At 42.7% G+C, this 72089-nt stretch overlaps 1 protein-coding gene across 2 annotated transcripts; it reads left to right on the top strand.

Annotated features, from left to right (window-relative positions):
* Positions 1–44437: 44437 nt before the first annotated feature.
* zgc:152863 (uncharacterized protein LOC562658 homolog) lies at positions 44438–71656 on the top strand. 2 transcript variants are annotated; one of them, XM_039768246.1, is made up of 5 exons: positions 44438–44802; positions 61768–61906; positions 64425–64619; positions 65493–65634; positions 68929–71656. In XM_039768246.1, exons 2-5 carry the CDS (start codon positions 61789–61791, stop codon positions 69203–69205), a joined length of 732 nt encoding a protein of 243 aa, XP_039624180.1. In that variant the 5' UTR covers positions 44438–44802; positions 61768–61788; the 3' UTR covers positions 69206–71656. The 2 variants fall into 2 exon arrangements, with proteins under 2 accessions (XP_039624180.1, XP_039624182.1); XM_039768248.1 differs by lacking the exon at positions 44438–44802 and adding an exon at positions 51997–52328.
* The last annotated feature ends 433 nt before the right edge of the window (positions 71657–72089 follow it).

Raw genomic sequence — 72089 nt, 5'->3', positions numbered from 1 at the left:
AGGCTTCCTCCTTCCTGACCTCAGATGTAGAGCAGAGTCTCCTTCACATGCTTGACTCGTGAACTTTGACTGAGGTGAGACTTCCCTGCAGAACTCTTGATGTTTCTTGGAAACGTCCTCCAGCATCTGTCGGCCAACTCTTGGGCCATATTTGACGGGCTGACCGTGGAGTGATTAATCAGAAGTTACTCAGAAGTGTTTTTGTAACCGTCCCAGAATTATCGGCATCACACATCTGTCTTGTGAGGACCTCAGAGGGCTCTTTTGATCTTTACATAACGTAGCCACACTCCTCAGATGCCAAGACCAAACCCCAGCCCAGGTCTCTGATGCTTACATATGGTTGGGTCCTACCTAATTTTTAAGCATATGATGGTGCAGGAGTTTACTAGTTTTTTTACACACCAGGAAATTGTATTTGTTTTGAGTAAATTTTACAAATGACTGTAAAGTATGATTTTTATAAACTTTGTCGGTGTTGTTAAAGTGACGATCAAATATCCTTTTGTCCCAAGATTTAATAAACATAAACATTTTAAGAGGAACCTTTGAACTTGGGTCGTAAGTTAGCTTGGGCTACACAAAGCTGTGAGATGCCAGACTCTGAGTACCACCATTGTGTTTCACATATCCAAATGATGTAGTAGGCAGGATCTGGGCGCAGAGAGGAGCCCTTCCAATGCCTAGGTGCAACATTCCAACATGAGACATCCAGCAGCATCTTCATGTCTGCTCACTTAGTTTCATTTCTCTTAAGGTCTCGTCACATTACACTGCTTTTCCAGCAAATTTTCCGTTGCAGCCTTGATTTTACGTATACAGGCAGTCAGTGGCTCAATCCTACTAGTCCGTGACTCGCTCCGAGTCGTAAGGGTGGGCTTTTGTGTGCCTGTTAACCCAACGCTGTCTGGCAGCATGCGATTGGCTTTCATAAAAAGGGACGGGTACAATTGTGTTGGAAGGTTGGCACGCAGCTTTCAGTCATGTAAGCCAACATGGCACATGGACAAGATCAGCAACTGCAATCGTCAAATCTGACACAAGCTACAACACAAGTCATGTGATGTGACATCTGCATAGGTTACGATAAGTGATCGATTAATACGCGGGGCTAATGCTAGTCTTAACTCTCACTTCTTGGCCATGGCCTCCTAATGTACCCTGGTCTTCGGTTGTCTCCTTCCCATTGTGTGGCAACCAAATCAAAGGGGCGTCTTTATTCTGAATCTGTTCACAACTCCACTGCAAGTATGGCTTCCATACAGTCGTCTCTCCCCATCATGGTACATACACATAACTGGCAAAAATCAACAAAATACCTATTTATATTTTTGATAGGGTATTAGACCACCACAAGTTTCCTAGACCATCCTTGGTGGAACAGATTTTTAAAATATTCCAGCACAATGTTGAAGTGAGTCTACTCCATTTTTTAAAATGAAGGTTCATCATTTGGTGATCTGATGATAGTGGCAGGCAATGCCTCAGAGGCCATTGTAGCGTGTAATTTTAAACACTTCAGTCATGTCACCTCTTAATCTCCTTTTGCTTCAACTGAAATGGTTCATCTCCTTCAATCTCCCCTCACAACTCAAATCTCTCAATCCCAGAATCAGCCCTGTTGGTTGTCTCTGGACCTTCTGTAGAGATGTTTTGTCTTTTTATTTTGTAATATAAAGACCAAAACTGAACACAGTAGTCCAGGTGAGGCCTGACCAGTGCGTTATATGACTTGAGCAGAACCTCCTTGACTTGTACTCCACATAGAATGTTATAGTTATATCTATCTATCATGTAATCGGCCTTCTTGGTTGTTTCTGTCCCGTTTGGCTGTTGATACTGCCTAGTCCACTGTGACTCCCAGGTCCTTCTCTGAACTTTCAAGTTCCTCCTTATCTGCCAATGCTGGACTACAATACAGTGAAGGTCTTTTTTGCATCATCTTCTGCAGATGTAGGGTTCTTGGAGGTATGGCTCATAAAGTCCAGCATCAAACAGGACTCGCGTTTCATTAGGCTTTGGTGATTCCTTGGTCTTTTATGTTTCTCTCGAAGGTTGACGCCACATTTAAGAACTTGGCATAACTCCTAGTTGTAGAGCCGGCCAGAGGTACTGACTGCTGTTACAGAATCCCATGGCCTCTGAGTGCATCAACATTTATAACTGATAATCACAAGAGGTATCCGATTACAGGAGTACCTCACAGCTTCGTCATGGTTTGAAAGCTCTCAAAGAAGGTACTGTGCGGTCACTTCACTTGGGGAGGCAATCAACATGGAGCACTCCCAAATAAACCACAACTGAGGCCCATGCTTGGATTGTTTCCACGCTCTGCCAAGGTACAACATCTATGCCATGATCAGACTCTAAATTTCAATGAGCATCTTCTACGTTTGTGTAGTCCAAAACACTCCCTCTCCTTCTTCACTTGTAGCTTACTGATTGTACTTCTGGTGGGACACTCACTGGCTGTTAGCCCAAACACAAATGCCCACCCTTATGACAAAAACATGTGAGTTTGTCGTTGCAAGTCGCGAAGCACCAGGACTGATTCAGTCGGGCTGTTTCACTGCACAAGTAACAGTAATGGAGGCACCAAGAAACTTTCTTCTTCTTTGTCTTCTTCTGGCTGCTCCCATTAGGGGTTGCCACAGCGGATCATCTTTCTCCATATCTTCCTGTCTTCTGCATCTTGCTCTGTATTACTTTTATTATCATGTACCTTAAATTAAGGCTTAAAGTTCTTGGGATTAAACTGTTTCTGAACCGCGAAGTCTGTACAGGAAAGGCTTTAAAACGTTTTGCCCTGGCAGAGACAGCGTGTGCTTAAAGCTGTATACCGATAATTCTCTTTCCGATCAGCTGCTGCTGTGATTCACACTCAGATACAGTGATATAAATACTCTGAGTCGTGCAGTGAGAGCAATATGGAAAAAGATGATCCGCTGTGGCAACTCCTAACGGGAGGAGCTGAAAGAAGAAGAAGAAGAAGGAGAAGTGAGAGCAGTTATGGTATTTGGAATACTATGGCTGTTCCCTGGACCATTATATTGTTACAAGTTAATTACAATCAGATGCATTACACTAATAAACAATATGCGGTTAGTTTCTGTGTATTTATAAAGCCGCGTCAGAAAATAAGGTGTAACCACACAGGAACAGTAGCATTGCTTTGACGCTGGGTGCCGCCAGTCTGCAAAACCGAACGGAGAACTTGCGTACGACAAGGCAGCGTGGCTTTACGCCAAGTGTAGGTTTTATACATCGCGATTTGAACGTGGAGAAGTTCTTATGCAACGTTTCTGTGCGTACGCACTGTTTATACATGAGGCCCCTGGTGTTTCTTGGCTTCCTTTTCCAGGTGACAAAAAGAAACGCTTATTTTGTACCTGCCAGGCCCAAATGTGGAGGACGAAACTGATTTTAAGGTTTGTAGTCTTGAGTTTGTATTAAAACGCAGCTTACTTGGATTATATGAGCGGCCGAGGCCGGGCGCTCTGAGCAGTCTGGGATGTGACGCTGCAGGGTGTATGCAAGAACCTCTGCTTGTCAGCGTCAGCTTCTTCTAGTCATCTTTACGCCCCCCATTGCTGCCTTTTCGGTTGCCACACATTTTGGGACTGAATAGTCGGCTGCCTCATTAAAAGTCTGCGGAGCTGCAAGGGTATCTGTTTTTTTTTCCCCCTCAGTCATTCGTTCGATTGTCAAATTAAAGTTAAAATCTACTTAATCCTCTTCTGAGCCCCAGAGACTCGCCCATGAGGCAAATCAGCCCTGTGTTGTCTGTAGCACGGTCATGCATTGCGCAATGGGGGTCTGTGATGTGACTGACAGCGGGCTCGGCTGAGATTCAGACTCCATTTTGCAACACGGAATTAACCAGGAAGGCAATGTGTGAGAGGAGCTGAGGCATTGTGGGTAGTGTGGGAACCCAAAAATACTCTTAAGATGTGTACTTTGGGGATTGAAAGGGTTTTTTGTTTTCTTTTTCAAAACCTAGCATGGAAAACAATGTCTGTGTATATTCTATATACTGTATGCATATCTCTATCTCTCTTTATAGTGTGGCGGCTGCAGGCAGTACCCAGCCGGGACGCCCGGAAGAGGGATTACGCCTCCCACGGACCACAAGGGGGCAGCTGCCCCAGTTGCTATGGGGACCATGGGAACAGAGCATGGAAGCTCAACCCTATAGGGGCCCGTGGTCACCGCCAGGGGGCACCCGGATACCTGAGAAGCCCTGGACGTCAGCACTTCCACCACATCCAGAGGTGCTGGGGGAACAAATACCAGGGACACCTGGAGTGTTTCTGGGTGCTCAGCCGGCACTTCTGCCACACCAGGAAGTGTCGGTGGAAGTTCATCGGGAGACACCTGGAGCACGTCCGGGTGAAGATGAAAGGGGCCGCCTCCCTACATTCGATAGCTGGAGTCGGGTAGAAGAGGACTAAGCCTGGAGAAGAGGAGTGGAGGCGGTCAGGAGAAGAGGCATTGAGGAAGAGGCCTGGACTGAAGGGTGATTGGTGCGCACTTGTAAATATGGAAATAGAAATGAACCATTGGTGTCTGCCTGTCTGTGTTCAGGCTGTTCCCCACTATATATATATATATATATATATATATATATATATATATATATATATATATATATATATATATATATATATATATATATATATCTATATATATATATATCTATATATCTATATATATATATATATATCTATATATATATATATATATCTATATATATATATATCCTGAGACGAGACTTGACTTTCTTAGAGAGACACTTTCATGTCCCGCGAGACGAGACTTTGTGCCAAGAGATTTAAACACGCCCGGGACCGGAAATAAAAGACAAAGAGTAGATGACAAAGTAGAACGGCGTAAAGAATTCAAAAACGTTGGCATGATAGAAATGCAGAGCAGGTTAGAGATAATGGAAGTACGAAAATTCAAAAGTCTCAAAAAAATGATAGCAAAGATAGCATTAGCGCAAAGAAACAGAAATAATTACTCATGAAATAACTGAACAGCTTAAAAGAGATTGAATATATTGTTAGGATTTAAACTTTAAGTTGGAGACTTGTAGATCGCTTTAATTGTGTTGCCATCAGGGAAAAGTAGTGTTTCTTACCAATGAAGAGGCGTATCCACGAGAATTAAAAGATTTGTTGTTTGATGAAAGTGAAATCCACATACGTGAGCGGCAGAGACGTGAAGTTGCTGGTGCGTAGCACAGATTGGGGTTGGCAAGTGAAGCCCCCTAGTTATTTATGAATATTATCAATGATACATTATTCAAAGTGTATCTTAACTCCTGCTTGTCTTTTACTACACCTAACTGCCTGAGGTTTTAAATGTAGAAGGGAAGGTTACATACTACAATACCTTCTAAACGGCGGTAAGTCTGTGAGATCTGAGGCATTCTGACAAAGGCTATACATTAATAATACAAAAGGGGAAAGCAGAGTAAAATTTTAGAGTAATATATAGAGTCATATCTCACTCTATCAAGGCAAAACAGCGACAGTTTTTCCAGCGTTGTACCAACTTTTTAATGCCCAATTACTACTCCTCCTGCCTTCACCGTTTCCAATGAAAATATAAAAGTGCAGAAACTTTTTGAACGTCCCTCGCATGTTGTTACAAGGTCCACCTATGGCTCAGTTGCAGCTTCTTGACGGTACAACGTGGAATTCATGGCTGACTCTACGATGGCAATCTAATTAGGACCAGAAGTTGAAATGCTTGCACCACCAGGAATTACAAAAAGCAGTAAAGGAAATTTCTGTTTTGTTTTTCACCAGACATGATATCTGATATTGTGGCCAGACATTCAGAGCACGTCATGAAGACAGTCTTGTTCTTCTCCTTCGCTCATTCATCTTCGTTCAATTCTGAGAGCAGAGGCTTCCTCCTTCCTGACCTCAGATGTAGAGCAGAGTCTCCTTCACATGCTTGACTCGTGAACTTTGACTGAGGTGAGACTTCCCTGCAGAACTCTTGATGTTTCTTGGAAACGTCCTCCAGCATCTGTCGGCCAACTCTTGGGCCATATTTGACGGGCTGACCGTGGAGTGATTAATCAGAAGTTACTCAGAAGTGTTTTTGTAACCGTCCCAGAATTATCGGCATCACACATCTGTCTTGTGAGGACCTCAGAGGGCTCTTTTGATCTTTACATAACGTAGCCACACTCCTCAGATGCCAAGACCAAACCCCAGCCCAGGTCTCTGATGCTTACATATGGTTGGGTCCTACCTAATTTTTAAGCATATGATGGTGCAGGAGTTTACTAGTTTTTTTACACACCAGGAAATTGTATTTGTTTTGAGTAAATTTTACAAATGACTGTAAAGTATGATTTTTATAAACTTTGTCGGTGTTGTTAAAGTGACGATCAAATATCCTTTTGTCCCAAGATTTAATAAACATAAACGTTTTAAGAGGAACCTTTGAACTTGGGTCGTAAGTTAGCTTGGGCTACACAAAGCTGTGAGATGCCAGACTCTGAGTACCACCATTGTGTTTCACATATCCAAATGATGTAGTAGGCAGGATCTGGGCGCCAGAGAGGAGCCCTTCCAATGCCTAGGGTGCAACATTCCAACATGAGACATCCAGCAGCATCTTCATGTCTGCTCACTTAGTTTCATTTCTCTTAAGGTCTCGTCACATTACACTGCTTTTCCAGCAAATTTTCCGTTGCAGCCTTGATTTTACGTATACAGGCAGTCAGTGGCTCAATCCTACTAGTCCGTGACTCGCTCCGAGTCGTAAGGGTGGGCTTTGTGTGCCTGTTAACCCAACGCTGTCTGGCAGCATGCGATTGGCTTTCATAAAAAGGGACGGGTACAATTGTGTTGGAAGGTTGGCACGCAGCTTTCAGTCATGTAAGCCAACATGGCACATGGACAAGATCAGCAACTGCAATCGTCAAATCTGACACAAGCTACAACACAAGTCATGTGATGTGACATCTGCATAGGTTACGATAAGTGATCGATTAATACGCGGGGCTAATGCTAGTCTTAACTCTCACTTCTTGGCCATGGCCTCCTAATGTACCCTGGTCTTCGGTTGTCTCCTTCCCATTGTGTGGCAACCAAATCAAAGGGGCGTCTTTATTCTGAATCTGTTCACAACTCCACTGCAAGTATGGCTTCCATACAGTCGTCTCTCCCCATCATGGTACATACACATAACTGGCAAAAATCAACAAAATACCTATTTATATTTTTGATAGGGTATTAGACCACCACAAGTTTCCTAGACCATCCTTGGTGGAACAGATTTTTAAAATATTCCAGCACAATGTTGAAGTGAGTCTACTCCATTTTTTAAAATGAAGGTTCATCATTTGGTGATCTGATGATAGTGGCAGGCAATGCCTCAGAGGCCATTGTAGCGTGTAATTTTAAACACTTCAGTCATGTCACCTCTTAATCTCCTTTTGCTTCAACTGAAATGGTTCATCTCCTTCAATCTCCCCTCACAACTCAAATCTCTCAATCCCAGAATCAGCCCTGTTGGTTGTCTCTGGACCTTCTGTAGAGATGTTTTGTCTTTTTATTTTGTAATATAAAGACCAAAACTGAACACAGTAGTCCAGGTGAGGCCTGACCAGTGCGTTATATGACTTGAGCAGAACCTCCTTGACTTGTACTCCACATAGAATGTTATAGTTATATCTATCTATCATGTAATCGGCCTTCTTGGTTGTTTCTGTCCCGTTTGGCTGTTGATACTGCCTAGTCCACTGTGACTCCCAGGTCCTTCTCTGAACTTTCAAGTTCCTCCTTATCTGCCAATGCTGGACTACAATACAGTGAAGGTCTCTTTTGCATCATCTTCTGCAGATGTAGGGTTCTTGGAGGTATGGCTCATAAAGTCCAGCATCAAACAGGACTCGCGTTTCATTAGGCTTTGGTGATTCCTTGGTCTTTTATGTTTCTCTCGAAGGTTGACGCCACATTTAAGAACTTGGCATAACTCCTAGTTGTAGAGCCGGCCAGAGGTACTGACTGCTGTTACAGAATCCCATGGCCTCTGAGTGCATCAACATTTATAACTGATAATCACAAGAGGTATCCGATTACAGGAGTACCTCACAGCTTCGTCATGGTTTGAAAGCTCTCAAAGAAGGTACTGTGCGGTCACTTCACTTGGGGAGGCAATCAACATGGAGCACTCCCAAATAAACCACAACTGAGGCCCATGCTTGGATTGTTTCCACGCTCTGCCAAGGTACAACATCTATGCCATGATCAGACTCTAAATTTCAATGAGCATCTTCTACGTTTGTGTAGTCCAAAACACTCCCTCTCCTTCTTCACTTGTAGCTTACTGATTGTACTTCTGGTGGGACACTCACTGGCTGTTAGCCCAAACACCAACTGATGCCCACCCTTATGACAAAAAACATGTGAGTTTGTCGCATCTTGCTCTGTATTACTTTTATTATCATGTACCTTAAATTAAGGCGAAGCACCAGGACTGATTCAGTCGGGCTGTTTCACTGCACAAGTAACAGTAATGGAGGCACCAAGAAACTTTCTTCTTCTTTGTCTTCTTCTGGCTGCTCCCATTAGGGGTTGCCACAGAAGCGGATCATCTTTCTCCATATCTTCCTGTCTTCTGCATCTTGCTCTGTATTACTTTTATTATCATGTACCTTAAATTAAGGCTAAAGCTGAAGGTAGGATTCAAACCAATTTAAGACACTGCCAGAGAGGCCCACCCATTGACTAAGGCGATTTCTAAGAATGTTGTGATCAATGGTGTCAAATGCAGCACTCAGATCTAAGAGGATGAGAACAGATAAATGGCCTCTGTCTGCATTTACCCAAGTCATTTACTACTTTAACGAGTGCAGTTTCTGTGCTGTGATTTGTTCTAAAACCTGACTGAAATTTATCAAGAATAGCATGTTTATTTAGGTGGTCATTTAACTGCATAATGACTGCCTTCTCTAGAACTTTACTTAAGAAGGCAGGTTAGAGATGGGTCTAAAATTTTCAAGAGCGAGGGGTCAAGATTATGTTTCTTAAGTAGGGGTTTAACTACAGCAGTCTTAAGACAGTCTGGGAAGACCCCAGTATCTAGTGACGAATTTACTATGTCAAGAACATTATCAATTAGCACGCCTGATACTTCTTTGAAAAACCTTGTTGGTATCGGGTCAAGGACGAGTGGAGGGTTTTAATTGAGATATTATTTTTGTAAATCAGGTAAATCTATCCTAGTGAAAGAGTTTAATTTGTTTATAACAGGATGTTGGGGTTTAGGGGATCCTTAGTGTTGGGGAGATATACTATGTTATTTCTAATATCATTAATTTTTGATTGAAAATACAGCGACAGCCTCACAGGTTTCACTGGAAGCACTTAGGAGGCATTCCTTTGAGCTACCTGGGTTTAGTAGGCTGATCAATTGTTGAAAATAAGACTCTGGGATTACTAGCATTGTTATTTATAATCTTGAGAAATAGCAGCGCTCTCAAGACGGACAGTGTTATTGTATTCTGTTATTTTGACTTTTAATATTTCGTGGTGGATAGTAAGTTTAGTCTTCCTCCATTGACGCTCAGCTCTACGCATGTTCTCTTTAAATCAGACACTCTTTGGGTCTTCCATGGTATACACTTTCAGAAAAGTTGTGTTGTGAGACAGCAGCCCTTGCGAAAATTCCACTTCCTGAACATCCTAAGTTTCCTAAACATACACAAGGAAACTCGTAGGTCCTTATCACTGTGCCAATTGCCCACCAATATGCACTCCCTCATCCTCCATTCAGTCAGCCAAAGCCATCAGCCTGCCAGGACGTTCACTTCCACCTCAAGTCTGCACTGAAGATTTTATTTAGTGATGAGTTGTAAGAAATGACACAAGTAATACGATATCGTGACTTGGAATACAAACACTTCATGTGTGTTCAGTGTCTACAACGATCTGTGTAAATGAAGGATGATAGAAGAAATGTGAGGCAGGAAATGTACACACAGCTGAAACAGAAACGTTTTTCATATCTCTCTATTATAATAATTATAAAAATCCTGCGACAAGACTTTTTGGAAGATTTTTTCAAGTCCTGCCAGATGAGACTTTGGCCATGAGATTTTTTTCAAGTCCTGCCCTCCTCTCAACCATAGAAAACCTCACACACGGTCCTCTCACCTGTCACTTGTGTGAATTTTAACGTTTTCCTCACTTTAAGTTCCCAATTAAAGAAGACTTATTATGTCCAAATCTTGTTGAAGAATTTCATCACGAAGGGTTATCAACATAAAAAATAAGTACAATCCTAGCACAGAGAAACGATGAAGTCAAACGAATTAACGTGAAAATTGTCGATTGGTCACACGGCAAACTGGTTAAATGCGTATCAGTAGACTCTGCTGAAACAGTGGGTGTTGATCGTGCGGAAGATGAAAACATCAACTTACAATATCATGATGAATATCTACAACCGTTAACACCATCCGGTCTTACAACGCACAAATTTACCGTAGACCGAAGGATGTATCCAAGAAAGGTAATGTAATACATCTTCAGGAGATAACACTGGACAACAAAGGAGATCTTGATGTGCCATTCGTATCAAAATGTTAACAGTTTCCTGTTAGAACAGATTTTGCAAAGACAATTAACAAATCTCAGAGCCAAACATTCAAAAAATTCTTTTTGCTTAATAGAGAGAAAGAAACGAAATTCAATCACGGGCAGTAAGTTATACGTTGCATTGTCACAATGGAAGTCCAAACACAGAAGCAAAATTCAACACGATATTGATGAAAATGTAATTCAAAAAAGCGTTTTTACTGAAGTTTTACAGTAAAAGTGCAAGTTTAATATGTATTTGCGTGTTAATTTCAAAGCCAAACAGAACAAAATCATATTACACAATGAATAACTCTAACGCAACAAGAAACATAATTTCCTTTGAATTTACAGTGGAACCTCGGTTCATGAACGTCTCGGTTCACGAACATCTCGGTTCACGACCAAAAAGTCCACCAAACTTTTGCCTCGGTTCACGACCACACACTTTGTATACGAACAAGCCAGTTTTCCTTACGGTTTGTGCGCGCCAATGATTTCCGCACGTGTTGCATTGTTCTCGGTCAGACGTGCCTGCCTGCTGCTGAGGGAGAGACAGACATAGCGAGCCTGCACGTGTGTGCCTGCCTGGCCTGCTGGTTCGTACGCGCCGATTACTGTATTTAAGCACATGTTGAGCCGCTCCCTGTTCATTGTTCTCAGTCAGACGTGCGTGCTTTACCTGTGATCTCTTTGTGCTCTACAGTATTTTGTGTACTTTTGCAGTTAACTATGGCTTCTAAGCAAGTAAAGAGTGGTGAGAAGAAAGTTTTGAAGAAAATTGAAATCGAAGTAAAGAAAGAAATTATTGAGTTTGAGCGTGGTGTTCGTGATACTGATCTTGCCGCCGAGTACAAGAAGTGAAAATCTACGATTCTACTATTCTAAAGCAGAAAGAATCTATTAAAGCAGCTGATGTTACAAAAGGAGTTAACCAGACAGAGGCCTCAAGTGCTGGAAGAGGTGGAAAAACTGTTTACCAGTTTACTCATTTACCAATCTGAGAACCCTCGTGCTTTCAAGCAGCACAATGTAAACAAAGCCAGACTGCCAGTGATGTGGAGGGCAAACACAAAGGGTTGGGTCACAAGGACTTTGTTTTTGGAATGGCTGCATGAGGCTAAAAACACCAGAAACCCAAGAAATCACAAGAGAGAAAACACCTGAAGGAAAACATCCCTCCGTCGCGGAGTCCCTCAAAACTGTAACCTCCTCTCCACCCAGTTCCTCTTCACTTCATGCCAGAACTCGACTCATGCAAAGTTAGTTTTCTTGGTGGTTTTTGTATTACGGATTTTTCAAAAGTTAATTTTTCAGTTTGCAGCCTGAATTGTTGCAATGTTACTTTTCTCTTTTTTCAAATGTTCGTTTTTTTCCCTGTGCTTAAAACTCATTAAAAAAAAGTGTTTACATGGAGTGGTTCGTAGCGTGCATTGTTGCAATGTTACTTTTCTTGGTGGTTTATTAAATTACAGATTTTTCAAATGTTCCTTTTTTTCCCTGTGCTTAAAACTCATTTTTAAAAAAATTGTTTACTGTACTGTACAGTACAGCGATCGGGCTGTAAGGCTAATAGCGTGATCTCCTACACTGTTACTTTTTTGGTTGCTTGTGGTTGGTTTTTAAATTAAAGTTCGGAATTGTTCAAATGTTCCCCTCTGTTCAGAGAGAGCGAGCGAGAGAGAGAGAGAGCAAGAGAGAGAGACAACGAGCGTGTGCTGCTGAGAGAGAGAGAGAGAACAAGCGCGTGCTGCTGAGAGAGAGAGAGAGAGAGAGAGAGAGAGAGAGAACGAGCGCGTGCTGCTGAGAGAGAGAGAGAGAGAGCGAGCGCGTGCTGCAGAGAGAGAGAGAGCGAGCGAGAGAGAGAGAGCGTGAGAGCAAGCGCGTGCTGCTGAGAGAGAGAGAGAGAGAGAGCGTGAGAGCGAGCGCGAGCTGCTGAGAGAGAGAGAGAGAGAGAACGAGCGCATGCTGCTGAGAGAGAGAGAGAACGAGCGCATGCTGCTGAGAGAGAGAGAGAGAACGAGCGTGTGCTGCTGAGAGAGAGAGAGAGAGAGAGAGAGAGAGAACGAGCGCGTGCTGCTGAGAGAGAGAGCGTGAGAGAGAGCGAGCCTGCTTGTGTAACTGAGCAGGGAGCCTGGGTGTTTGTGTCAGTGTTATTCAATGTTTTTACATTAGTTTACTATTACACTGTGCATTCTATGGTGTAATTAACTATATTTGTGCTTAATCTTTACATATATTTACATATTTACATATATATTTACATACAGTTCGTACGGTCTAGAACAGATTAATTGTATTTACATACAATCCTATGGGGGAAATTACTTCGGTCGTGAACCGAGGTTCCACTGTAACACATTTTACTCTTTTTTTTAATATGGTTAGTTACTTGCTGTAATATGAAATAGTTCTACTATGCATCTGTAACAATTCCCATGAAAATAACAATCTGTTTAAGTTGTACATCTGCCTCCCGATAGCATGTAACGCAGGCCCCTAGTGTTATAATAATAACAGCTTAACGTTGGTGTGAAGTGTCGAATGTGTAAAGACACCGTCCAAATATCAAAGAAACATGAGCGCGTGTGTGTGTGTGAGACAGCAGAGACAGATTTGAGGTCATTCAAGTGGGCACTGGAGTCTAAAATACTTTTGCAAAGGGTATACCAAAACAAGTGCGCTTTTATCCGAGAATAAAACTAAATAAAAAAATAACATTTTTCAAATAACATGTTGCTGTGAATGTCTGTGTGGGAGGAAAACTGACTTCATAGAAATTGTGGTCTGTTTGCTCAACAGGAGACCAAGAAGAAGTAATTCACCTGCGTTTGTGTGTCTGCTTTTATCCCTTCAGTGCTAACAAGTACCATAAATGTACACCCACTGTTACAGACTCGAATCAAATGTAAGTTTTTATTGTACTAACTAGCTGTCCCGTGGCTATTGATAGCTTTTGTATCCGAGGGCCTCTTGATAAACAATACTTTTGGTTTCGTTATCAGGGGCGAGAATGTAGCTGTGATCTCTTTGCCAAAAATATAAAAAGTTGGCAAGTTATCTCTGGCCAACCAGAAGGTCGGTACTCTCTAACGTCAAATCGTGTTCAACTCTGACGGGGGAGTCTCCAAAGCGTGGGGAGAAGAGCACGTGGCCGTGATATCTCTACCAATGAGCAGCTACCCTCTAAAATACACGGAGCTCTGATCTCTCTCTCTCTTTCTAAAAAACATCAACCGTTACTCCTTAGCAATCTCTAGATGATATCTGCTGAACAAACGGGTATCGCTAGCTAAGTGGAGGCCACGTGCACTCCAACATGTGGTGAGAGGTAGAGTGACTAGAATGGAGGCTGGCGAGTGAGTGAGTGAGGAGGCCCCGCCCAGCTCCCTACTCCCTCGGCCCCGCCTCCCTCTCCCCCTCCCCTCGGCCCACAGCCTCTCTCTGATTCGCTCAAATAAATCGGTGCTGCAACCAAACTATGGCACTTGGCGCAATAAGACAAGTCGTAAAATCAACCGGAATGTTCAAGCAAATTATAGAAAAAAAAAAAACCCAATCTAAATCCGTTAAGTAGTTCTCTCGTGAAAAGCGGACAGACATACAGACAGACGTTGGATTTTACACACTGTATATAGAGATAATAAATATATGTTTTTACTATTATTATTGTGCGTCTGTCCAGGATTTTAAATCAGCTGTCGCTCGCAAACCGTTTGACTTTTGGTTCACATACACTACGTGACGTCTGCTATCCGCTTTCGGGGTGATGATTGACCTCAAGGGTTATTCCTCTTTTTATTTTTCTTCTATTGCAGAATCCGCTCTCTGCAGCGGGCGAGCGCCGTTCTCATCACCTACCACCTTCGCCATCACTTCCCCTACCTCTTCATATCTTAAATCATTCTAGAGGCAGACTGAAGTGCCAGCTAAAGTGAAAAATGAAAGAAAACGTACTAAGTAATTGAAACACACATGCTGATTTAATCAGTTTTAATGTGAAAAGATGCCGACTGAAGAAGAGAAGAAGTGGGCCGCTGGGGTGGAGAACAGAAGAGGTGCTCAGGAATGAGCGGGCACATCAACCTCTGAGCAAACGAATGGTAAACGTTCAGAGAAAGAGGATGAAAACTAGGAATACTAAAGTCAAGTGTATACCGTGCAGTGCGCCATTACTGGTATAATAATAATTACTCACTTCTCAAAGCGCTACATGCAGGGAGGACCCAGGATTCAAACGCGTGGCTGCGAGGCAGCAGCTTCTTCACTGCGCCCCCTCCGTGGATCTTTGAGAAAGCCGCACTTCTTTCCACTGTGACCCCGGTGTGGATATCTGTGGATAGCTGGTTTGAAACGCGTAGACATGCACCTTCATACAAACGTCTTTATTTTGTACCCATTGGACTTTACACATTCACATCAACACGTCACTTGACCGATTTACTTGAATAAAAACCCCAATTTGGTGAAATGGAAGTGAACGTTCTGGCCTGCTGATGGCTTCAGAAGGCCAAGCGCAGACTGCGTGCTGCAAATTGACAACTGGCCCGGCGATAAGAAGCCACGCATGTCATGGCATAAGTCAGGAACATTAGGATGGTCAGGGATAACGACAACTTTTGCAAGCTTTAGGGATTCTATTAAGGAAATGAACATAAAGCCAGCACCAGGGGTTGAGAGACGTCTTCACACTGGAGTTCACAGTTCACACCGGGCAGACACGTAAAGAGCTGAAGGATTTGCTAAGCTGTTCAACTGTAAACCAGGAGAGAAAGAAAAGCTGAGGGCAGGGTGAAGAGAACGAGGACCAGGCGTTGGGCTGTGGCAGAGTCCACTTGTTTGTTAATGGGAGTTTAGAACAAACAGATAAGCAAATTGGGGGCTTCAAGATGGGCATAGGCGGCAGCATTTCACAGTGAAGGTGTGCATATTTTCTGTGGGAACCTAAGCCTCCATGTGTGTCAGTCTGAAGAATGAATGTGTAAATCTGCCTCAATCTGTAGGCCTCGTGCTTTGATTTCTTTACTTTACTTTATTTTTTGTGACCACAACAGTCACACGCCGTCCTGCAGGTCCATCGTGGCTGCCAATTAGTAACCTGTTACTGCTGGTACTGGGATATTTTATTACACAATTACAATCAGTGGACTTCTTTTTAAAATCTACAACTCTTGTGTGCGTGTTATTAAATTAGCAGTCATATTCCAGGGAGGGAGCGAGCGAGCAGGTGACCACCATCTGTAGCTCTTCTCCTGGAGGGCCATCATCTCCTCTAATACCAGTTTCTTAATTTGATCGTTCCTGTTAACTCCACGCATGATTTCATTCTGTGCTGTCGCTGCTCTCGTGCTGCCATACCACACATTTCCAGAACTGCTGATTTCCGTTTTACTGAGAACGCCATTAAAGTGGACCAGAGCAGATCGAGATCTCTCTGAGCTTCACTTTATTATCAGATATTTTAATAAAAACAGCTATGGTATGATGGACGCATGGCTTCATCTAGTGAGGGGATATGAAAAACTGCAGCTATTGTGACCAACCCTGCTACATACACTGGGCATTCAGGGTTAGGGTAGCGGATACTGGCCCGAAGGCCTATGCATGGGTACACTGCTCCATTGATAAAACTTTATTTTAAAGGTATATAAACCTATTTCTATAAAATGTCTAAAAACTGTTAAAACCCAACAAATGTTGTCCTATCTGTCCGTCATCTCTAGTATTCAAGTAATTCTAAAAATTCCCTTCATTTTTACTTCAATTTGTTGATCTCAAGTAGACGGTTCAGAAATGATGCCCCCTACTGGTCATCTTAAAAAGTACTCAAAATTTGGAATAAATTAGAAAATTAAAATCTACCATTAATGAACATTAAAAGGACCTTAAAATTAGGGTTATATAGCTTTACAAATTTAGTTTAAAAAGGTATTAAAAATTGTATAGATATAAAAATTAATAAAGGTAATCTTTTTTTTTTTTAGGGGATGGACAAGGAGATGAAATGTGAACCTCTAGTCAAGAAAAGTCGAAGATCACGACACAGTGGACTCAGAAAGTGCTCAGACCCCTTCACTTTACTGTCGTGTAGAATTCATTTGAAATGGATACAAGTCCCGTTTTTGGCCATCCATCTACACTTAATAACCCATAATGCCAAAGTGAAGACATGTCTTCAGAAGCAAACATTTGCAAATTTAGTAGAAATCCAAAACTGAAATCAACAACAACAATTTATTTCTACAGCACCTTTTCATACAAATGATGTCGCTCAAAGTGAAAGAGAAAAAAGACAAAATTAAATAAGAAAATAAAATTAGGGAACTCTAATTAGAATAAAAGTAAAGACCGATGGCCAGGGAGGACAAACGAAACAAAAAAAAAAATTCTGCAGGGGTCCCGAGGCCACGAGACCACCCAGCCCCCTCGAGGCATCCTACCTGACATAAATGACCTCAGTCAGTCCTCACGGTATTCAGGGTTCTCATGGAAGAACTTGACAATGACGGTCATGTGGACTTCTGGCCTCTATCTATTATATAGTGCCCTTCACCTATCTATCTATCTATCTATCTACCTATCTATCATAATCCATCAATGTAGGAACATCACGGTGCTTTGATCAGGGGGTGGTGGTGCAGATCGGTATCACAGAAAACCGGAAAAAGAACAGAAGAGAGAGTAGGGATTAGTATGGATTACGGAGCTATCTGGAGAAATCCCTCCTTTAACTTTTAAATCAATACTTTGTCAAAGCCCCTATGTCAGAAATCCCAGGTTTGAGTTTTACTGGATAAGTCTCTATAAGCTTTGCGCACCTGCATTTGGGTAGTTAATTCCATTCTTCCTGGCTGATCTTCTCAAGCTCCACTGGTTGGATGGGCAGCGTCTGTAAAGTGCCATCTTCAGGTCTCTCCAGAGATGTTTAAGCTGAGCCACTCCAGTGTTGTCTTGGCTGTATGCTTTGGGTCACTGCTGCGCTGAAAGCTGAAATGTCACCCCAGTCAGAGGTCACGTGCACTCGGGAGCAGGTTTTACCCAAAGACCCTTCTGTGTTTGGCTGCATTCATCCATCCCACAATTCTGACCAATCTCCCTGGATGGGAAGCGTCTTTAAACTGCCCTTCTTCATGTCTCTCCACAGAAGTTTAAGTCTGGGCTTTGGCCGGGCCACCCAAGGACTGTAAGACACCTGTCCCAAAGCCACTCCAGCATTGTCTTGGTTGTGTGCTTTAGGTCATTGTTTTGCTGAAGCATGATCTACTACCCATTCTGAGGTTGCATATGCTCTGGAGCACATTTTCTTCAAAGATCTCTCTGGATTTGGCTGCATTCATCCTTCCCTCAATTCTGACCCACCTCTCTGTCCCTGCCATTTAGAAGCACTCCATAGCATGATGCTGCCACCACCATACTTCAGCCTAGGGATGGTATTAGATAGGCCATAATGAGCAGTGCCTCGTCTTCACCAGACACAGCACTTGGAGTTCTACCCAAAGAATTCAGTTTTGGTCTCATCAGACCAGAGATATTTTCCCCTCATGTCCTTTAAGTGCTATCGGGCGACTTTTACTGAAGTGTGGCTTCTGTCTGGCCACTCCACCACAAATGCCAGATTGATGGAGTGCTGCTGAGATGACAGAACATGTTAGAAGGACTTCTGAAGCTCTGTTAGATCAACCGTTGGGTTCTTGGTCACCTCCGTGACTAAGGCCCTTCTTGTTTGTTTAGTCAGTTAAGCCGGACAGCCAACTCTAAGCAGAGTTCTGGTGGTTCCACTCATGCACAGCCAGACACCCAGTCGAGCATTGTCTTGGCCGTATGGTTCAGGTCACTGGTGAACCATCACCCCTGTCTGAGGTCACATGTACTGTGCAGCAGGTTTTCTTCAAAGTCCTCTCTGTATTTGGCTGCATTCATTCTTCCCTGAGTTCTGACCAGGCGTCCTGTACCTGCCAACACCATGCTTCACCGTAGAGATGGCATTAGGCAGGTGATGAGCAGTGCCTGGTCTTCGACAGATATAGTACTTGGACTTCTGACCAAAGAGTTCATTTTCTGGCTCGTCTGACTGAAAAATCTTATTCTCATGGTCTCAGAGACCTGGAAATGTCGTCTGGCAGACTCCAAGTCGTGGTTAGCCTCGTTACTATAAATGCCTGACTGATGGAGTGCCGGTGAATGGGTTGTTAACCTGACAGGTTCTCCTATCTCAGCAGAGATCTTTTGATGGAGTGAGCATTGGGGGGGGTCACCTCACTGTCCCTAGGTCCTCATGGCAGGGTTACTCAGTTTGGCCAGGTGGTTCCAAATGACTTTCATTTCACAAATATTGAGGCCATGGGGCTCCTGGGAATACTCTGAGCTTTAGAAATGATTTTATCCCCCTGCCCTGATCTGTGTCTCCTCACAATTTGATAGTGGTGGTCTGTCTCCAGGGAGTTCTGAGGACTTTGTCCTAACATACAGCATTAATTGGGAGCTCATATTTACCTTAAATAAATAATGTCCAGTCAATTCTGTTTATCGCCAGTGGACTCCAATCAAGCACTTGACACATCTCAAGGACAATTAAAGCCAACAGGATGACTGGGCCACCATCGAGAGAGAGACACAGCAAAAGGTTGGAATACTTTTTTATTTTTAATAAATTTGAAAACCTCACTTGTCTTAATTGGATATTGAGTATAGCTTGATGGGCAGGAAGGACAAATGTGTCCATTTAAAATGAATTCTACAAGACATCCATCCATTATCCAACTCACTATATCCTAACTACAGGGTCATGGGGGTCTGCTGGAGCCACTCCCAGCCAACTCAGGGCACAAGGCAGGAAACAAACCCTGGGCAAGGGCGCCAGCCCACCGCAGATCTGCAAGACAAAGTGTGCAGAAAGTGAAGGGGGCTGAAAACTTCCTGAATTCACTGTACCAATAGATCTGAAGTCCAAACTAAAACACGAAACCTAACTGGTGGTCCAAAGGGAGATCACTAGAATTCTTCACACACAGACCTTTTTGTTATCATCCACAATCTCAGATGCCGTCAAGCACGCAGCACCAGGTTATAAACGGTCATACCAGTGTCATGTGATGGGACTTCTGGGAACAACATCACAAAATGCTCAGTCAATCATTTTTCTAACCTGCTTAGTCCTGAACAGGGTCACTGGGGGGTCTGCTGGAGCCTATCCCAGCTAGCACAGGGCACAAGGCAGGAACAAACCCTGGACAGAGTGCCCGTCTATCAGGGGACACACACGCACACACACACCAAACCACCTAACCTGCATGTCTTTGGATTGTGGGAGGAAACCGGTGAAACCAACGTGGACAGGGGGAGAACATGCAAACTTCATGCAGGGGGGACCTGGGATGCGAATCCGGGACCACAAAATGGTGTCAATGCAACATGAAAACATAACAATAATAATACCGTATTAACGCGTGTACCACACGCACATTTTTTCCCCGAAAATTAGCATTAGAAAATCAGGTGCGCATCATACACGAGGAAATGTAATTCTGTAATGTTTACTTCTTCGGCTTGCTTCTTCTCTCTCTAAACGCTTCCTATACAATCACAATGTGCGTCATACACGGGGCAAAACGGTTTTTGTGATTTTCATTGTAAAAATTAGGGTGCGCAACTTACACGAGGGCGCGTGCTACACAAGTAATAACGGTAAATACACAAGTCCAGAGCCCAAATGTAACAGAAATAATTATATAAAAATAATCTCTCACACTCCAAAACTCTCAAAGATCCTGAGAAAAAAATGGACCCTACGCATTAAATATTTTTTTCACTTCATCTGCATTATAAAACAGCCCACCAGTTATGGATCAGTTTGAATTGAAATGTATTTTAGGTTGTATTGTTGTTTCTGTTATTATTTTTCATGTCTTTGTTTTATTTCAGGTGGTTTCAATTGTAATTGTTTACTGTCCCTTTTAATGTTCTTATGTTCCTTGTGGGTGGAGCCTCAAGAGGCAGAAAGGACTTTTTCAACTGAAGACGGGACTCTTGACCAATGAATGACAAGGAAAGGTGGGTCTTCAAGTCAAAATGTCCCTCCGCAAGTCTTTGGGATTACTGCTTATGTAAATGCTGATAAATCTGATAATTTAACAACTTTTTAGAAAAACAGAATTTGTTGTGCATGTTTTGAGCAAGTGATTATATAAAAGACATGAGTTTGGTGAGATTTGTTTTGTTTTTTTTTCCCATGGATGTTTCGCACATCGCTTGACATTGTCCAGCATTGGCCAACATTGGTCCCATTCTATGAGAAATGTTAGGACGTCCTTTCTCCACAAAAGTATTTTGCTTGGCCTCCATTACAAAGTAAATGGGAAAAGTAACATTTATTAAAAAAGAGAGAGATTCTATAAAAGCTACACCCCCCCGAAACACATAAAGTATTATCTATGTTTCTACTATGACAAAAATAATCAGTAGCAACGAAAAATAGATTTGTACAAAGCTGTGTGAAAATGAATCCCAGATATCTAAAACAACCAACAATCCTGCCAATTGTATCGTCACCTCACACACAAGTCTGAACAATCAAAACTCCAATAAGCAGACTTCACATAATGAGAGCCAGTTGAACAAATTCAACTTAAAGTAGGAATAGAACCAGAGTGGGACGCCAGAATTAGACACAAATATAATTCTACCCATGGAGGTGGGCTGACCAAGAGGGGCACTGAAGAGAAGTGGGTCTTGAAGACAGGCCAGGAGGGGCAGACGTCTGCATTCAGTGTTGAATACTGGACAGCAGACGAGGGAGAAAAAGCTGTGTGTTTGTGAAACGTTATGGTCGCTCACTAAAGAATGCTGCCTTCCTGATTCTAAAATGGTTTGGGTTGTGACGATACGAGACCCTCTTCACATCCTTCTGTAATGTCCCAGTGTGACCTTCTTTTTTATGTATGACTGACAGGTGACAGTTTAGATTTTACAAATTTGAATCTTACATGTATATCCCATATAGGATACAATGCATTTACTGTATTATCAGATCCATCCATCCATTTTCCAACCCGCTGAATCTGAACACAGGGTCACGGGGGTCTACTGGAGCCAATCCCAGCCAACACAGGGCGCAAGGCAGGAACCAATCCCAGGCAGGGTGCCAACCCACCGCAGGGTATTATCACATGCATTACAAAATACTGTACAACAAGACAATGCGCTGCAAATGTTAACACCGAAAGAGTAGAAATGGGTGTACCTGCCACACCGACAGAAACTGGCTGGTATTATATAAACATCAGAATCTTTGTATTGAATTTTTCTTTTAATTTATACGTTCAGATTGTCTGTTGCCGCGTTTTACAGCATTTTCTAAAGAATTCTCGACAGCAGTGTTAAAGTTTTTGCTGCACCCACTGTTGGAATGAAAAGGCATTGTGGTTTATACTACATGCCTGACAAAATAAATTCCACTTTCCCGTGTCCCGTGTCCCCCGTGAGGGTCAGATAAAAATTAACATTTAAATTCACTATACAGCCCAGTACTGTTGATTTACTGTGGAGCAGATGTTGTAGTAGTAAACAAAGTAGTAGATCTGTTTTAATTTGCACAAGAGGATTGTATTTCAGAATTATAATGGGTGCCCAATACTTTTTGCATAACAAAAGGAGTGTATTTTTTTTTAGACTGTTTTCTTTAAAATTTAATAATACTTTGTGTATGTCATATATATAAACTGCTCAAAAAAATTAAAGGAACACTTTGAAAACACATCAGATCTCAATGGGAAAAAGAAATCCTCCTGGATATCTATACTGATATAGACTGGGTAATGTGTTAGGAACGAAAGGATGCCACATCGTTTGATGGAAATGAAAATGAACAACCTACAGAGCCCTGAATTCAAAGACGCCCCAAAAATCAGAGTGAAAAAATTATGTGGAGGGCTAGTCCATTTTGCCAAAATTTAATTGCAGGAACTCAAAATTGTACGCAGCACTTTGTATGGCCCCTGTGTTCTTGTATACATGCCTGACAACATCGGTGCATGCTTCTAATGAGATGACAGATGGTGTTGTGGGGGATCTCCTCCCAGATCTGGACCAGGGCATCACTGAGCTCCTGGACAGTCTGAGGTGCAACCTGGTGGCATTGGATGGACCAAAACATAATGTCCCAGAGGTGTTCTATTGGATTTAGGTCAGGAAAGTGTGGTGGCCAGTCAATAGTATCAATTCCTTCATCCTCCAGGAACTGCCTGCATACTCTCACCACATGAGGCCAGGAATTGTCGTGCACCAGGAGCCACTGTACCAGCATAGGGTCTGACAATGGGTCCAAGGATTTCATCCTGATACCTAATGGCAGCCAAGGTGCCTTTGTCAAGCCTGTAGCGGTCTGTGTGACCCTCCATGGATATGCCTCCCCAGACAATCATTAACCCACCACCAAACTGCTCATGCTGAATGATGTTACAGGCAGCATAATGTTCTCCATGGCTTCTCCAGACCCTTTCACTTCTGTCACGTGCTCAGGGTGAACCTGCTCTCATCTCTAAAAAGCACAGGGCACAGTGGTGCATCTGCCAATTCTGGTATTCTATGGCGAATGCCAATCGAGCTGCATGCTGCTGGGCAGTGAGCTCAGGGCCCATTAGAGGACATGGGGCCCTTGGGTCACCCTCATGAAGTCTTTCTGGTTGTTTGGTCAGAGACATTCACACCAGTGGCCTGCTGGAGGTCATTTTGTAGGGCTCTGGCAGTGCTCATCCTGTTCATTCTTGCCCAAAGGAGCAGATACTGGTCCTGCTGATGGGTTATGGACCTTCTATGGCCCTCTCCAGCTCTCCTAGAGTAACTGCTTGTCTCCTAGAATCTCCTCCATGCCCTTGAGACTGTGCAGGGAGACACAGCAAACCTTCTAGCAATGACACGTATTGATGTGCCATCCTGGAGAAGTTGGACTACCTGTGCAACCTCTGTAGGGTCCAGGTATCGCCTCATGCTACCAGTAGTGACACTGACTGTAGCCAAATGCAAAACTAGTGAAGAAACAGTCAGAAAAGATGAGGAGGGAAAAATGTCAGTGGCCTCCACCTGTTAAACCATTCCTGTTTTGGGGGTCATCTCATTGTTGCCCCTCTAGTGCATCTGTTGTTAATTTCATTAACACCACGGCAGCTGAAACTGAATAACAACCCCCTCTGCTACTTAACTGACCAGATTAATATCCCATAAGTTTCATTGACTTTATGCTACACTCTGATTAAAAAGTGTTCCTTTAATTCTTTTGAGCAGTATATATATATGACAATCAAATCTCGACAAATAAAGTACATTATATTCATTGCATACAAAGTTGATGTGAATATTTCTGGGGAAGGGGGTCCATGGCTTTCATCAGATTCTTACAGGGGTCAATGACTCAGAAAAGTTTAAGAATCCCAACTCTAGATGATGCCTCACAAATATAAAGGTTTAACTCTTTCAGGGCTGATGTCGACTTTTGTCAAAATTGAGGGACAGAGGACGGTAATCAGTCGTAAACTGCAACAATACTCGCCCTTATGTTTTAGTTTGACTCTCTTTGCTAGAAGGAAAGTAGCAAAGAGCAAACATCTTCTAACATCATCTGGCGAGAGACCAAAGCGAATGTGCAAAGCAAAATACTCCATGGACATTTTATGTAATTTTGTTGGACAGGACTTTATGTTTGATGCAAGTGATCTGGAGATGGATATCGAAAACGAAAGTGAGGTACCAGCATCATCTGATCGGTTCCCAGCTGATCGTGGTGTTGAACACTTTTGGGTAGCTGATGCGTGTACAGCAGAGTTCCCCTGGAAGGACCACCACTTATGATAGCAAACGGTACAAACCATATTGCGTCAGACTGCGACCGCCACCGCAATCCTCTTGCTGTGCGAAGACAGCCAGCCCACGGTGCATTCCTGCTGACCACCTAGGTGCCCCCATGCAGCCACTGGCACCAGACATGCCAAACATGTGCCATCAGCAGCCACAGCACATAGCAACAGACGTTTTATGTTGATTTATGTGTGAAACCATCGCTTTGTGTACTTTTCAGAAAACTGAGTTTTTTTTGGAAAAAATATTTAGCCCTCAAAGAGGTAATACACCTGACAGAATGTACCTACATGATGTACAGAAATCAGATTTTATATTTCGCTCGCCCACCCCCTTTAACCCGGGGCGTGCTACGCCAGCCACTTCACATGTCTCCCTATCATGTTGTGAAGAGGGGGGCTGAACGCACGCTAAGGAGATGTGGTCGCTCCTCCGAAACCCCCTCTTAAATGGTGATACAATGGGAAACAAATAGTTCTTTTTTAGCTCCTCTTTGCTTGATCAGCTGCTTTGCTGCTGCCATGCCGTGTGATCTGCATGTCGCACAGCGCTTCGAACATTTAAAAGCCTGTACAGCAGCTGTCCTTTTGTCTCACTGCCTTGTTTCACGGGATGTTGAAGTGTCCCCGAGAAAATCACGTCTCCTTCCAAGCCTTCCAAGATTTTTTTTTATAATAGAAATATAAATATATATACACACACACACACCATATAAACCCTCCTTTATATCTACAGTGGTGCTTGAAAGTTTGTGAACCCTTTAGAATTCTCGATATTTCTGCATAAAAAGGACCTAAAACATCATCAGATTTTCACTCAAGTCCTAAAAGTAGATAAAGAGAAACCAATTAAACAAATGAGACAAAAATATTATACTTGGTCATTTACTTATTGATGAAAATGATCGAATATTACATATTTCTGAGTGGCAAAAGTATGTGAACCTTTGCTTTCAGTATCTGTTGTGACCCTCCTTTGGAGCAATAACTGTAACTAAACATTTCCGGTAACTTTTGATCATTCCTGCACACCGGCTTGGAGGAATTTTAGCCCATTCCTCCATACAGAACAGCTTCAACTCTGGGATGTTGGTGGGTTTCCTCACATTAACTGCTCGCTTCAGGTCCTTCCACAACATTTCAATTGGATTAAGGTCAGGACTTTGACTTGGCCATTCCAAAACATTAACTTTATTCTTCTTTAACCATTCTTTGGTAGAACGACTTGTGTGCTTAGGGTTGTTGTCTTGCTGCATGACCCACCTTCTCTTGAGACTCAGTTCATGGACAGATGTCCTGACATTTTCCTTTAGAATTCTCTGATATAATTCAGAATTCATTGTTCCATCAATGAAGGCAAGCCATCCTGGCCCAGATGCAGCAAAACTGGCCCAAACCATGATACTACCACCACCATGTTTCACAGATGGGATAAGGTTCTTATGCTGGATTGCAGTGTTTTCCTTTCTCCAAACATAACGCTTTTCATTTAAACCAAAAAGTTCTATTTTGGTCTCATCCGTCCACAAAACATTCTTCCTGTAGCCTTCTGGTTTGTCCACGTGATCTTTAGCAAACTGCAGACGAGCAGCAATGGTTTTTTTGGAGAGCAGTGACTTTCTCCTTGCAACCCTGCCATGCACACCATTGTTGTTCAGTGTTCTCCTGATGGTGGACTCATGAACATGAACATTAGTCAGTGTGAGAGAGGCCTTCAGTTGCTTAGAAGTTACCCTGGGGTCCTTTGTGACCTCTCTGACTATTACACGCCTTGCTCTTGGAGTGATCTTTGTTGGTCGACAAATCCTGGGGAGGGTAACAATGGTCTTGAATTTCCTCCATTTGTACACAATCTGTCTGACTGTGGATTGGTGGAGTCCAAACTCTTTAGAGATGGTTTTGTAACCTTTTCCAGCCTGATGAGCATCAACAACTCTTTATCTGAGGTCCTCAGAAATCTCCTTTGTTCGTGCCATGATACACTTCCACAAACGTGTGTTGTGAAGAGCAGACTTTGATAGATCCTGTTCTTTAAATAACACAGGGTGCCCACTCACACCTGATTGTCATCCCATTGATTGAAAACACCTGACTCGAATTTCACCTTCAAACTAACTGCTAATCCGTGAGGTTTACATACTTTTGCCACTCACAAATATGTAATATTCAATCATTTTCCTCAATAAATAAATGACCAAGTATAATATTTTTGTCTCATTTGTTTAATTGGTTTCTCTTTATCTACTTTTAGGACTTGAGTGAAAATCTGATGATGTTTTAGGTCCTATTTATGCAGAAATATCGAAAATTCTAAAGGGTTCACAAACTTTCAAGCACAACTGTATTTACAGCTCCCAGATAACACTTTATATTTCCCAGTTTTGATTCTTGCACATATATTCCCAACAAGCACACAGGATAAAGGTATGCAGTATGCAGAAATGAATTCAATAAGTATTTGTAAAACCCACGTACAGAACACAGATGCTGAGCAGAAGGCAGATGCAGCTGTCAGTGTCTCTAAATGCATCACTACGTTCATTCTGGTGCTACACTTCAGTGTGTAAGCTCACATGCCAGCTCATTCATCTCCACTGCTTGGCAAGCTGTCACCATTTTTTATGCGAGGCTAAGCATATGCTATTTGGCCTTGAGCAACCACAAGAGCAAACATTTGGAAGTTCTTGATACAGAAAAGCAAGGGAAACAAATTAAGTGTTTACTCAAAATATTCTGTGTAAGGAAGTGTGTTCTCCTTAAATATATTATTTAATTCAATAAGCAGTTCCATAAGCATACAACAAGCATTGAAACGTACAAGTCATACGTAAACACAGAAGCGTCTACAGGAAGTGTACAAGTTACTTGTCTATTCCCTCATTTTTTTCGCACTGTGCACCCTTCCAACATTACAGCCTCGTTATGTCTAGTTAGGAAAATAAGAACATCAGTAGGGAAGTGAGTCCAGGATGTTCTTACCGGACGTTACTGATCACCACTTGTAGTGTTTGAAAATATATAATTATATAAGAATACCAAGTGATAACCCACTCTGGCCCCTTCTCAGAGGTCCTCTGCCTTCTCATAACAGCTCTTGACCTGCTCGGCCTGCTCCTAATCAGACATTTCTACTTTCTAGATGCCCTTTACTTATTGAGAAGAATTCTGCCAGTATCATATCATCAAAGGTACTAATAATAATGACTGTCTCCATTTTGCGTGTGGTAATAATTTGTTCTTTCCTGTGTTAATTCCCTTTCTGGATCTGCCAAGTCACTCTTTGATGCCCGTCTCTTACAGATTGCATCAGCCTGGATGTTAACATGTAATGCAGTGACGCCTAATTAACTGTCCTGTTTAGATTACAAAATGAAGAATCGGTTGATGCTTGTCATGATCTGATGTTTCTGCTTATAGAACATCTTGTTTTTGGGTGTCCCCTTCCTGTGGTACCTTGAGGTAAATTTCTTTTACATTTCTTCTAGTAAGCCGTATGTTGCGGGCCTAAAATGTTTCTTTATTTGTAGACATGTAAGGAATTTGCTTGTTTTTGGATCTCCCACCATTCAGGTGCTCCGGCATGTGGAAAGGGTAAGACAAAGATAACAGTATGGGACACACTTCAGTTGTAATGCTGATGTATTTTCTAAAGGTGTATAAATGGTTTCTTACATTTTCTGAATTTTTCTTCCTTTTCACTTTACTTTTGATTGTATCTGTTTCTCTTTTTAGTGTAATGTTACTTTTACTTTAGGTTAAGTATTACGCACACAAAGTAAAAATCTGAACACACAACGGGAGGTGAAGCTTATAATAAGGATTTAGGAGTCGTGGTGGACTTGATGCTGTCAACTTCCCGACAATGGACAGAAGTCATCAGGTAGGCTAACAGAATGTATGGTTTCAGTCATGTGCAAAAGTAAGTGCACCCCATGGAAATTGGTTGACTTTTTCAACAAACGTAAACAGCAAACCTTCATGGAAACACTGCATACCGATAAAGGGGATACACATGAATAAAAACAAAGGGACAATTTGCCCTTTCAATCATTTTTTCAATAAAAATATCAACAGATATAATAGTCCACTAGGGAAAAGGTAAGTCCACCCTTGGCCTGAGAAGCTGGTATTGTCCCTTTTAGCAGATATCTTGTGTGTTTAGCATAACGGCCCACAAAACTCTGACATCAACTTGGAGAACTTTTTGACCTCTCCTCCCGGCAGAATTCCTTCAGTTGAAGATGTCTGAGGGTTTCCTTGCAGGTACTGCCTGTGTCAAATTCTCCCTACAACATTTCAATTGGATTCAAATCAGGGCTTTGACTTGGCCAGTCCATAACCATCAATGTCTTCGTTTTCAGCCATCCCTCAGTGGATTTGCTAGTGTGCTTCAGGTTCATTTCCAGTTTAACTTCATCTTTCAGGAGGATGGCCTGGTTGTCCTCAAGGACACTTTGACATGATACAAAACTCATAGTTGAGTCAATGACTGCAAGCCGCCCAGGCCCTGAAGGAGCAAAGCAACCCCAAACCATAACATTTCCACCACCATGCTTCAGAGTCAACATGAGGTTCTTCTCCTAATAGGCTGTCTTTGGTTTGCACTCCATCATGTCTACTATTACTGTTGCCAAACAACTCTATCTTTGATCCATCTGTCCAGAACACATCATTCCAGCAGGCCTGGTCTTTGCATAGATTTTCATTGCCAAACTGTAATCTTGCTCTTCTGGTTTTTGGGACATCAAATGCTTTCTTCTACCTGCACATCCCACAATGAAATTTTGAGGTTCTTGAGGACTGCTTTTAGTGTCAAATGGTCAGCTGGACAAATGCACAAATTAGTAGTCGTTTGAAATCTATTCCACTTGTCTATGATTTTTCTTACAGTGAAATGCCAGACTCGCAGGCATCCACAACCTTCTTTCTGAGGGCACAAGAGAGCTCTCTTGGTCTCTGCTTGATGACTCCACACACATCTATAGAAAGATAAGGTCCACCTGCATGCTCCCTAAGGAGGTTCTTATCATTGGCACCTCATCTGAAACACCTATGACTACAGGACAGGAGTTATAAGGACAGACTGAAGGAGTTGAACCTTTTCAATTTAAGCAAAATGAGATGAAGAGGTGATATGATTGAAGTGTTTAAAATTATGAAAGGAAATTAGTACAATGGATCAAGATGGTTACTTTGAAATGAGCTCATTAGGGACACAGTTGGAAGCATAAGGGTAAATATTCACAAAAACGTTACATTTTTCTTCACACAGAGAACCATGGGCACATGAAGTAAATGATCAAGTAATGTGGTAGGCCCAGCCTTTCCAAATGGAGGCCCACGAGCCACATGGGGCTCAGAAGCAACCCCGATTGGCCCAGTCTGTGGTCTCACCAGAAATGCAGAGAAAAAAACAAGAAAAATACATTTCAACCTCCAAAACAAACAAAAAAAAAAAAAGGAGTGGTCTCCCCTACTCAGATATGGGGATGGATATTTGAGGAGTAAACCACCATATTATGTACATGAAAGAACCAACAACAACAAATTAAATGAATAATATATTGAACTATTGTTATAGTAAAGTAAAGTTGAAGTCCATCATCATCAAGTCCTTCCATGAGGACTGACTGAGATCATTAACGTTAGGTAGAATGCCTAGAGGGGGCTGGGCGGTCTTGTGGCCTCGGACCCCCTGCAGATTTTATTTTTTCTCTCCAGCCGTCTGGAGTTTTTTTTTTTTTTTTGTTGTTTTTCTGTCCTCCCTGGCCATCGGACCTTACTTTTATTCTATGTTAATTACTGTTCTCTTATTATAATTCTTACTTTGTCTCTTTCTTCATCATGTAAAGCACTTTGAGCTACATTATTTATATGGAAATGTGCAATAGTAATAAACGTTGTTATTGAATGAATCAGACTCTGCAGCTGCATGATAAAAAGGTAAAGTACCACTTCTGGTTAATGGAAATAACCCAAAAGGTGATAGAAATCTACGTTTTGTACCTAATTTGGTTGACCTAAGTGAAAGCGTACTCATGTTTAAACACACACACACAGAGACGGGCACATAGACATAATTCCAAAAATGATATTTTTCAGACTTGGGGATGTCTAAAACATCGAGATTCATCAAAATCTCGAAATGGAATTTTTGTAGGATTCCAATACTTTATATACGAGAAAGTCAGGGAGGTCTAAAACGTCGAGATTCACCAAAATGTCGAAATCGAATCTTTTGGACGATCACAGTACTTTCCCTATACTTCATAGACAAGAAAAAGTCAGCCTTCCGCTTTTCTGCCTCGTCCTGCTCTTTTACCGACACTCACTACTCCCTCTCACCCTAATCCTGTCACTCCGCTCTTCCTAGGGTGGTGGCTACAAAGTGGCTTCTCCCAAGACCGACCCCACAGCCCATGCAGTAGCGAGTGAGATGCGTCACAATATCCGCATAATGCAGGATGCGTTACAAAGCCATGCCTACTCACACATGTGGCGGTTTAAAACAAACCTGCGTTTCCTTGGCATTGTATTCATGGGCGTTAGTTACCGTTATCACTTGTTATGGGTCTGTGCACCGATAGCGTTGATAGTTCTTTGTAATTGTGTTAAATGCACTTTGTGACGTGCTTAGGTCACCGCTGCCACCTCGCAGTAAGGAGATCGTGGGTTCATGTCCCGGGTCCTTCCTGCGTGAGTAGCGAGAAAAGCACTCTATAAAAGTAAAGAATTATTATATGACCAATCTAATTTATTTCAAAAGGGAAACAAATGTCATTGCTAATACTTTGCACTTTTTTCTTTTTATGCACTTTGAGATGTCAAAAGTGGAAAACATCTTGCTGCCACCTCATATTCTGTTCAGTTATAGCCTTTTTTAAATTGTTTTTATGCACTTATTGATGTGCTTGTGTCAGATGTGATCAAATTCAAAAAGGCAACAATGAATAAAGAGTGCTTGTTTTTCAGTTCATTCGTTTGTGTTGGTTTAAAGTGTGTCATTATCTGCTGCTTACTGGCCACTCAAAATGTCTGGACCAGCTTTATTTCTTGGTTTGAAATTCTGGCTCAGCTGGATTTGTAATTGAATAGCCGTGTGGTAGACAGTAGGACTTCAGAGTCTTTCAAAACTCGACTTTTGCTATTTTGGAGGAATTAAGTGGATAGGACTGGCGAGCTCTGTTGGGCTGGGTGGCCGGTTCTCTTTCTAATGTTCTCTGCCATTGATTAGCACCTCTTCTCTGGGCCCTGAGGAAGACACAGCAGGTTCTGGTAGGTAGGTAGGTACTTTATTAATCCCAAGGTGGAAATTCACATACTCCAGCAGCAGCATACTGATAAACAATATTAAATTAAAGAGGGATAAAAATAAAAATGCAGGTATATCAGACAATGACTTTGTATAATGTTAGCGTTTACCCCCCAAGGTGGAATTGCAGAGTCGCATACTGTGATGGAGGAACGATCTCCTCAGTCTGTCACTGAAGCTGCTCCTCTGTCTGGAGATGATCCTGTTCAGTGGATGCAGTGATTGACAAGAACCTGCTCAGTGCCCGTCGCTCTGCCACGGATGTCAAACTGTCCAGCTCCGTGCCTACAATAGAGCCTGCCTTCCTCACAAGTTTGTCCAGGCGTGAGGCGTCCCTCTTCTTTATGCTGCCTCCCCAGCACACCACCACGTAGAAGAGGGTGCTCACCACAACCGCCTGGTAGAACATCTACGGCATCTTATTGTGCCATTTTGTGTAGCTCAAATGTGCCACTAGTTTGACATTAATGTTTACCTCCACAATCTCAGGATGGAGCACCTCTGAGAAGACCCCTGCACGTTGGTGGACTTCTCCTTTTTACCTGTGGCTCCAGCTCTTTAAAATTATTAGAAGTACTTTGAGTTGAGGTCGGTAGAGACTGAGCGCCTGTGTAATTTTTAATATAACTATTTTCTTTTTTTTTTTTTTTTTTACAGTACTTTCAGAAAGGTTTCAAACCTGTTCACTTTTTGTATTTGTTACATTTCAACTTGTGCCTAAATCATTTACATTCATTTTCTCCTTCAAAGCAACACTAAGTGAAAACAGGAGTTTCAATTTTTTTGCAAATTTACTAAAAAAAAAAAATAAAAACCAAACCCTGAAATGTCAGATTGACACAAGTATTCAGACGCATTCTCAGTACTTCGCTGAAGCTCTTTTGGAAGGGTTTCCAGCCTGGAGTCTTCTTGGGTTTGACTTGAAAAGTTTCCCACGCCTGGATTTTTGACATTTCTGCCATTCTTCTCAGCAGATCCTCTTAAGGTCTGTCAGGCTGAGTTGAGACTCTTTGTTGTCTATTTGAGGTTTTGCTCCAGAGATGTTTGATTGGGTTCAAGTCCAGGCTCTGGCTGAGCAACCCAACGACATCCTCTTTGCTCCATCCAGCTTCCCCTCGACTCTGACTTCTCCCAGCCCATAGCCTGATGCTGCCCCCACTGTGCTTCACCATCGGGATGGCACTGCACAGGTGAAGAGCGGTGCCTGGTTTTCTGCATACACGATGGTTAGATTTGAGGCTGAACAGCTCGATCATGGTTTCACCAGACCAGAGGATCTTGTTTTTCACAGTCTGAGATTCCTTTTGGTGCCTTTTTGCAAACTCCAAGAGGGCCTCCGTGTGTCGTCTTACTGAGGAGAGGCTTCTGTCTGACCACTCTGTCACAAAGCCCAGATCAATGGAGTGGCACAGTGATGGTTGTTCTTCCAGACGGAAGTCTGTCTCATCTCCACACAGATTCTTTGGAGCTCAACCAGAGTGACCATTGGATTTTTGGTCACCTCTGTTACAAAAGTCCTTTTCCCATGATAGCGCAGTTTGGCTCGGTGGACAGCTCTAGGAAGAGTTGTGGTCATTCCAATCTTCTTCCATTTAAGAAATATGGAGGCCACTGTGCTCTGTGGAACTTTCAGTGCTGCAGGATGTTTTCGTAGCCTTTCCAAACCTGCCTCGACACCATCCTGTCTTTAAGGTCTGCAGGCAGTTCCTAAGACCTTACGTCTTGGTTTTTGTTAAACAATGGGGTCTTTCTATAAACAGGCATGTACATTTCCTCATGTCCTAACCATTGGACTCACCAAAGGGGAACTCCAAACTAGATGCAGAAACATCTCGCTGATGAAGAACAGAATGAAATACACCTGACTTCAAGTGTTATAGCAAACAGTCTGCATACTAGTGGCAAGGTTATTATTTTTATTAAACTAGGAGGCTTCGACCCCTCCTCGCTTCAACTCACCAACCCCGCACCAGGCATGCGTTACGCGCCAGCCACTTCGCATCTCTGCTGCTCACATTGTGAAGAGGGGGGCTGAACGCACCCCAAGGAGATGAAGTCGCTCGTCCGAAACCCCCTCTTAAACGGTGACACTTTTTTTTTTTTTTTAACCTCCTCTTTGCTCGTTCAGCTGCTGCTGCCGCCGCCAGCACTTCAAACATTTAAAAGCCTGTACAGCAGTTGTCCTTTTGTCTCACCGCCTTGTCTCTCTTCTCCCCCAGACATCCTCTGCTCCTGTTGGGGGTCCCACTCCCAAGGCGCACCCCTTTGAAGAGGAAGATTTTCTATTCTTTTAATTGAGAGACAGAATTGTCCCCTCCGACTACACACGGAGCTCGATTCACTCCTGAAAGAGACTTATGTTTGAATAACGTTTCTGTCTCTAAAAGCTCCTGTGTATCTGCAACTCTGTGACCCAAGCGGGGCAGCGTTGGCGATTTCACTTTCACCAAACAACAAATCTTTTAATTCTCACAGATACGCCTCTTCATTGGTAAGAAACACTGCCTTTCCCAGATGGCAACACAAATTAGATGATCTACATGTCTCCGACTTAAAGTTTAAATCCTAACAATATTCAATCTCTTTTCACTGTTCCGTTATTTCATGAGTAATAATTTCTGTTTGTTTGCGCTAATGTGATCTTTACTAACATTTTTTTGAGACTTTCGAATTTTCGTACTTTCATTATCTCGAAACTGCTCTGCGTGTATACCACGCCAATGTTTTTGAATTCTTTACGAGGTTCTACTTTGTCATCTACTCTTTGTCTTTTATTTCTGGTCCCGGGCGTGTTTAAATCTCTTGGCACAAAGTCTCTTCTCGCAGGACATGAAAGTGTCTCTCTGAGAAAATCGCGTCTCGTCCCAGGATTTTTTTTATTATAATATAAGAGAGATTTTGCAAAGTTATGTACAGGTAGTCCCCAGGTTACGGACACCTGACCTACGACTTACGAACGGGGCTGCAGCTGCTACGCATGCACCTCAGTAACTGCCGCTCCGTCATCTTTGGCTTGGGGACGCTGCAAGCGGTGGCTGGGTGGAGGCTGGAGGTTGGCGATTTCGCTGCTCACACAGTGTAGTGTCCCTTGGGCGGCAAGCTGAGACCCGTGGTCCATAGTCGCTGGGGCCACAGCTATTGCTCGTGTGCAGGACGGAGGCTTGGTGAAGCGCAGGGGGGCATTTCACTGCCCACCCACCACACACAGTTGCCCCGTTCGTTCTCGGTGGGCGGCTGGTTATGCTGCAAGCAGTGACCCGGTTGTGGCTGAACGGAGCGGCGGGGGGTAGCATTGTAGTGTGCATTGGAAGGCAGCCTGTTGAATGGGGGCAGTGGTGGGCGATTCACTACCCGCTTTTGGCCGCACCGTGTTCATTCTCGGTGGGCAGACTTTGCAGGCAGCATACTCTAGTGGAGGTGACTGTGTGGGTGGTCAATCGCCCCTCGCCACCCCCATTCATTCTCTATAGCTAAGCCTGCTTGTACTGTTACGCACATAGCAGGAAGTTGTCTCTTGTCAGTACATCAGACGTGTTGACGACGGGTGCCTTCCTGCTGTGATAGCGTGTACAGCGCTGTGCAGAAGAGCTCGTCTTAACCTTTTGTCTTCACCTATCAAGAATGTCTTTGAAACACAAATCTGATGCAAGTGCTGGTGATACGTAAAGAAGAGAAAAACCATCACCATTGAAAATAAAGTAGAAATAATAAAAAGGTCAGAGAGAGTTGAAACTCCATCATTCATTGGCAGAGCACTTGGTTACATTAGGCCAACAATAGCATTTATTAAAATAATGTACCTGTTCTGACTTGCATACAAATTCAACTGAAGTACAAACCTACAGTCCCTACCTCGTACGTAACCCGGGGACTGCCTGTATTTGCTTTTTCATTCTGGGGCGTTGACGGCGCGGTGGTGAAGTGGCAGTGCTGCTACCTTGCTGGGTTCATGTCCTGGGTCCTCCCTGTGTAGAGTTTGCATGTTCTCCCTGTGCCTGAGAGTATTTTCTCCTGGTGCTCCTCCCACAGTAAGTGGCCCTAGTTTTGTGTGTTTTATTGTTTGCTTTCTCTAGCTGGAATACACTCCAATGCTTTAACCCAGTGTTTTTCAACCTTTTTGCTGGAGTGGAACCCTGCGCGAATGGCTACCTTGCTCACGGAACCCTGTGCGATTATCCACCAGTATGTCCTATATCATTAGGAATTTTTCGCGGGAATCCTTGATTAGCACTCACCCGGTTGAAAAACACTGCTTTAACCTATTAACATAACAAAAAGTGAAGGGGTCCGAATACTTTCTGAATGCACTGCATTTATTGCAAAGAAGTGTACATCAACTCCCTTGTTTTAATGCAATACAGTGGAAGCTCGAGACACGAACAGTTCTGTATACGAGAAATTCAAGATACGAGGAAAGTATGAGCGAAAAATTTGGATCTAAATATGAGCATTGGCTCGTGTAACGAGCCACGAGCCAGGCTGTGGGTATGCGTGACACGTTTCCCAATCCGCCTCGACTCGGGGATTCACCCAAGCTAACGCTGCCCACCCGTCAGCTCACTCAGTGTTCCTTGTTCTCCCATAGCGGGAGGATCTACACGTTTGTGCGCTTGTGATTTCATTGTTTTTTTTGCATTCAACGTGAAAATAATTATTCCACGATGCCTCTCAAGAAGATTGTTGCCTCAGATAGTGCTGCAAAGAAAAACCCAGAACCTTCTTCCAGTGGGGTAAAATTCCCAAGAAGAGAGAGCCTTCCTGAATCAGAGGGGGATTCTCCTTCCCCACAGTAACCCGTTTCCTCCTCCCCACCTCCCTATCGTCTGCCTTAAGGCCAGCCAGGACTCTTCATAAAGGTAAACTACAGTTATATTATTTACCAGTGTTATTTATTAAAGGTAAACTACAGTATATATTATTTATCAGTGTTATTTGTTAGGAAAATTGATTTTTATGTTGATATTTTTGGGGGTGCGGAACGGATTAACTGGATTTCCATTACAGTAATCCCTCGCTATATCGCGCTTCGACTTTCGCAGCTTCACTCTATCGCGGATTTCATATATAAGCATAACTAAATATATAACGCGGATTTTTCGCTGCTTCGCAGGTTCTGCGGACAATGTGTCTTTTTACTTCCTGTACATGCTTCCTCAGTTGGTTTGCCCAGTTGATTTCATACAAGGGATGCTATTGGCGGATGACTGAGAAGCTAACCAATCAGAGCATGCAGTTAAGTTCCTGCCTGCTGAAAGCGGTGTTAACCAGGAAGTCTCGTCTCGCTCATTCAGCATCAATGTGTTTCGCTGTGTAAAGAGTTGTGCTCTTTGTGTTTATCTTTGTGCATAGTCAAGCCCTTCATTATGGCTCCAAAACGATCTGCTACTGCTTCAGGGGCCGTGCCCAAGCGCAAACGGAAGATGTTAACGATTGCTGAAAAGGTAAACGTTTTGGATTTGTTGAAGGAAGGGAAAAGCTACACCGCTGTAGGACACCATTACAGCATCAATGAGTCGACGATTCTTTTTATTTAAAAAGGAGGAAAAGAATATAAGATCTACGGCCGCAGTGCCCTTTAACCAGGGTGTAAAACGAGTTGTAAGTGGATGTAATAAGGCAGTAGTCCGGATGGAATCTGCTTTAGGGATTTGGATTGAAGAAGAAAAACGGCAGTGCTACACAATCGCCTGAAGAGGCTCCTTTGGAAGAGCTGTAACGCTCTCCTTTGTTGTGCAGTAAAACTAAACTCATTGTTATCGGACAAGTCATTGTTGGTGAGTAACCATAATTAATTTTCTACTTACAGTACTTAGTACATGTACGTACGTTTAGTGTCACTGTACACACATTTATTGTATAAAATTTTTCTTGCATTGTACGTATTTATTGCTGGTGGCATGTCTATCTTAATGGCTGTAACATATGTGATATCGGAGACACTCAATATTTTTAAAATAATATTTAGGTTTTACTGTATATAAACAGTGTGTTTACACACATAATTTCAATGAATCTTACCTAATATCTAAGAGAATACAAAGGGATTATGCTGTATAACTCTGCGGGGAATATTTATAAACAGTGTGGCTGTAAGGGCTTAAAATATATAAAAATAACGATACAAACATATGGTTTCTACTTCGTGGATTTTCACCAATCGCGAGGGGTTGGTCTGGAACGCAACCCCCGCGATCGAGGAGGGATTACTGTATTTTCAATGGGCAAGTTTGTTCTAGATACGAGAAATTTGCTATACGAGCTCAGTGCTGAAACGAATTAAACTCGTATCTCGAGGTTCCACTGTACTAAGCATTTTGTTGTGTAGCAAGGGTGTCAAACTCAGATCCTGGAGGCCTGCAGCTTTCTCTTACTGCCACTTTCTTCATTAGTTAACTGATTAGCTGCAAGTGGAACATCCATTTTTTCTCATTATATTCATTGACTTGCATCTCAAAATTCAGAACTCTGAATTGCTCCTTTTTTTTTCTTTGCTAGGAGCCAAATAACAATAAGACATAACATGAACAAACAAACTGATCAAAATAAACTGATCTCATTTGGACCTGTGGTTATAATATCTGTTTTAATAAAATATATCAATAGAAAAAAAGAAGATATCAGAACTATTGCTAACAATCCACAGAATTAAATAACGGGTTTCTTTAACAGTGAGATCTGGTCTGTAATTAGGAAATGAGTTGGAGAGAACACCGTGTCCCTTCAGGACTGTTTGAGATCCCCGACTTAACTAGGAAGGTGCTGCTCTTTCTTCTTTACATAGTCGTTGACGTTTCATGTAGAACGCATTGTCCTTATATACTTTATATGTGCTGAGAGCACAGGATCTGTGTGTGCTACGTGCCTTTACACGACTGAGTGCTCTTATCTGATATTGTTTGCATCTCGCGGGCCTTTTAAGTGTCTTCCGAGAACTTCTGAGAAGATCACATCTCGTCGCCCTGCTTTTCCTTCCCAGGATTTTTATTTTTATAATAGAGAGATGACAAACAACAAAACCCCTCTCAGATATACACCAGAATGACTAAAACGAAAGACAGTTTCTGACTTGGCAGTCACAGTCACTGTGAGTTATCATAAAGGCACACTAAGAGAGGAAGATATGGAAGATGATGATCTGCTGTGGCAACCCCTAACAGGAGCAGCCGAAAGAAGGAGAAAAAGAAGAAGAGAAGTTGTAGGTATGAAGGATTCTGAGTTGTGTTTTATTGACACACGTGTACTGAATAATTTGTAGGCTGAAGATCCTCAGTGTTAAGTGTGTCAGAGAGAGGATGTGCAGCATCGTTCATAATGGCACTCTGTTTTGCTTTCATCCTCTTCTCCACTAACACCTCTACTGGTTTGAAAGTGTGCCTTTTATTCTCCTAAAAATTCTTCTATGCTACGAGATCAGTTCAGCCTGTCATTGATGTTGACCCTCATGAAACTGTAGGAGTGCACCACCTCTACATCCACTTCCTGAATAGTGACCGGACATAGAGGCTTTTTGGTGTGGTGAAAGTCAATCGCCAGTTCCTTGCTTTTGCTGATGTTCAGTTGCAGACAATTCTCTTTGCACTAAGTTCTAATTCTGACTCCTATCCTCTTCTGAGAATTTCTGTCAGTGACATGCCCTGGTGTTACATTTAAAGTTAGATGTGTACAGGGTGAAGAGGAAAGGAGACAGAACTGTTCCTTGTGGTGCTCCACAGTTGCTCATATTCTTTTTCAGAGACACAGTCCTTGAGTCTCACAAACTGGACACCAGAAGCTCATCCTCACAGTGTTACCAGCGTGTCCAGGTGAGATAAGCCTTGTGCAGCAAATGGATACAGTATTGGCATCCTCCACTCAATGCTTTGTCTGATAGTCAAAATGCAGTGGGTCCAGGTGGTCTCTGACAAGAAGGCTCACACAGTCCAGGACCATTCTCTCAGCGGTACTGTATTTATGATGTGAAATGTTAAGTGTCACTGGTCTGTAGTCATTTGATGAAAAAAAAACACATACCTTCTTTAGAACTAGAACAATGTGGAAAGTCAACTGAAACTCCTGCAAAAAACGCACAAAGACACAGAAGAAATGTGCCAACTCCTCACTGAGAGTGACCAAGAACAAAAATGCATCTGTAACATAAAAGTTAATCAAAATACAATAATTTAACTAGAGTGCTGCTGTGGTTATGCTGCTGAGGGTAGGGTTTATGTCCCAAGTACTCACTGTGTGGAGCTTGCATGTCCACCCCATGTCCACATGGATTACCTCCAAATGCTCTGGTACTGCTAAATTGGCCCGAGTGTGTGTGTGTGTATGTGTATGTGTGTTTACCTTACGAAGCATTGGCACCCTATCCAGGGATTGCTGGCTGGGATAGGCTTCACCTTAAAGGCAAACCCTACCCTAGATAATGCGTGGAGTGTAGTGTAGTGCTTCAGGTTTTGGTCTTCAGACCCTGAAGTTGTGGGTTCAAATTGTGCTACCAACACTGTGTGACCAAGAACACTTCACTTGCCTCTGCTCCAATTGGAGAAAACAAAAGAAATGTAACCATTTGTATCTCAGGTACTGTAAGTGGATAAAGGCATCAGCTAAGTAATAATAATAATTATTATTTTAATAGAAAGTGATGTGTGGATAAAATAAAAATCAAAATAATTATGTGCGGGCTGCGCAGTGGGTAGCGCTGCTGCCTCGCAGTAAGGAGGACCGAGTTCGCTTCCCGGGTCCTCCCTGCGTCGAGTTTGCATGTTCTCCCCCGGTTTCCTCCCACAGTCCAAAGACATGCAGGTTAGGTGCATTGGCGATCCTAAATTGTCCCGTGTGTCTGTGTATGTCCTGCGGTGGGCTGGAGCCCTACCCGGGGTTTGTTTCCTGCCTTGCGCCCTGTGTTGGTTGGGATTGGCTTCAGCAGACCCCCGTGACCCTGTACTTAGGATATGGCGGGTTGGATAATGGATAGATGGATAATTATGTGCAAATTAAAAGTACCCCAAAGAAGATAAATGTTTTTTCTTAAAATCCACAGGGATGGAGGGGTGGGATAAATTCTAAACTTGACCATGGAGTCCAGACTTGCTCTTGATATTCTTAGAAAGGTACTTTATTAAAAAATGCTGTTGGTGTTATCAGAATTACTAGATGCTATACAGTCACTTCAAGGCGGGAAAGCAGCAGGCCCTGATGGCTACCCTGCAGAATTTTATAAGAAATTCTCCGCTCAGCTAGCTTCCCTCCTATTAGCAACATTTACAGAAGCCAGAAATGACCAATCTCTTCCACAAACCTTTCGCCAAGCACTAATCACTGTCTTTCCAAAACAAAATAAGGACTTATTACAATGTGCATCATACAGACCAATTTCACTTCTGAATAACGCCAGTAAAATACTCTCTAAAATCTTAGCCAGAAGGATGGAGAAAGTGCTCCCCTCAATAATATCACAAGACCAAACTGGATTTATTAGGGGCCGACACTTATCTTCAAATCTTCGACGCCTGTTTAATGTAATATACTCACCAACTAAATCAAACACCCCAGAAATATTATTATCATTTTATGCAGAAAAAGCATTTGACATGATTGAATGGAAATACCTTTTACTACATTGGAGAAGTTTGGGTTTGGCCCAACATTTGTGCATGGATTAAATTACTGTATACCAACCCAGAAGCTTCAGTTTGCATCAACAACATTTGCTCAGACTACTTTAAACTAGAACGTGGTACCAGACAAGGATGCCCTTGTCACCACTACTGTTTGCAATTGCCATTGAACCACTGGCAATACATTGTCGAAATACTGATCAGATAAAGGGGATTAGCAGAGAAGGACTGGAACAGAAAATCTCATTATATGCAGATGATATGGTACTGTATATATCAGACCCAAAAAGTTCTGTGCCTGCAGTCTTAGCAGCACTCACAGAATTTCAAAAGATCTCTGGTCTCAGAATTAATCTGAATAAAAGTGTACTCTTTCCAGTGAATTCTCAAGCATATAATATTAGATTAGACGCCCTACCTTTTATCATTGCAGAACAGTTTAAATACCTCGGGGTAAACATCACAAGTAAACATAAAGCTCTTTATCAACAAAATTTCGCCTGCATGGAAAAAATTAAACAAGACTTGCATAGATGGTCAACCCTTCATCTCACACTAGCTGGAAGAATTAACACTGTTAAGATGAATATTCTTCCTAAGCTCCTTTTTTATTTCAAAACATCCAATATACATTAATAAATCATTTTTAAGCAATTAGATTCAACAATAACCTCATTTATTTGGAATTCAAAACATCCACGCATCAAAAGAGCGACCCTACAAAGACAAAAGGCAGAAGGTGGCATGGCTCTACCTAACTTCCAGTTTTATTACTGGGCAGCAAATATACAGCTATAAGAACCTGGACACAAATAGAAGAACATACACAGGCTGGTCCGTAATAGAAGTAAAATCCTGCAGTACTTCTTTGTATTCCTGCTTTGTGCCCAATAAACACACGTTATCGGCAATACACTAATAACCCAATTGTGCTCCACTCACTTAGAATCTGGAACCAATGTAGAAAGCATTTTAAGATGGAGAAGCTTTTATCTGTGGCACCTCTGCAAGAGAACCACCTCTTTCAACCTTCACAAACATATGCAGTTTTTAATATCTGGAAAAATTTGGAATTAACTTGCTTAGAGATCTTTATATAGACGCCTTTTGCATCCTATGAACAATTACATTCCAAATTTAACATTCCAGCTACACATTTCTTTCACTATCTTCAAATCAGGAACTTTGTTAAACAGAACCTTCCCGATTTTCCTCATCTTGCACCCTTGTCCATGCTGGAAAAATATTGCTCAATCTCAAGGACTTAGACTCCATCTCTACAATATATAAAATCATTTTACAATCCCTTCCTTTCAAAGATCCAAGAGGACACTGGGAAAAAGATCTCTCAATTAATATATCAGAAAAGGAGTGGAAAGTAGCAATGCAGAGAATTCACTCGAGCTCCATATGCACAAAGCATACAATTATACAACTCAAAATTATATATCGAGCACATCTGTCTCGACTAAAACTCTCAAAATGTTTCCAGGGCATGATCCAACCTGCGAACGCTGCAATCAAGTCCCAGCCTCACTGGGTCACATGTTCTGGGCCTGCTCCAAATTAACATTATTCTGGACAAAAATTTTGAATTACCTTTCAGTTAGCCTTGGACTCACAATCCCTCCTAACCCATTAACAGCTGTGTTTGGGGTTCTTCCAGAGGGGCTTAAAGTGGAGAAGGACAAACAAACTGTGATTGCATTCACTACACTTTTGGCACGCAGACTTATTCTGATAAACTGGAAGAACCAAACTCTCCTCTTTTAAGTCAGTGGGAAACCGATGTGTTATACTATTTGAAATTGGATCCGTACAGACTTTTTTCAAAACATGGCAGGATCTAATCCATGGGTGTCGAACTCCAGTCCTCGAGGGCCGCAGTGGCTGCATGTTTTCATTCTAACCATCTTCTTCATTAGTGAGCCATTTTTACTGCTAATTAAGTTGTTTTGCCTTCATTTTAATTAACTTGACTCAGGCGCCTTAGTTGTCTCATTTTCCTTAATTAGTAGCCAAATAATAATGAGACATCAAACAAGCCACCACATGACCAGCTCACCTGTGCCCATCACACAGTATCTGAAAATAAAGAAAGGTGAAGGTCTCAAGTAAGGTTGATCTCTCAGGTCACCAAAACATTTTGATGGTGGTGTTAGAAAAAAGAGAAAAATCAACAGATTTGCAAATGTCTGCTGTGGTAGAATGAGAGCAGCAACAAGCCATTGAATTAAATAACGGGCTTAATTAACAGCAAGAATCAGTTTCTCATTAAGAGACTGGTTGGAGTGAAATTGGTTGGAGTTTGAAATCCCAGTTTAGCTGGTCATCTGTTGGCTTGTTTCACGTCTCACTTCTGCTTGGCTGTCATTTAATGAAGAAATGCATCAATTCAGAGGACTGAATCCTTAAAAACCGGGCTATTGAAATGAAGGGAAAAGGAGTCAATTAGCAGTGAAAACTACTCACTGATTAGGAAAAGGGTTAGAATGAAAACCTGTAGCCACTGCGGCCCTCCAGGCCCAGAGTTTGACACCCCAGAATCAGTAATATTTTAAAATAAGCTCTTAAAGCACAGAGGAAGCAACTATTTCCGTATTTCTTTGTCTTCTGCATTCATCTATATTGGCTTATGAAACTTATTATTTTAGGTATGTTTACAAGCCTTAAATTTAACGCCGTTTGCCTTGCTCTTTCTCTCAGGGGTGGGGGTCGATTTGTTTTTAACTCATTTTTACTTTTTGTAAAATTTGATTGATTTGTATGGAATGATTGCAATAAAATTAATTTAAAAAAATGCTCTTTATCCAAGCCTAAAGGTCTATTGCTATTATGAAGCTGAAGCTCTCATCCAGATCAAAAGTGAATGGAATATTTTACTGGCATGCTTACTTTGATTTGAATGCCAAGGATAACGGCTGCCTCTTATCGTGTCCTTGAAACCAGGCACTCGGACTGCGATCAGATAGCGGAGGTACGTCGAGGAGAGGAAGCGCTCACGTTCTGTACGGAGAACACTCGCTGCCTCGGTGAGGGGAGGGGGGATCTTGGGGGGAGACACGATGATGCCATGAAGGACCTGGACAGGACTAACAGTCTTCCAGTTTTCTCAATGACTCCTTGTTATAAACAAATCAGAAACAAAAAAAAAAAAAATCAGCGACTGCGTTCCTCGAAGTGACTCACTTCCTGGGAGGGTGACGTAGGTCGACGTCACGGACAGAGGCGGGTCATCTGGAGCCTAGAGGTGCGCACTACAGTATAACTGACAGTTGCTCGTTTAAATCCGGAACACCAAAAACGGTCTCATCTGGACCGGGCAGGTCGGGCGAACAAAGAGAAGGAGTAGCTTTCACACTAAGACAGCACAACTCTGTTCGTCTTCGGATTCGCATTCTACGTCCTCCTCCGCGCCGGAATCTCTTAACTGTGAGGTAAGTGCTTGCGGGACATTTAAACTTCAGATGTCCAGTTGCAGATTTGTGTGGCAATGCTCAAGCTGGGATTTAGGTTCGATTCCAAAGTCCGTGTGGAGTGTACATGTTCTCCGTATACGCGTGGGCTGTCTTTGGATGCTTATGATTCTAACGCGTGCCTGGTCCTATCTTGGTGCTTGAAGCTACTCTGATAGATTTATGGGTACCGGGAGAAAAAGATAACATAATGTCTTGACAGAGCATAATGCTTTTCCCTGTCATTCAGTACTTTTATGGTAGCTGTGACAAGGGTTCTGTTTTGTTTTCATATTTCATATTATTTACAAGGTTTATATATTAAACAATTCCTGATGTATTACTTCATTAATATCTTAAACAGCTATTATCCATTGACAAAGACATAGCTTCACTCATTTGCAGAAGTGACTATTTAAAGATCGCCCCTCTGAAACCAGACTTATGAATCATACAGTTTCCCTTAAAGTGTCTCTCAATGCGTATGTATATTTGTTTAAAACTAGAACGCCTTATTATTAAGGGTTCAAATCACGATGAATACATTCATTACCCCCGTGGTTCACATGTATTTGTAATATCAGGGGCGACGTGATGGCGTAGTGATTAACATTACTACCTCCCGGCTGCGGTCCCCGGTCCTGAATTTGTCATTATTTGGATGGTCATTAGGCTATATGTTCCCATCCCAGTATGTCCTGGAATTTCTGGCGGTTTCCTTCCTTATTTCAGAGAAGCAACTGTTTATTTGGTCCAGGATGAGCCAGAGTCGCTTTCTGGATATCTGTGATGGCCTGCCAGATTCTGCTTTACGCCCGCTGCTGCCCCGATAGATCAAACTCCCCGAGCATTTGCAACGGACTTGCACGTTCAAACAATGGACGGACTGCCATAAATAAATATAAAGATCTGTAAATATATAAAAATGGAGGTGCTAAAAGGTCAAATTAAAAATATCGCCCAAACTGTCCTGTTATAAGGCATGGTGATTTTCGAGTTTATGAATCATTACTGGCATGTTGAGAAGATCCGCGATTTCATTGGCTTGCGAAAGTAAAGCATAAAAACTTGTAAGGGGTGTAAGGGCAAAAAGTGGACATCCGGGAAAACCCTTTTGAAATTTAAGCAATCCAAACTCACACTGGGCCTGCTGGTACACGACCGTTGTGCATGTAGATGGACCAATGTGAGAATAAACCGTACAATTTCGACACATTGGACACAACCTGATTCTCAGAAGTTTAGCACAAAACCGCACAGTTCCTGCCTCGTATCTTAACACCCGTAGTCCATTGCACAACAACTTAGCTTGACGCAGCCGCTCACACCACAAAGGCCAACGTCAGATTGAGACAGTGACGTGACACCCCACGCGTGTCTTTTGAATGCTTACCGGGTGACGCTCTTAACTTCTCAGCCACAAGAAATGAGAGCAGCAGGTGCTTTATATTCACGCAGCATCGAGATCAAAGCAGGAAACTGCCCTTGCTGAGAAGCCGGCCCATCAGAGAACACCCGCTCCGGGCCGAGCCAGCGGCTCCAATAAATCTAACATCCGGGACTGTGAAAGGAAAGCAGAGCCCGCGTGGGAAAAGCCGCGATAACACGTGGACAACGCGACCACAATCGCGGTGGTAAGAGGAGGCCGGAGACTGTGGAGATTTTTTTGTGGTCACGGACGACAGTTCTTGATTGGGCACTTCGCCGTAGTGATTTACACCCTTAAAAATAAAGGTGCCAGTTAGAAACAAAATACAGCGGTTCTTCAGAGCTATATGTCATAACCATCTATATTTTAAGATTCAAGATTTAGATTCTGAAAAGGTTTGAACGTGTATTGGTTATTATGTTCACTTTTACAGAGTCCAGTGAAGTTCTCACTTGTGTGTACACATCAACATGCATCATGCCAGCACTCTCAGGCACCATGATTAGTGAGCTGGGCAGAAACTAGAGAAGCTTAATCTTCAGCAACAAGAACTCAAACTAAGGCATGGGAAATTTTATTCACACCAGCGACTTTGACATTTGATAATCCAGCACACAAATATTACTCAAAATCTGAGATGTAGTGGTCAAATTTGTTTAAAAAAATGTGATGGCCTGTCCTGGAACAACCCCACTGAGGAAGATAACAAGTCATCATCCAGACCTCATTGCTGATTGCCAAAGAGCCCCAAGGTCCACTGCTGTTAGTGAGCAGAGCTAACTTACCTTAAAGCTTCTGTCTTACCTGCTGAAATCATTACCAGATGACCAGATTTGTGGAACACCAATGGGTTCCTGATTTTAAAATGACTCTCACTGTATACAATAACAAAGGCTACGTTCAGGTTTTCTTGATCTGTTAGAAAGCCTACTATGCATTTAAGATTTCTGTTTTGTCCACATACCTGTTCAAAGCCCAAAGACCCAATGTTATATGCAAGGAACCCTTCCTGCAATGAAATTGATCGTTGTCAAGCAAAGGTTCAATGACGAGCCACACAACTCATTAAACAATTATTTAAGCACCTTTATTTTTAATTGTAACAGAAATACGGTTTGAACAGATAAAACAAATGTCTAAAATACTTAAAGTCCATCAGAGAAATTGACTTTCCTGTGTTCTCAATATTTGGGTGCAAATGGTGAAGCAGTGGCAAAAATCTATGAAATCTATGTACATTTGTTTATCCGTCTATATAATGTCTTTCAAACCTTCTAATTATATAGCGCATTTCCTATCTATATATCTCCCTCTATTAGAATAGGCAATATACAATGGAGATAGATAGGAAATACACTATATAATTAGGAGATTTGAAAGGTACTAGAGAGACAGATAGCAAGGAAAGGCACTATATGATAGACAGACTGAGCACTATCTCTCCATCCATACATCCTTTTTCTAAATCTGCTTGTTAGTTGCTGACTTTCATATCTTTCTGTGAATTTATTTTATATAGTGCCTTATCTATCTATTATATAGTGCCTTTCCTATCTATCTATTATATAGTGCCTTATCTATCTATTATATAGTGCCTTTCCTATCTATATATTATATAGTGCCTTATCTATCTATCTATCTATCATCTATCTATCTATCTATCTATCTATCTATCTATCTATCAACATATATATCTATTATATAGTGCCTTATCTATCTATCTATCTATCTATCTATTATATAGTGCCTTATCAACATATCTATCTATCTATCTATCTATCTATCTATCTATCTATCTATCTATCTATCTATCTATCTATCTATCTATCTGTCACAAGTTTGCTAGAGATGGCTATAGTTATCTTATTTTGTATGGCTGATTAGTTTCATCTACAGAAACTCATTTGTGTGATGCCGATTATTGACAGCCTCAGGTTTTTATCGCGCCATCGCTGCTGTTCATGTCACATCTGGACTTCTGCAGCTCTCTGCCAGCTGGAGTACCAGGATGTATCACAAAGCCACTGTAGATTATTCACAATGCAGCGGCACATCTGGTGCTCAACCCTCCACGACTGGCATGTGTCACTCCTCTGTTCAGACCAGTAAATTTAAAACCCTTGATTTCTGCCTTCAGGGTAGTCAACAGGTCTGCACCTGCGTATATGGAGGTAATTGTGAGGTCCTGTGCTCCTTCTCACCTACTCAGGTCTGCTGGTGATGCCACCTCGTGATGGCATCAAGCCTCAATCCAGACTCTCTTCATGTGTAGCTCCTAGCTGGTGGAATGCTCTGCCCACCTCTATTCGAATTTCGGACTCCCTCAGTGTGTTTTGTTTGCAGACTCTCTTGTTTGGTGAATTTCCTTTCTGATTGATAATGACTTTGATATGATCATTTAGGTGTAACTAAGCCTACATTTTGTTCTGGGGGTCTTCACTTGCAGTTATCAATTTTATCCCCTTGTCCTGTTGCACTCATTCCTAAACAGTCCTTCAAACTGATGTTTACTTGGTTATGTTGAGCTCATTTGTAAGTTGCTTAGTTAAAAGCATCTGCCGAGCAAACAAATGTAAATATAAACCACGTCAGTACTTACATCAACAAGGTGACAGGACCACTGACTCACTCTGTGACCCTCCTTGAGCCCCTTAAATCAGCCAGAGCTGCATATACAGTATGTGAATAAGAGAAATAGAAGCGATCAAGATGCTTGACAAGGCGTTTACTTTAGAAAGGCGCCATATGAAAGAGCAGTTTGTCCGTCTTGTCCGGTTTCCTCCCACATTCCAAAGACAAGCAGGTTAGGTGATTGTCGGTGCTATACTGGCCTGAGTGTGTGTGTGTGTGTGTGTGTGTGCGTGTGTTCACCCTGCGATGGACTGACGCCCTGTCCACGGATTGTTCCTGCCATGAGCCCTGTGCTTGCTGGGATCGCCTCCATCCTCCCTGAAGCTCAGCTCAGGATTAAGCAGGTTTGGACAGTGGATTGATGGACGGAGGTTTCCAAATGATGACATTCAAGTGCCACCCACCCACTTGCTGCTCAGGATGTGACCAGTGAGTCTGCTGCAGGCGCATTAAACAGGAACTTGCTTTTCACTTCTCGTTTAGACCTCTGTGGTCAGGCCGGCGGCTTCCTTAACTTCTGTGCTGAGGTGCTCGATGGTGTTGAACTTTATTTCTTTTTCTTGAACCTATCTGGTTCTTCCCAGAACTTGTGTCTATAAGATGTTCAGTGCACACCCAGACAGACCCCGTGGTGTCATCCTTGGTCTTCCTCCATCTCTGCCTCATTATTTTGATTCACCTTCACCTTCCATGATTTTTCAGGCAGTCCAGATGAAGACGAATCCCCAAATCAATTCCATTTCCCCTTATGCGGCCTCTTGAGCAGATTTAATGACCTGCCCTTTTTTTTTAAAAGATGATTGATTTGTGGGATTCTTCCAAAGTAAATGAAAATTGGCAAAGCCTCCGGTCTGAAGAGTTCACTCACACTGTGTTCTGCCAGCCCGTCTGTTTGTTTTGGACTCGGACTTGCTTGTGCTAAATAGCAGTGCCATTCATGCAAAGCTGAACGTACCCTGGACTGATGAGAGTGGAGCTTGCAAAATGGAATAATACTTAAAAGAGGCGCGTTTAGACATATCTGTAAAATGTAACAGTCACAGAACTAACTGTTAGCAACACCTGCTTATCCAGGAAATGTTCTATTTAGCCAATCATGTGGCAGCAGCACAATGCACAAAGTCCTGCAGATGCAGGTCAGGCGCCTCAGTTCATGTTCACATCAAGCACTAGAATGGGGGGAAATGTAAACCTCAGTGATTTCAGCTGTGGCATGATTGTTGGAGCCAGACAGGCTGGTATGAACATTTCTATAACTGCTGACCTCCTTGGATTTTCATGCACAACAGGCTCCTGGAGTTTACTCAGAAAGGTGCAAAAAACAGAAATACATCCAATAAGCAGAGTGGCAGTTTTGTGGACAGAAAGGCCTAGTTGATGGACAAGAATGACTGGTTTGAGCTGTCAGGAAGGCTATGGTATCTCAGATAACCACCTTGTACAGCTATGGTGAGTGGAAACGCATCTTAATGCGCCCAACGTCTTGAATCCTTGAGATTTGGATGGGTTTACAACAATAGAAGACCAAATCAGCTTCCACTCCTGCCAGCCAAGCACAGAAAGCCGAGGCTGCAGTGAACACAGGCCTACCAAACCTGGACAGCTGAGACTAGGAAAATGTTAACCCGGTTTAATGAATCTCAGTTTCTGCTGAAGCACGCAGATGATAGGGTTAGAATTTTGCACCAACAGCATGAATCAATTAACTCAACCTGCCTTGTGCCAACAGTCCGGGCAGATGCTGGGGGTGCAATGATGTGAGGAATGTTCCCTTAGCACTCTTTGGGCTCATTAGTACCAATCAATCATCGATTGAGTGCCATGGTGTATATGATTATTGTTGCTGACCATGTGCATTCCTTTATGGCCACAATGTATTGTCTTGTAGTGGCTCCATCCAGCATGACCACACATCGTGTCACAAAGCAAACGTCATCTCTGACTGAACGTGACAACGAGTTCAGTGTTCATCAGGGGCCTTCCCAGTCACCAGATCTGAATCCAACAGATCACCTTTTGGATGAGGTAGAACGCGAGATTCGCAGGATGTGAATCCAGTGCAGTTTTTTTTTCTACCCCCCCTTACAAAATAATACATTTCATACACTGCGGTGGGCTGGCACCTTCCTGCCTTGCGCCCTGTGTTGGCTGGGATTGGCTCCGGCAGACCCCCTTGACCCTGTGTTAGGACATAGCAGGTTGGATAATGACTGCCTGACTGACATATCATGCAAAAATGAAAACGACGAAAATATGAACTAGATTTCTAAGTATTAATTACCATTGAGGTATTTGAATAATGCCCCTCCATTCTCTTTTAATATCTCTTCCCTCGCCTTTTTCTTTTTTCTAAAAGCAGCAAAGCTCTCGTTTGTTTGCTTCATCTTGAGATTGAGAGAAGAATAAACTGTTAATAATGAGATTGAAGGCCTCGTCCCTTTCTGCCGGAATACCGTAAGTCGATGGTGAGCGTCTTCGGTCGGAGTAAGTCGGCGCACTGGTCAAGATTCGTGTTTGCAACGTATGTATTTGTAACAGTTTTAAACATTTGTAACAGACAACACACATTCGCTTCCCAAATCCCTATCAAACAAAATGGTCAAAAAAGTCTAAACAGTCCCGTGCTAACGTTTATTCAAAAGTGCCCTTCGGGGCGGTCAGCCCCTTCAGCCAGAGTGCTGCTGACAAATCTGCTGAACTTGCGTGATGCAATCGTGTCAGCATGGACGAGAGTCTCAAAGGATCCTGTGGAATCCATGCCATAAAGTATTGAGTTTGTTTAGAGAGCAAAAGGAGTCCCTAAGCAGTACTAATAAAGTGGTCAAAAGAATTGAATCAGTGAGTGTTCTTTGGCATCGTGAATGCGTGAGTGGCAGAGTGGCGCAGTGCTTCACAGCTGCTCAGCCCTGGGCTCACGACTCACTTTGCACTCCACACCCCATTCATGGCATGATTTTCCTCATGGCTTTCTGGATCGGCTAGCATGGCGTAGCTAAACTGGGCTGCTGTGAATAGGAGTGCGTGGGTTCTGTGGTGCGAACGACAGGCGCTTGGGCTCCACCTTCACGTGCGCCCTTCAGGATTGTTACTGCGGGAATGTACGATTGAACCGCGCCGAGCTTTTATTGAAGCTCCGCTTTTGCATTAGCAAGCTCGGATATGCGAAAAGTGCAAAGGAGAGGAGCAGCCGACAGCGGATCGATGGACTTCGGAAAAATCCAAAGAAAGTGGCGCCGCAATGTCGATCGAACACCGCAGAGACATGCACACTCTTCTGAGCAGTACGGCGGTATGGCGTATCATGAAATGTTGCAGTTATATCGAGTAACATCAGCATGGCAACGCGTTTAACAAAATCCTGTCTGTGAGAAAGGGCGTCCCTCCAAGGTGGCAGGAAAGTCTCTCTACCTCCTCACCAGCCCCCGCGCCCCTCATCTGGATCAAGCAGGTTTTGATAACGAAACATGGCATGCATTTCTGGGCGTCTTGCTGATTTGTACTTCAGCGGTGGGAAGACATCCCACCAAATTGTATTCTTTTGAAAACTGCGTGACGTGTTTCGATTCAGTCGCCTCCCACATCTCAGACCGTTCAGAATGTCAGAGCTGGTAGGCGTGTGGGCAGACAAAACAATCCGCTGCCAGTTTGTGTTTAAGAGGCACCCACGATCAGTTCCTGACGTCTTATCTTGTCCGGGTAACCCCGCGGACGGTGTTGGTGGTGGGTGGGCTGGAGGGTTAGACGTTACTGTAAATGGCAATAAAGTCCGGAAGCGCTGCACGGTGGCGCGGTGGTTCGCATGCTGTCTGAGTGCAGTTCACCCATTGGCGGTCGAAGAAAGCAAGGCTGGATAGAAACGTGTCAGGGTTTCTTTTTGATTTTTATTTAACATACTGGCGGGCACAGAGTAGGGTCAACCCATTAGGTGACAGAGGTGGCTGCCAACTCTGAGGGGCGCCATTAATGAAAGTAAAAGTCCGCGGTATATAAACCATGGGGTGCGCGCACCGGCCACCGAGGGGATCAAGCCAGCTTGTCGTCGACTACCCGATATTGTCAATGAGAGGCGACGTCTGTCCACTGTGCCTAGGGCTCCGGGAATAAGCAGGTTTGACAATTTATGAATGAGCTAACGGGGGACGACGCTCACGGGGGGACTGAAATTCAAAAATTGCTTCAAAAGGACGGCTGATGAGTTTCATGCCTGAAGTGGTTAAAACCGAGTATTAGAGAAAAGATTGGTTACATTTGCTTAGTAGACATTTTTATCTAAAGCGACTTACAAAGGAGGTCAACATAATCGAGTAAACATCAGTCTGGGGCACTGTTTAGAAAATTGATTACCACAAGTGAGAAGCTCAGGAACAAAATACACGTGAGTTACACTTCCTTGATAATAAAACCTAACAGCTAATATCAGACAGAAATTCACCAGTGGAGAGACTCTTCAGAGACCTCTTAAACACATTGAGGGAATCACAATGTCAAATGGAGGTGGACAGCTCATTCCTCCATCAGGGAGCTACACATGAAGAGCCTGAACTGAGATTTGATACCACGTAGAGGTGGCATCAGCAGGCATGAGTGGTCGAGAAGGAGTGCAGGACCTCATGAGTGTCTCCATATTTATAGATGCTGACCTGTTGACTACTCTGAAGGCAAGCATCAAGGACGTGAACTTAATATGTGCTGCCACACAAGGAGACAAGGCAGTAAACTGAAGAGAGGAATGACACACACTCTTTTTGGCTGCTTGAACAAAAGATGTGCCAAAGCATTTTGGATTATTCATAGTTGCGTGGTGGCATATCCTGGTACTCCTGCCAGCAGACAGTTGCAGTAGTCCAGACGTGACAAGACAGGCATAGATGGCTTGATAGAAACCTCTAATCGGCATCACAAAAATTAATTCCTGTAGATGAAATCTAACCAGCTCTACAAAACCAGATGTCTAGAGCCATCTCTAACAAAGCTGTGATTGATTAGATAGATAGATAGATAGATATGCTCTATGTAATAGATAGATAGATAGATAGATGCACTTCTACAGGGAGCCAACGAAGTGATAATTTTCACATAATTGTGATTTAAATTTCTTTTGTTATGTCAATGACTAAAGCCCCAGGTAATAATATTTACTTGTTTGACTGACACCTTTATCCAAGGTGATTTACACTTATGAATACAATTTCTTTTTGGGTTTCCATTTGGAGCACAGGTAGGTCAAGGGTCAGACCATGTCAGAAATGGGATTTGAATCCACAACCTTAGGGTTGAAGTCCAAAGCCTTCACCACTACACCACACCACAATGCTACAGGCACAAAGACTTTGTTGTGCTCCTCTCTAATTTCAAGTTTGCCAAGTCTACATCAGTATCTGTAGTCCATCCATTACCTCAACCCATCAAAAAATACAGGGGAGACACAAATTATTATCAACAGAGCACGAGGCTGGCTGCCACCAACTTTGGAAGGGATGCCCACCTGAAACAGAGGGTACACTTACAGACCTATGCTGGGCCAAACAAGAATCCTCCAGAGATGCCCATCTAAAGCCGGTGTGGCTAGTTGTTAATGGTCCACGTTCTTTGCACATTTTGGACACCATCAAAATGTAGGTGCTGTAATATTCTTCAACTCCAGTTCACTCACACTGGAGCTTATGAATCAAAACACAGGTCTTTGGGGATGAGGGAAGAAAACCAAAGTACCAGGAGGAAAATTCACACCAACATAGAGAGAACTTGCAATACTGACATTAGAATAGTATAAAACCAGCTAAGTCCAGTTCAGCGTCGCCTATTCCAGCAGTATGTGATGTAGGACAGGAAACAGTGCCAGTCCATCAAGTCTACAGCGTGGTTCTTCAGAGCAATGCCACATGGGAACCATTTTTGTTTGCCGAAGGACTCATCCACATGACGGTTCTGGAAAAAACCTTTTCGAGGCTCCATACAGTAAATAGCTGTGAGCAGATGGTAACAGCTGTGTGAAATACCAATGGCTAATGATCTGAAAATGTCCGCCTATAATAACTCAGGCCAAGTCCAGGTTTTCTTAGTGTCCGCCTATCATGTATTCAACATTTCATTTTTTCTGCATATTAGGAAGTTTTTCAAAGTACAAAGAGCCAACTTCACATGCGGAGAACCTTCCACAGAATGAAGTGGTGCTTTGTCAAGCAATAGTTCTGTGAGGAAACACACAACCCCATAAAGAGCAATAACATGCCATTAAAGAACCATTATTTTTAAGAGAGTGGGTGTTAAAAGAAAGGCTACCAACAGAACGTCTTGTCTGGTTTTTTTTGTGCCTTAACAGACAGAAATGAAAAAGAAAAACACATAACAACAGAATTAAAAATAGAAAAACCGGGGGAAAAAATGGTTAGAAGTTTATGTTTGGAGGTGTTAGTGGTAAAGGGCCTTTTAAAAACGGCATTTGTCACCAACGATTTAAACGTTTTCTCTGTGAGTATCACAGACTAAGGGTGTCAAATTTGCTTGTCACATTTTTCTGCTGAAGGTTCAAGTCCAGTCTGTTCACTGACCACTGAAATTCTGTCATTTGAAATAACTGGTGTTCATATTAAAATACGTAAAAATCAGCATATCAGATGGACTTGTAATAACAGGAATGGCACAGGCTAACATTACATGATGTGCCATGCAAGGCTTGAAAGTAACAAACCGGATGCCATACATACAAGATGTGTTAGTTACATTATTAAATATTGCAGTAATTTTAGAATTAACTCAAGAAACCAAAGCCCTCCAAGGAAAGGAAATGACCCAAGTGATGATAAGCAAATGCCACAAATGACTTTTTTACTAGACGCATGCATTGCTGCTACAAATGTTTTCAAGACCTACAAATGCACTAACAGCCATAATAGAGAGAACAGCAAATATGAAAATCATACTTCTATAATGTCTCAAATCCTGGAGTAGAGTGATCTCCAGCTCATCACATTATTTTATTTTCACCTTTAGCTGCGTTAACATACAATCAATAATTGGGTTCCCTAACAAATCACAGGATTGGAAAATACTGGAAATATATAATGAAAAAACATTGCACAAGTTAAAATTAGCAGAGGATACAATGGATGGAATGTAATTAACATACGAAACAAAGCAAAGGAAAACTCCTTAAATAAAGACAGTATCCACAATACATCAGGGAAGTTAAAAAATTAAAATTGTGCAGAATAGCGACTTACGAATAAAGGCACAGGACATGCTGTACAAACTCCATCTTTCCATTCTATTCACATCCTCGGCAAACAAGATCAGTTTGACATCTGCACCCACTTGACGTTGTGTAGCGTGACGCTGGCTTTAGACACACGGCCTGCTCTTCAGTTCCAACAGAAGAACAACTGAAAGAGAACTCCGTCCACCCAAGAAAAAAAAAAAACATGTCCATACAGTTCTCACTATTTTGGAAGAGTGCGGACACAAAGACTAAAACTGTTAAGTTTGACTTTGGTTGGGCAAAGTCTGAGGGGGGATAAACTGGGATAAGCTTTTAAGTGTGGAGACAGTCGAGGAGCAATGGAGCAGGTTTACACGTAATGCAGGACAGATATATACACTTATATTTGGAATTAGTAGGAAATTTTTAATAAAATTCCACGGTGGGTTAAAAAAGAAACTGTAAAGCTGCGACCCAATCAGACGACAAGTTTCTGAGGGTCACAGGCGTGATTGGTGCCTTGCAGCACAAGAGCTTCAAGCGCAGCTTAACAGTGCAGGTTGACAAAAGCAAGTGTTAGTGTCTACTGTGAAGAGGAGACTGTGCTGCAGGTTTGACAGGGCGAGTGGCAGGAAGAAAGACATTCCTCAAAGGACAAAACAGGGCCTTGAAATGCCAGCTGTGGACTCCTGCAGACTGGAAGAAAGTCTGGTGGACAGATGAATCAAATTTGAAATCTTTGGTTCATCACGAAGGGTGTTTGTACGCCGTCGACTTGGTGAAAAGATGGCTCCTCAGTGTGTGACACCAACTGGTGACCCTCAGAAACGTATCTTCTGATTGGGTTGTGATGTTGGGTCAGTCAGATCTTTCCTATCAGAGTTTCTTCCAGTTTCCAGTTGCCTTTGGATTGTGTAGGACACAACTGGATGCACTGCCACTTTGGTTTTTTTGCAGTTTCTGTAAATGAAAGGCCTACACTTCTAAGGGCTATATGGCTCTGTCTCATTTGTTAATTGCCATTTTCTTGCCATTATCTATATATATAATTCATTAAGGCAAGACAACCATGGAAAGCACGCCGGAAGGGGCGTGGATTCACTGAGCCGCCGACAAGTGAGACACCTATGGCGCACGCAGGAAGGAGCCACACCCACCAATTCCAAGGCCATTGGATACGACGACGACTCACAGGGCCACGCCCACCAACTCGGACGCGACGACACAGAAAAAATGGCGTCATTTATATTCGTCTGTCGTAGAGGCCTCATGCAGTGCAGGTCAGGTTAATGTCATGTACCTCCGAGCTACATTGACTGTTCATAGAGGCACGTTTCTAGCGGAGGTGAATCGCCATATGCAGCGTGTGAAACGGTTTGCGAGGGGTATCCCATGGGACTCTTAAAACAATCCTTTACAACTGAGGTTAAAGCACAATGAAGTAAGCAGTCTTTAAAAACCGAGTTTTCGGTTACGACGCACCGCGTGCACCATAGCAAACTGTTTTACACGCTACATACAGCAATTCGCATCCACGACAAACATGCGTCTTCTTAGATGCTCCTGCACTTTGTTCACATCCCCGTCCCACCTCGCTGCTACCACCGTGGTCGGGTGTCTTGGTGGATTATATATAGAAAGGCAGCCAAAACCGCACAGAGCAATGAAAAGTCTAGAGTTCCATCTTTTCATTCACTTTCTGTTGTATCCTCAAACCCTCCCTTTTTAGACAACTGTGTCTTTCCAGAAGTGTTCAACCATCAATAAATAATTATGTGGCGTTTGTTATGCCGCGGGTTCACTGTTGTGTTGTCTTTTGCTCTCTCCAGAGTTCCATCTTTTCATTCACTTACTGTTGTATTCTCACACCAACCTGTTTTAGACAACCGTGTCTTTCCAGAAGTGTTTAGCATTCAATAAATAATTATGCATGAGATTGAGCGTGTGTCTACCCGGCGCAGACTGGCGTGGGTAAGCCGTTGAACCCCATTTGGGCTGCAAACCGTGGAATTCCCACTAAGTGCGACTCATACGCTCCCACTGGTTGCGTGCCAACCCTTTGTGCACACCACCCTCCCACCTCGCTACTACCATGGTCGGGTGTCTTGGTGGATTCAATATAGAAAAGCAGCCAAAACCACACAGAGCAATGAAACGTCTACGTCAGTCACAGGTACATCTGGACTGTGTAAAGACGGCGACTCAAGTGACGAGTTGGAGGTGGGAACATGAGCGGGCAGTGCATACTGAACGAGAAATCAGCAGACTAGCATGACGGAGGGAGCCGAGTGGACGTCCTTCTCCTCTCCTCCCATTCCGCACTCCGCGCCGTGCACCCCCATTCCTCCGTCTGGCAGGACAAGGCACGATGGCGGTCTGCCAGTTTTTAGTCATGGACGATTGTGTGTTGGTTCGTTCCGTGCATTGTTACAATGTTGCTTTTCTTGCTGATTTATTACATCACCGATTTTTCAAATGTTAATTTTCTCCCTGTGCTTAAAAATCATTAAAAAACCGGCCTGATTATGCGGCGTATGGTACACCGCGGGTTGGCTAGTACAGTGTAATATGGTACTTCAGAAGGTGTAGAAACACTTTAAGACAGACTGAAGGTGTTTAAGTAATCGACAGAAGTTGGAACACCTGTCCAAACTGTTTGCTTCAACTTGCAAAGCTTCATTTCCTTTAATTGCTGCAGAACATGTGTCTGCCTTGAGCATGGGAAAGGTGCTATATAAAAACAAATTATTATAAGGTCAGTAGGAACAAGACAAAATACAAGTGTGTAAATGAGAGGGAGGTCAGAGGAATGATGAGGATGCAGGGAGAAGAGCTGGCGAAGGTGAAAGAAATTAAATATTTGGGATCAACAGTACATAATAATGGGTATTGTGGAAGAGAGATGAAGAAAAGAGTGCAGGCAGGGTGGAATAGGTGGAGAAGAGTGTCAGGAGTGATTAGTGATATCAGCAAGAGTGAAAGGGAAGGTCTACAGGACGGTAGTGAGACCAGCTATGTCACATGGGTTGGAGACGGTGGCACTGACCAGAAAGCAGGAGACAGAGCTGGAGGTAGCAGAGTTAAAGATGCTAAGATTTACATTGGGTGTGACGAGGATGGATAGGATTAGAAATGAGGACATTAGAGGGTCAGGTCAAGTTGGATGGTTAGGAGACAAAGTCAGAGAGGTGAGATTGCATTGGTTTGGACATGTGCAGAGGAGAGATGCTGGGTATATTGGGAGAAGAATGCTAAGGATAGAGCTGCCAGGGAAGAGGAAAAGAGGAAGGACTAAGTGAAAGTGTATGGATGTGGTGAGAGAGGACATGCAGGTGATGGATGTAACAGAACAAGATGCAGAGGACAGAAAGATATGAAAACAAGATGATCCGTAGTTGTGACCTCTGACAGGAGCAGCTGAAAGAAGAATTAGGTTGTAACCTGTTTGTTTTTCCCTGAAGAATTCCCATTTGTAATATTCTGAAATTTCCCTTTTTTCAGTTTTTGCTAACCTAAACTTTAAATTTATACCTCAGTCAGTTTACTGCTTAACTTTTTACCATTTTAGGTCATTCGTTGCATTTCAACTGAATAAATGTGAAGAAAAACTAGGAAAACTGATGTGTTGTAAAACTTTTGACTGGTAGTGTGTATAAACCCTGGCATGTTACTGTGCACTGGGGAAGTTCCAAGGGACTGGAAAATGGCAAATATTATCCAGTTACATAAAAAGGGTGATTGAGCAGATCGAAGCAACTATAGGCCAGTAAGGTTAGCGTGCATCATAGGAAAATGAATGTAAGGAACTATTAAGGATACGATTGAGCAACACCTGGGAAGGACAGGAGTTATAACTGAAAAGTCAGCATGGAGTCAGAAGAGGGAGGTCGTGTTTTACTAACATGCTGGAATTCTATGAGGAGGCAACAAAAGGATACGATCAAAGTGGAGCTTATGATATTATTTATCTGGACTTTCAGAAAGTATTTGTTAAGGTGCCACATGAGAGGGTGGGCATCAAACTAAAAGAAGTGGGAGTTCAGGGTGATGTAGATGGGTGCAGAATTTGGCTCAGACACAGAAAGCAAAGGATGATGGTGCAAGGAACCTCATCAGAATTGGCCGATGTTAAGAGCGGTGTCCAGCAGGGGTCAGTGCTAGAGCTGCTGCTGTTTATAATATATATAAATGATTTAGATAGGAATATAAGTAACAAGCTGGTTAAGTTTGCAGATGATACCAAGATAGGTGGATTGGCAGTTAATCTTGCATCCATTAAATCATTACAGAGGGCCATGGACAGCAGACAGGCTTGAGCAGATTTTTGGCAGATGAAGTTTAATGTCAGTAAATGTAAAATATTACACATAGGAAGTAAAAATGTTAGGTTTGAATACACAATGGGCGGTCGGAAAATCGAGAGTACACCTTATGAGAAGGATTTAGGAGTCACTCTAAGCTATCAACTTCCAGACAATGTTCAGAAGCCATTAAGAAGGTCAGGTTATATAGCGCCCTGATGTGTGGAGCACAAGTCACAGGAGGTTCTGCTCAAGCTTTATAACACATTGGTGAGGCCTCATCTGGAGTACGGTGTACAATGTTGGTCTCCAGGATACAAAAAAGAAACAGCAGTTTTGGGAAAAGTTCAGAGAAGAGTAACCTGGTTGATTCCAGGACTACAGGGGATGAATTGTGAGGAAAGATTAAAGAGCTGAGTCTTTTCATTTTCAGTAAAAGAAGATTAAGAAGAGGCATGACTGAAGTGTTTAAAATTATGAAGGGAATTAGTCCAGTGGCTTGAGTTCATCAAGAACACGGGGACACAGTTAGAAACTTGTTAAGGTTACATTTTGCACAGACATTAGGAAGTTTTTCTTTACACAGAGAACCACAGACATGGAATAAGCTCCCAAGTAGTGTGGTAGACAGTAAGACGTTGGGGACTTTCAAAACTCGACTTGATGTTTTTTTAGAGGAATTAAGTGAATAGGACTGGCAAGCTTTGTTGGGCTGAATGGCTTGTTCTCTTCTAGAATGTTCTCATGTTCTAACCCATGACAGGATTAGGAACCAGAGACAAATGCACCTGCACAGTTCACTGTTAACAATTAACATAACATGCATATCTGGAAAGAAACTGACACCAACACACTGAGAACATGCAAACTCCACATAGAAGCCATTTTCTGTATGTTGTAGGGGATAGAGCAAATCCCAAATGCTAGAGGAGCATTCCAGTTCATCATTATTTTTGTAATGAGTAAGGAGGCACACAGTTACAGGGAGAACATGTTAACCCTGAATGGCCCTGTTCAGGTATGCAGCTGCTCATCACCACACACCGTTCGGCTCCTCAATGTTATAAGCAGAAAGGTCAGTGAGATCTCAACTGAAAGAGTTCTGGCATCAATGTCTGTGATCTCTTCACATCTTTACTCATCTTGCATGTGAAACTTTAAGCTGTGAAGGTTGCATGCATGTCAGCGTAAGTCTCCTCAGTCTTGTCCAAGTGTGATATTGAGAAAGTGTAGGTGACTCTTCTCTGTGATATCTCTGTGTTAATCTTAAAATGACACATTTTCCCACATTCACCTACAAGATGCAAAACTCCAGACTTCTTCCACCTCTTGTGAGGTGTGCTGACTTCTTATTTTTAGTAATTCTGCTGTTTCCGGTATCTTGACAGAGCGCCTGTGCTGGGGTGAAAATGATGACAAGGAGAACACCAGTGATGGTCTGTTTCCACTCAGTCGTCTACAGCGCATTGCTGATGCTCACGCCAATCAACAACACAACAGCTGCACCTTCCAACCAGACCTCTGCAGGTAATCCATGATGGTTAGGCCAGCAAAACAAATCACAATCTTTAAGAATTACAGTATCTTGATAAGATATGGGGACAGCTTAGCTATTAGATAAACAAACAAGCAACAAATAGTCTCAACAGTCTCATATCATCAATTTTTTTATGTTATTATTTGTGTTCGAGTCTTGGCTGCAGTTATGTTGTACCCCAGAATTGCTCATAATCAGCCTGTAATGGTCTCAGATTCACATCCCTGAATCACACCCTCCCCTAACACTGCACAAACTCAGCTAGTGAGGTGTTAAAGCCATGACCCTTAGACACATTGATCCCTATGGCCACTCTCACTTGGCCTAAGTGGTCTCAGAGTCTTGAATCTCAGCCACATGGTACCCCAAGAATGCTCAAACTAGGTCATGAGGTCTAGGGGTCATGACACCTAATCATGTTGTACCCTAAGATTGCTAAAATGTGGCCTATGAAGTGTCAAAGCCATAACCCCCAGGCACATTGTATCCTAAGACTACTCAGACCTGGCCCATGTAGTCTCAGAATCATGACTACTAATCATGTTGTACACAAGTGCTGCTCAATCTCCATTATGATGTGTCCCAGAACTACTCTGTTAAGGTGAATAAGGTGTCAGTGTCATGACATGCCAATCAAGTTGTAGACCAGTGCTGCTGGGACTCAGATTATGAAGCCTTGGATTCATGAATCCCTATATGACTGCTTAGACTTGATCGATGAGGTGATGGAGTTATGACTTCCATCATGGTATGCCGCAGGACTGCTCAGATATAGCCAGTAAGTGTCAGTTGCATGACGTCTGTCATGTTATGATAAAGACTTCTCAGACTTGGCCCATGAGGTGTTAACATCATAATCTCTGTTATGGTGTGTCTCAGAATTGGTCAGTAAGTTGTCGGTTTGATGACATCTGTCTTGGTGTGCCTAAGACTACTCAGACATGATGTCATGACCCCCATCATGATGTGTCCCAGGACTGTTCAAACACGACCAGAAAGGTTTCCGCATCATGATCTCCATCAAGATGTGCTTTTGGACTGCTCGGATTTAGTCAACAAGGTGTTAGTGTCATGACTCCCATTATGTTGTGCCCAGGAATGCTCAGACTTGGCCTATGAGACACTGACGTCATGACCTCTGTCACTGGTTTGCCCCATGGCTACTCAGACTAAGGTGTGACCCGACATTTGCGCGATAGACATATGCGCGCCGACAAAATAGCGCCAGTTAAAATGCGCCGTCAAAATCGCGCAGACAAAATCATGAAAGTTTCATTAAATATGAATTACTAGTTTAAAGCATATATAATAATGTTTATTTTAGAAGTCAATATTACGAGATGCGGCATGCCATCAGCACGGTACGCAGATAGTCCTTAAGATCACGCCCTGCATATGTAGGAAGAATTACAGCAAGGGCGTCCCACTCTCTTGGCCTCTCTCGCGATTTTGTCGACGCGCATTTGTCGAAAACCAGTTAGCGGGTTTGTCGGTGCTCATTTGTCGCTCGCGGTTTTGTCGGGGTGCATATGTCTATCACGCTTTTGTCAGTGAACCCAATCAAGGTGAATACATGGGACACTTGGAATGAGGCCATTAGACTTTGGATTTAGGAATTCCTCTAGATCTGCCCAATTGCTGCCCATGGGGTGTCAGTTTAACGACCTCTACCATGATATGCCCCAAAGTTTTCTAAGACTTAGGGCATAAGGTGCCTTGACATCGACTTCCATTGTAAGTGCTGATCGTACTCCGCCTCTAAACACATTGTACCCTAAGACTACTCAGACACGGTCCATGGGGTGTCTGTGGACTACAGAACCACGCACCCTGTAGGTTTTCTTTCCTAACACCCTCTTAAATGGACGGTGATTGTCGTCTGCTCCTTTTGACCATATTGTAGCTTAGCCTGGAAGTTCTAGTGAACACAATTAGCCAAATAGAGAAGTTTCCCTAGTGTATATGTGTCTTGGGTTGACTCCTGTCTGGTGGTCTCTGGCTCTTGTGACCCTGAAGAACACTGTGGTTTCAATGAACACTCACAGCTTCCAGGGCCGTGGTAGTTGCTTTATTGCCTACCTTGGTCATGACTAAGTCTTTTTTTTTAATCAGTGTTGATTTCAAATCCAAGAGGCAGAGGTTTTGTGGTCTGCTTTGTTCTACTGGGTGATGAAGATCTAGTCTTTGTCCCAACCAGCAGGCATGTAAAAATTAAAAAAAAATATTAATACAAACAGACGTGCTGCTGAGTCAATGAGAATTTTAGCAGTAACATGAAAACAAGGAGAGCTGCAGGTGGTGTTACAATGCCTGACAGGCCCAACCACTAACCTGAACAATGTCGCCCATCTGACCCTGACCAGAGTTGGCCCCAGCTGCCTACTGTGATGGATGGATGATGAACAGTCCAGGTTGTGTTTGTTTCATTGTTTGCATAGTCATAAGGTTGCAAGTTTTGTGGTTCCAAATGTATTTATTTATTTTGACTTTTTGATTTTATCATTCCAGCTTCTCAGCGATGCAGCCACCCACCAGTTCCAGAGCATGGGGGCTTTCGCTGTGTGCCATCTCCCTGTAATGGATTTTTCCACAAACGAATAGTGGAATATTTCTGTGAGACAGGAAGGACCATCCAGGGCAACAAATCAGCATTGTGTAAAAATGGAAGGTGGATGCCATCGACTCCGGGCACTTGCAATCCAGGTGACTATGACTTGGGTGAGACTCAATAGAGTTTAGGAACGGGGATGTGGTGAGCAGCCATGTATAACATTCTAGACACACACATAAGGTATCAGGGATGCCTCAGTGGCAGAGGGCACCATATAGTGGTGCATGTGTCCCTGATCTGAATTGGCATCAGATATTGGACTTGTTTGTTCTACCTGTGTGCACATGGCAGGTTTCATTTTCCCTCTTTGCTCAAAGTTTTGTTTCCGTGTGGGTACCTTGGAAGGCTCCAGCATTGCTACTGGCAGTGCCACCCAATTCCCAGTGAATCAGCCTGAAACTGGATAGAGGATGGAAGAACACAGGAAATGAACATCTAAGTAAGGACAGCTCAGTGTCCCAAAGGGCCACCATACCTTTACCAGGCCCAGCAGCTCCATTTCACTTCAAGGTTTCAGGCTACCATGTACTGTACCTCTGTTCAGAGTTCCAGAGTATTGGCTTAACTGGCCTTACCATGGTAGCACCTATAACTACGTTCCTCTTTCTTGCTTGAGCAATTGGCAAATTCGGAAATGTGCAGTAAAAACAGGAAGTGTTCAAGGGATTTTTTTTTATTACTCTAAGCCACCCCAATCACCACTTCCTCTACCTGTGTGCAGAAATCTCCTTCAAACTTGCCAGCGCATGCAAAAAAAAAAAGAAAAAAAACAGCTGCTCCACTCCAGCGATACAAAGGCAGACTTTCACCTAAGCTGCATCCACATGCTGTCCACACAGCCGGGCGCACATTTCTGAGCAGTGTCACCAATGGCTGCTGGGCTCATATTTCCGGCAACCATCAGGTTTGTCATCTGGTCTCTGTTTGTTTTTTTGCTTTAATGTGGTCATGCTTTCTTTTTGTAGACCCCAACTATGAAGATAAGAACTCGGAAAGCAACCACCTCCCCACTGTGGCTACAACTGCTGTAGCCGTTTCAGTGTTCCTGTTGACGACCACCGCCTGCATGCTGGTGAAGCCAAAAATCCGAGCCTGCCGCTGTGAAAGGTAGGAGGCCATACTTTGACGTGACTTTAAAGCTGCACAGAGACTGAGTCTTTAATTAATTCCTGCATCAAAAATGACCAAGTCTGACCCATTGAGAGAAACTCCAAATGAGATCTGCGTTTCAACATAATCTCCTTCCACACCCTTCTGTACTTGTTAGAACTTTCACAAAGCTTTTCTATTTCCTTCAGCCTGTTATTGTCTTTTTGGTCAGCCACATAGATTCTTCTTTGCCAGAGGCTCCTCTTGCAGTCTCAATACGTTTAAGTTGTCATCAATCTGATTCTGCCATCTCCTCCTTTGTGGTCTTCATGATCCTCTCCCAATAATTTCAGCATCTTCTTTGACATACATTTTTCATCTGTTCTCCATAATATCTGAGCTAGCTCAGTCTATGCTCGCTGACCTTATGCTACTCTTGCTTTGTTTCTAATGTCTTAACTTTTCTCTCAGGCTTATATTACACATCCACCTCAGCATTCTTGTCCCAGCAGTTATTGTTCTTTTCTCTTCATTGTTTATGCTGCAAATCCATATAGCAATCACAGGTCAAATCGTGACTTTTCTAAGCCTCTCTTGCTTGTGCAGCCACTGTTCCATAACTTACTTTACGTCTTCATCTTCCTCATGACACATGCCTGGTGGTCTTTCGGACTCAGGGATCAGGTCTAGGGATGTTGTGATCCTGTCATAGAAAAGCTTAAAAACAAATTATGCCTCAAAAACTGAAAGCCCAACTTGCTATTAGATCGCACACGTGTGTACCAAACTACCAAGATTCACCACCTTTGGCAGCCTAGCTCCAACTCAAGAGACAGGCTTTGGGCCTGCAAGGCCCCAAAAATGGAGCAACAGCTTTTAAAGTCAATACTATCAAAAGCAGAGAAACTTCTGGTCAAATGAAAATCAATATTTAATATCTGTTTATCAAAAGATTCATAAAAGGGCAAAGGCAAAAAACAACTAAACCAAAATAAACCCATGCTAGCCAATCCATGATCAGAATCCAGAAATAATTTATTTCTATGAAGTTTTCCACAAAACTTAGTGAAAAAGGTGTAGACCTTGACATTTCCTTAATGAGACCAATACTTTGCAAACATGGTGTGGAACACAAAAGCAGGCCTACCCTCTGAAGTCCTGGCCCAAATTTAAAAGGCAGGCTTCAGTCTGCACAGGCCCCAAACAGGACTATTAATGTTTAGAAATCTCAAAATATAGTCAATTCTTATTATCCATGGGAATTACATTTCCTGAAAAACACCATGGAAACGGAAACCGTGGTATCTGGAGCATTGATCCTATGAGAAGAAAGGGGTTAGGTTCTGGCAGACCCTATTCACAATACGCTTTTGTTACGTATTACTATGAACACATAATTTTGTGTATTGTAAATCAGCTAGGCTCATCACAACGTGTTTGCGCTTAACAGCATTCGGCAAACACTTTAGCTCTATGTTTCACTGGCAATTTTGAAATTGATTATATTTATCTGATAAAAGGCATAAAACACTGAAAACACATGGAATATTATCTGAACGAAGAGACTTGTCAACATAATAGAAGCTGCACGAATGAAATCCTTAAACCGTGTTGCTGAAACAGCCAGTGGGCAAAAATGGAGGGATGGAAGGAACACTTTGTGGCTGTTAAGGCTTGCAAACAACGAGGAGACAGGACTCATGGGGTTGGGCATGAGGAGCTGGGGTTGGGGGGTCATACGGGATTCAGGCTTGTCAAGTCAAGTTTCACTGCAAGCGACCAAGGCAGGGCTTATCTGAGGACCTCACTGAACTATCTAGTAGGTGGCAGTAATGGCTGGTCTGTACAAAGGGCAGGGACTAGATCAGTGTGAACTTATGCCCTGCACTTACTTGTTTGTGGGGAACAATTACATGCATGCATGGAGTGATGGTTGTGAGGCTAAGGATCTGTGGTTCAAATCCAGAAGGGATCCTACTCCGTTGTGCCCTTGATTGAAGCCTTTGCTCCAGGGGCACTGTACAATGGTTGATATTGTGCTCTGACCCCAAAGGTCATGCAAAATGACAATTTCCTCCTCAGGGACTAACAACGTATATCAAATCAAATAAAAATAATCATGAATGAGGTTCAACGGCTTACCCACGTCTCTCAGCACTATTTAGATATACGTTAATCCTTTCAGCTTGATGCACATCGCATCGCTAACCTAGGCACGAGCACAAATAGTCCAGAGTAGACTGCAAGTATCACAAAATGGGTTACACTTTTATAACAGCAGATCATTAAATCTGGGGGAATGGAATCCATGTATAGCGAAGACTTATCCATCCATCCATTTTCTAACCCGCTGAATCCGAACACAGGGTCACGGGGGTCCGCCGGAGTCAATCCCAGCCAACACAGGAACCAATCCTGGGCAGGGCGCCAACCCGCCGCAGGACACACACAAACACACCCACACACCAAGCACACACCTAACCTGCATGTCTTTGGATTGTGGGAGGAAACCGGAGCGCCCAGAGGAAACCCACGGAGACACGGGGAGAACATGCAAACTCCACGCAGGGAGGACCCGGGAAGTGAACCCGGGTCTCCTAACTGCGAGGCAGCAGCGCTACCACTGCGCCACCGTGCCGCCCGCGAAGACTTATTGTATATTAAAATTTTCATTTGAAAGGAGAGGATAACAGTGAACCTCTGAGGCCTCCTGCATAAAACGTGCTTATGCTTGGAAACATGCATAAGTGATTTCTTACACAAAAGTTGGGATATATAAAACACGACTTACTGTGGAAATTGACTTAGAGTTACAGTGAGAATTTTAGTGATTTAGGTGACAGGACAATATCATTTCGTTGTGTATTTCAATGATGCGTCAGTCACATTCTGATATCCATCCATCCCTCTATTTTCTATACCCAGTTGTTCTAAACTTTTAACAGAGCAGGGATTGTGTAATTTCTGTCTGATGGTCTGTGTAATGGAGGCTCCAATTCAGCACACAACTCCAACACTGCAAAAAATGGAATCTAATCCTAATCCATGTCTGATCTATGATCAAATCCTTAAACCACAAATACATAACACAAACTCCAGAAAAAACAGATAATGCAACAACACTACCTGAACATGGTCCATCTAGTTCATTACTAATGGCTACTGACATCATCAGCCCCCTAGAATATGTCTTCCAGGCTTAGGCTCAAAACATTTTGATTGTCCAACATATTTCTTTAATACCTGACAGTCATGTTTTGCACATCTCTGCTCACTTGTTTTCTTCTTCTTCTTCACTTTCTCCCTGTACAGGAGATTTTCAGACCAGCAGAGCCTCATGTTTAATGGCTCTCCAGTCTTGCTGCCCAGCTATGAAGTTGCCGTCTTTGGAGAGGGGGCGGGTTCAGCCTGCTCAAACCCCACCCACCACCTACAGAGAAATCTTCTGGAATCGACTGCATTGGGCCCACCATCCAATCAGAGCCTTGATTTGCCTCCTCCTCCTCCTTATGAAGCCATCGCGCCGCACCCCATTCACGAGCAAGGCAGCAGCATCCCAATTTCTGCTGCCAATGAGAAGGACACCTAGAAGGCTGCAGGACTGAGACACCTGCCTGCTTGTGGACTTTGGAACACCACCATCTTTATGAAATTTGCTTTTGGAAAGAATTGCATGGAGTTTAAACACTGTGGACCTTAAAGATCACATTTTTAGTGTCAGGAAGGGATCTGGAAAAGTTCTGGATTTGCTTGTTATCTGGCTATTGGAGTGAAGGAAAACTAATCAAAAGTAAAACAATAAGGAGTAAATAAGGGATCTGAACGCATCTAATTTTTAAAAGACAATCCAGGTCACTGAGCTCTGAAAATCCTGATTCAGCAAGAGAATGTGTCACGAACCCATGGATTCCTAGCAGATGTTAAGAACACGTGCATTTGAGATGGAAACCAACGAGAACTTCTTCACATTAAAGATGCAGGCATCTGAAATGAGTTACTGAGACATGGGCTCTAACAGACAGATTGGAACATCTTTGCATTTACTAAACCAAATGCACTTGGCTTTAGGGAAGATCTTAAAAATTCTTTTTTTGTCAAACAAGAAACCAAAGGCAAAGGACTTGCTTTAATGGAAGAAGACCAGGCACCTGGTCACTTTCTGCCAAAAAAACATAAATAAGGAGCAGACTATGTGAGGTTGGAAAGAATGACCAACAGCTTGTGTCACCAGTAAATGTCCACACTCTTAACCAGGAGAGTGCGGTAAGTTGTTGAGAATACTCAGCTCTGGTAGAACACTCTGGAAGGTGAACACCAGCACTTGTGACTTTAGACCCTGCCCTTTCCAACATACTGCCTCATCACAATAAATTTGCGGCCTAGGAAACTTTAGAATCCAAAGTTTGCTACCGCTTTATTTCTGACATGATGCAGCAGTATGAAAGGCGCTATACGATGCATTGTGAATGCAGGAGTTCATGCTGTTCACTCTGTTGTTTATTCTGCTGTGGCTTGAAACTACATGGCACAGAAACCACTTAAGTATGGAGGGGGTTTATGACTTTGGAGGAAAAGCACTTTATTTAGATTGGAGCTACTGTAGTGCAATTTAGGTCATGGCTAAACATATATACTGTACATTTGATCATATATGAGTGCAATGAATGTATATTTAGAGATGGCCAGTGCCAGCTGGCTTTGAGGTTTTAAAAAAGAACTACAATTTAAATTGGTATCGGTGACTTGTGGGAAACCCAGAAGATCATTTGTGGCCTGTAAAGTTCTGACTAATGCACGTCACTTTCTGGTTCTGGTGGCTGTGGAAGTATTGGAATCAAGACAGAAAGAACAGAAATTCCTCACCGTTTATGCAAATAGCAATAAATCAATCAATCTAGCAAACAAGCTAATTAATTACTCAGTCAATTAAGCCCAAAAATGAATTGAATGACTACCGTCTTATCGGGTGCCCAGGTGATTGTTGGTGATCTCAATTCTGGCTCAAGTGCCTTTCACAAAACAACCACGCAAGTGAGAATTTCAGCGTACGCTGCTCATCTCCGACTATTGCTGTCACCATGTGGAGTCCAGACGCGGTGGAGTTTGCCGATTCCCAGAGCACGTCAGATTACATGACTGGCTATCATAGGGGACATCAGATTAGTCAACTGTAGTCAAATACACCTTGAATACATTCCTTTGAAGTTAAAAGCTAATCAATTCACCCCAATTATGTAATCAATCTTTCAGGATGATCAGTTTATTAATTGAGGTTAATTCATTATTTCAATTCTTGTTTGATTCGATTGCTAATCCATGAGTTAATCGATTCAATTTTTTATTAACTAATCAAGTAAGCCTCTTACAGAGGATAAAAATAAAAACTGTTGCTAATCACTTATCCCTGGAGTGTCCAACTCTGATCCTGGAAGGCTGTGGCGGCTGCAGGTTTTCCCTTCTGCCACATTTTTTTTCTTTATCCGTAACCAATTTCTGCTGTCAATTGACTTCATTGTAATAGCCCTCTTTCTTAAGACTCACTCCTCTGAATTGCTTTTTTTCTTCCTTAAATGGCAACCAAACCAAATGAGATGTGAAACAGATGACCAGCTAATTTAGGGTCTCAAACTCCAACCAGTTTCTTAACTTGTTGTTATTATTTAATTATTTAATTCTATGACTTGTTGGTGCTGTCATTCTTCCACAGCAGATACGTCCAAAATGATTGATTTTCTTTTTTCTCAATGTTTTGTGGACCCGAGCAGATCAACATTACTGACACCTTCACCTTTTATTTTCAGATATTGTATAATGGACACTGGTTAGCTGGTCATGCACTGGCCGTTTTTTAGATCTCATTATTGTTTGGTTGCTAATTAAGTAAAAAAGAAACAATTAAGAAGTCTGGAGTCTTAAATCGCAAGTTGTTTAAAATGAAAAGGCAAAGTTAATTAGCAAAAGTGGGCAGTAATTAAGTAAAGGTTTAAAACAGGGGTCCTCAATCACAGTCCTGGAGGGCCGCAGTGGCTGCAGGTTTTTGCTCCAACCCATTTGCTTAATAAGAAGCCCTTATTGCTCAAGTAACACTTCTGCTTCATTTTAGTTGTCTCGTTCGTTAAGATTTTGAACCCTTATTGCTTATTTTAGTCTTAAACAGCTGTTTTCTTGGTTTTTAACTCTTTGAGGGCTGAATATTTTTTCCAAAAAGTACAGTTCCTGAAAAGCAATGGTTTCACACAGAAATCAACATAAAACGTCTGTTGTTGCATGCTGCGGCTGCCAGTTTGCCAAGGGTGCCAGACTGTCTTCGCGTGGCTGAGGCAACAGCGGTCATGGTCACAGTGCATTGCAATCTGGTTTCTACCTCTTATCATTGTTAAATGGCAGTCCTCCCGGTGAACTTCATCAACCTGTTCAGCAGCATGATTAGCTGGGGACCAGTCAGCTGAAGCTGGAACCTCGCATTCGTTTCC

This window comes from Polypterus senegalus, chromosome 11 (genome assembly GCF_016835505.1).
Source record: "Polypterus senegalus isolate Bchr_013 chromosome 11, ASM1683550v1, whole genome shotgun sequence".
NCBI classification, from domain to species: Eukaryota; Metazoa; Chordata; class Cladistia; order Polypteriformes; family Polypteridae; genus Polypterus; species Polypterus senegalus.
The sequence above is the reverse complement of the archived record's forward strand: the minus strand, read 5'-3'. Positions and strand labels throughout refer to the sequence as shown.

What these genes read in the sequence shown, in the direction of transcription:
- zgc:152863 (XM_039768246.1), top strand. Translation starts at nt 61,789, where the DNA reads ATGATGACAAGGAGAACACCAGTGATGGTCTGTTTCCACTCAGTCGTC. An exon ending in TCCGGGCACTTGCAATCCAG is followed by an intron (nt 64,620 to 65,492) that starts GTGACTATGACT and finishes TTCTTTTTGTAG; the next exon opens with ACCCCAACTATGAAGATAAG. An exon ending in CGAGCCTGCCGCTGTGAAAG is followed by an intron (nt 65,635 to 68,928) that starts GTAGGAGGCCAT and finishes CTCCCTGTACAG; the next exon opens with GAGATTTTCAGACCAGCAGA.